Source organism: Pinus tabuliformis, chromosome 7 (assembly GCF_031772625.1).
Source record: "Pinus tabuliformis cultivar Carrire ecotype Pingquan chromosome 7, CPIR1, whole genome shotgun sequence".
NCBI lineage: Eukaryota > Viridiplantae > Streptophyta > Pinopsida > Pinales > Pinaceae > Pinus > Pinus tabuliformis.
This window is the reverse complement of record NC_142293.1, coordinates 1,682,301,306-1,682,353,811: the sequence shown is the minus strand read 5'-3', so window position 1 is coordinate 1,682,353,811 and position 52,506 is coordinate 1,682,301,306. Positions and strand designations below refer to the sequence as shown.

Here is a 52,506-nt window from a genome sequence, read left to right as displayed (position 1 = left end):
TGAATAACATAAAGTTTAATAACATATTATAGAAATAATTTCACTCAAAAAGAAGTTAGTAAAGCTTAACATTTGAATTTGAGTTGTAATTGTTTAATAATTAAAAGAAGAGAATATAACAAGTTATTATAGGTTTACAGAGATGTATTTTTTTAGACATGCCATAATCTGATATGATACAAGGATTCTAAACGAGTAATTGCACCACATGTTGCAAACGAAACTCAGTAAAGGAAAGAGTAGTAGAGAAAAAATAAGTAAAATTTTTATGATTGCCATTTACCATGAACAAAATTAAGAACATGCCAATGGGTCAATTGTGAATACATAAATCCATTCTTCCACGGTACCAGTTTTCTCACCACATACAATTCTTTATTAAAGAATGGTGTCGAGAGCTCAATTGCTCCATGAGTTTATGAGGCATATACCAAAAAAACTATATTGTGTTAGGGTTCAAGAGAAATAAATATAACAATTAAGAAATACACATTCAAACCATGTACACCATGATTATGTGGAAAACCCCAATTGGGGGAAAAACCAACCAACAATAGATCTATTATTGTCCTTAGCTAAAACACAGCCAAGCCAGCCAACAACCTGAGCTTTCATCGCTCAACCATGGCTGCCTACAATGGAGAATACACAAGTCTTTTAAGGGCTTGAACTACATGTAATACCATGAGCTCAATACCATGAGTCACAAATACTAGGTGCCCAAAACCAATACTGTTAACCCTAATGGTTGACATAACCTCAACTCCACCATAAGGTCAAGTTTATCTAACAATCCCCCTTTAAACTTGACTTTGGGTTTTCCTTGGCCAAATCTAGCCAAATCTGCGAAGTGAGCCAGCCACCACTCACCTCCAGGTCCTACCCAGTCAATGTTAGGGTATTTGATAATCTCACAAGATTTCCTAGTTCAACATGCTTCATCATACGACCACATGCATCTCCATATCACCCAAGTGGACATTTAGACTTTACCAGTGATTTACTCGGTTATGCATTCCTTACCAGGTCTTACAGTCGTATACCCATTTACATGAAAATTTCCATTTTATTTTTATTTTGTTGCTATCTTGACCCACACACAACTTGAATTGCTGCAAGTTTAACCATGCATTTCACCCTGTAAGACTCCTATCCCACTATTTAATCCTTCCCTTGTAACTGAATTTTTATTTAAAATTTCTGTTACTATTTTAGAATAGAATTTTTTCTTTAACCATAAAAGCCTTTCAACAAATTTATCTGGAAAAAAAAAGAGTTACCTGACATTCTTGATTTTATGAAAACAATGCTCTGTTCTTTTGTTTTGATCTCTCGGCTTCAGTAGATCAGGCAGGTTTTCGACTCAGACAGGCTTTCTGGAAATCCTCTACGTCCTCCTTTCTCTTCGATAGTAGCATCGTGGTCAACGATGGAGGGGTTTCACCCTCAGGGGCAACACTTCACACGCAGGGCAGCATTCTCCAATGCGCCTTTGGTGGGTACGCAGTAGTGGTGCCCTCCTTGACGCAGATGTCAAGGCTCCTCGATGCATGCAAAGATTCCTCTCTCCACGCCGGTGCCTCCTCGCTCCACTCCAATTCTGGATGCAGAGTATGTAGGTTCCTGCGTCCTCCTTTCTCTTTACATAGGCCGGTGCCTCCTCTTCACGCCGTGCATAAGGTTTTTCTCCAGCCTCCACTCTTCATGATTTACAAACCAAACCGGACCTCAGAGTATACACGCAGGTGGCACGCGGCTCTGGTCTTCACGGGACTGCAGAGAATACACGCAGCAGATAGCACGCGGATTTGGTCTTCATGCACTGAGACTAACTCAACTTAATCTAATTTACAATTTCAAAATTTAATTGAAATTTCCAAAAAATATTCCCAGGGCTTGGCAAAGGCTCGAGACTTCATTTTCTTCATGCTCCTCATCAAACCATCACTCAACGGACATTGTTGTTTTGTGCAATGAGCTATTGCTTCAACCAGCACCACCACTTTGTCGATGGGAACATTTCGAATAGCTATCCAAGGCCCTTGCCAACATACCATTTGTTAGGGTTCAAGAGAAATAAATATAACAATCAAGAAATACACATTCAAACCATGTACACCATGATTATCTGGAAAACCCCAATTGGGGGAAAAACCAACCAACAATAGATCTATTATTGTCCTAGCTAAAACATAGCCAGGTCGGCCAACAACCTGAGCTTTCACCACTCAACCATGGCTGCCTACAATGGAGAATACACAAGCCTTTTAAGGGATTCAACTACATGTAATACCATGAGTCACCAATACTAGGTGCCCAAAACCACAACTGTTAACCATAAATGTTGACATAACCTCAACTCCACCATAGGGTGAAGTTTATCTAACATATTGAAATATTGAAATGTGAGACAGCTCAGAGATCCAAGCTTTACCCAACCATAAACTCATCTTCCATAAACATGTGCATTAGGAATTGGTGCCACTTATTCATATATATGAGCCGCAATTGACCCATCACTTGACCCACCACTGATCATTCTTTTGCCTTGGACCTTTCCATCTCCCTAACAATCAATATAGTTGATCAATTCATCTGATAGTAAACTACGGAAATGATTACTAGAGGACCAACACGGATGTACACAAAATCCAAACTTCGGCCAGGAGAGAGAGACTTCATCCATTTAGGAAATAAATACAAGTTGTTGGCATTTGGTTTGGAGAGACCCCATACAAGAGCATACAAATTCTAGAAAGAGAGTTGGAGAGATGTAATTGTCTTGTGGGGATATTTATTAGTGATGTACATAGCATATCTATAATGTTTTTCTTTCTATTATTCCAAGAACTTGTCTGCCTCTTCCAAATGGCCAAAATATTATTCTCTACAAAATTTGAGAAATAAATCATAATCAATATTGTATTTTGTTGTTTGGCCAAACTTGAGTTTGTTCATTCTATGTCACACTGAAAAATTGAAGTTTTAACAACATTTTGGTAGCCAAAATTTAATCTTGGGAAATCTTACCCTGTGGGGAAGTTGCTACTCGAGAGCTCTTTTTGGGTGTAGGAGAGGGCTTTGGCTTAGGCTTTCTCTTCTGAGTTAGATCATGAGTTGGATCAGGGGATCATGAACCTGATCCAGGCTTAGGAATAACAACTAGAATAAGAAGCCATTAGAACACCACCCCTACCTTGCATTCTATGTCACACACAACAAAATTACAGTTTTAATAGCATTGTTGGACTATTTTTATGATTTTTTTTTTCTATTTCAGTTAACTCCTAATGATAAACCCTACTTATCAGTTTTGAAAAGTAAACCATTTATGGAAAAATGTATTGTCCATGGATTACATTATTCATACAGTAATTACACAAAATACAAATTCATGCTGAAGACAACTATCAATCAAATGAGGTGAAAACAATGAAGCCATATGGCTACATGTTTTTTGGCTAGTGAATCTCAAGAGATCCAATCATTCCAGAGAATACATAGTAGAAATTGTTTGATCACGCAGTTTAATCAAAACTAATCATGTTACAACACTAGTAAGAAAAATTTCACTTGAAGTGGCCATATGAAAATATCTATAATATGGTTTCAAAAGTTGAAATTGACTAGCCAAATGGACATCTCTAGAAAAAATTGAATATTTAAAAAAACTCTAAAAATGGGCTTCAAATATGAAGGTTATGTCATTAAAAAAAGGAAATAATGATAACAAATAACGAAATGGTAACTAGAAGTTCACGTGTATGGTTGTAGATGATGTGAAAATTTAATAATAAAAAAACCCTCAAAAAATTGAATATTTAAAAAAGCTCTAAAAATGGGCTTCAAATATGAAGGTTATGTCATTAAAAAAAAGGCAATAATGATAACAAATAACCAAACGGTAAGTAGAAGTTCACGTGTATGGTTGTAGATGATGTGAAAATTTAATAATAAAAAAACCCTCACTAACTTTACCTATAAGCTCACTTATACAAAAAAATTACTTTATGAAGTCACCTAGTTTTATAAAACAAGTGATAAACACTTTTATAATGAAGTTACTTTATAAACTAGAGTTGCATGTAACTTAAAAAGAGATTTGAACTCAAGACTTCTTACTATATAAAGTAATTTTTAACCAAGTGAGATAGTGCAAACCACATACTAATGGTAGTGGAGGATAGGATTGTTGGTGTTGGTGTTCTTGGATCTTTGCCTCAGAGTGCATGCTTACAAAAAAAAATACTTATCCAAAATCAAACAATTTTTTGTTAAAAACAAATAAAAAAATCTAATTCTCAACAACAATGGGGTTAAATATCAATTAACTTGCCTAAAAAATACAAGTTTTCCCTTTTTTATTTTTATTTTTTGAGATCACATAGAGCACTACAAAGAGAATATGTAGTTAAGAAAAATATTTTCAACACTGCTTCTAATTTGCCAAGATTTTATAGAGTGGGGGGAAACGGGAAAATGTAAATTATAAAGAGTATCAAACTAAAAATATGTAAATTATAAAGAGTATCAAACTAAGAATATAAACATAAAAATGGAAAACGAACTCTATAATTATTATTTTAAAGTGTAATTAAATTGTATATCTCATGACATAATGAAAAAAATTGTATCTTGGGAAACTAGACACCTTTCTTTATGAAAGGAAAGGTGTTATTAAATAAAACCAATTCTCTAGACATAATGGAATAAATTGTTTAGGAAAAGAAATGTATGGAAATAATTAATATTAGAAATGGCAACACAAGCTCAAGATATCGATCAAGAAAAAGAGTAGCTATTTGAACATGCTATGATACATGTTCAGGATGATAATTCATTCCATATAAGACAAACGCCTTCAATAACTACTCACACAACTAGATCAAATATCATAGCTCTTGTATTTTTATGTGGTTGAAACCCTCAAAGAGGGAAATACTCCACATCCCCAGTCAATGTGGCCACTAGAGGAAATTTAAGTGATGATAAAGGAAAGAACTTTACATAAGATATTTCTCATGAAATCATTATTAACAGTGACCCCCCATGCTCTTTAAATCGACATTATGGACCGATTGGGTGTTAAGTCATGGATCAATAGTCATTAATATAGAGGAGAATGTAAACCATTAGATTACTTTATGTCTAGAATACATCATGACCATCAAATTATGATGCAATTAATTCATACTAAAGAAACATGATTCTACCTAATAGACACATTAGACCAAGTTGAGCACAAATAACTCCTAAGTGTCTAAATATCCTAACATAAATTTCTAATTAGAACCTTTAACTTAATAACAAGGTGAACTTGTGAAGTTCACCTGAAACATTTTCATGTTCCAATAAGTGTCAAAATCCTATAAAAGTAGTGTGTTATGTATTTTGGTTACACGTTGTCGATTTGGTTACTATGATATTGCAGATAATTTAGGCCCGAAATGCCCCTCTATTATCTGACTTGCTAATTCACATTCATGATACCATTTAGAGGAAATTTATGGTATGATCAATAGGAAGAAACCAATAAATATTGGATATTTGACTAAAATTTACCACTAAATAACAACTTCCAAATAGATTTAAATAGCTACGAACCTTATTTAAGGCATCCTAAGTAACGATGGACCCATATTAAGGGTTTGTGCCCTCAAATGGTTTAGTGAACTTAGGAAATGCACCAAAAAAATGACCGAATGGAAAAAAATGAGGCAAACTAGCAACCAAGGGTATGATACCAATGGGGTAACAAGGAATCAAAGAACTCACCATAATGTTAAACATCCCAATGGTGTCCCATGTCTATACCAGGGCGAAAATAGCTCTTGGAAGGTGATGTATAATCTGAGAGCTACCATATAATCATAAGGTGGGTCAAGCATGGGTGAACAGTTCCAGGAACCTTCAAGGGTATAATCATATGTGAGTACCAAAGTTCAAATTCCATACTATACACGATTATTTTTGGTGAGTGAATTTAATGGAAGTCACTAAACACCCAAGTTAATTTTCTTCCCTTTGATAGAGTATAAATGATGTACAGATGATATTACATGAAGCATCTCTTTCTTAACCTAAGAAATGGAGAACAAAAATTTGGACTATGGGTATTTGTTATACCAACATTATTTTAGGTTTACCCAATCTCATATCATATCTTACTGCTTTCTTTAGTTTAAATTATATGCTGGGTGGGTATTATTAGGCCCACTTTGTTTTCCATTGGCACTCAAACATATCTCATTTTAATATACAATATCAATTTTTGTTTCTATGTTTCATTAAAACAAAGCATATCATAAGAAACACATCATAAAAATGAGCTAACTAAATTTAGTAATGAATAACACAGAAATACAATATTAATTAGATTTTTGCATTAATATAGTACAACAACTAAATTATTTGCGAGCTTGGATATGTAAGAAACACAAATAAATGGGTAAAACATGTTTATATCCAATTGTGATTGAAACTGATAAAAATAATATTGAATTATATAATTTAATATATTACAAATACATAGTTTTAAATATGAATATGCAATCTTGGGGTTAATTAGTCACCCACAAAGGGTCCAAAGGGAATCTATCCCAAGTGCATGTTATGGATCAACACTATCTATTTTGAATCTTTGATGATGAAGGCATAATGAATTGAATGGAATTGTTTAGCTCTAATATTGTATGCCGAGTTGAATTAAAATTGAATTAAAGAAGTTGGCATGAGAAGGTAGAAGCTATAAATTAACTAAAGTCTACGAGATGAAACTATTTATATAGAAACATTGGCACACATAATTGAAATTAATAGCATACTCATGATACAAAAACTAATTTGAAAAGAATAAATGCATGTGTAATTTCCCTCAAAATGTTTTTCTAAGAAGATATATTTGCTACAAAAAAACTCCAGTTGAATCTAAAATGAATTAATTGGCATGGCAAAGCCAGAAAGAGTCTTCTACATTCAACAGGACTTATAAAAATGACCATCATGAGGTTTTTTATATTCATATTCTAAACTTATTTCTAAGTACACATAATGGATTTTGATGTCTTAAGGGATGATATTCTACTTTGAATAAATGCAAGTGGAATTTGTGATCTAAGATGGTGGTACAACTACATGGACTCAATAGGAGTTTCTAATGCTTCCTTCTAAATTTATACCTCTAAAACATTTTGTTTTTATAGATAAAGTTTAGATGTAAAGGTTGTGTGAAGTAATAAATTCGATATAGCATTTGTTATTTGTTGGGAATGATTGAGTGTAGTTTCCTATGATTCATAGAAGAGATCAAAATTTGTTCCCACAGATCAATTATATTTACTAGAATTGAAAACAACTAATGTTCATGTCCAAGCCCCAAGTGTTAGCTCAAATATTTGAGTCCTTGCTTTTAAGTACCTCCCCGATCGGGAGGTCACATGAGCAATTCTCCTCGACACCCTTGGGGTTAGACCCTGCTAGTCTCGTCGACGGGCTTTAAAAGACTCCCTTCGGGGTTGATCTGCCCAAATTTTTCCGAGGGAAAAAAACTAATGTTCATGTCCAAGGCATTGATAATATGGCTATTCATTCCATCACAACCAGGATAATATATTATTATTATTTAAAAACACTATTAGTAAAGAATTATGCACTCCATATTTCATTTTCCCAGCAAGAGTAAACAGGTGTACTTTAAACGTGGTATAGGAGCGATGTATAATGTATTGTAATCCTTATAAATTCAATTGAAAAACAAAGTTCATAAAATTTGATTTTTTCATCATCCATAATAGTCATAAGGAAATAAACTCACATAAATCCATCTAAATCTCAATCTTTTAATCACAAATAAATTGGTGTCGCAATTGACCTTTATTCCACAGTGATTAATAGATGCAACATAGATCTACATTAGTATTAATAACATACAATCATACACAATCACTTAATTTGTTTGAATATTTCTATAATATTTGTATTTTTTGTTATATATATATATATATATATCTTAAAAATTCTACTCTCTATAAAAAGTAGCTTGAATAACATGCAATAACTTTGAAATGTATACGCAAATTCATATTAACTTTATTCAATAACTTTGAAATGTATATGTGAATTCATCTTAGCTTTAGATTTATAGTTGATTATTTTATGATAACATCATATTAAACAATATACTTATGGTTCAAATTAGCATGTTAATTGTTAGAAAAAAAATTCCCCCAACAACAAGCTAGAATCATTTAATGGCAAGTCCCCATTGGACTTGCTCTCATTTGGTATAGTTTCCACCTAAAATGTTGGAATAAATTTAATATCAATTAAATTAGAAAAATAACATTATAATTTATAAAATTTAACTATTTGTATATGTTAGAAATATTATGTCTAATTACCTATCCTAACTGGAAACATGTGCATTGAGATAAAACACAAGAAAAAAAATTAATTACAAAACTAAATTAAATAATTAATAAAATCAATAAAATATTGAGCACAAAAAATATATTAATATTTAAAAAACATATTTTTATTTAAAAAATCACACACATATTCTTGTATCCAATATGAAATATTAATTGAAAAATAAATTTATTGTGAAATATAAGAATATGGAAATCTTAAACCTTGATAGAAATACAAAATATATAACAACACATTGCCATAGAAGTCTTCTCCAAAGATATATGACGTTTCAATTTATCATTAAGAAATTTATCAGTAAGAGTTGATAAAATTATACAAGCCTCTCGAATCTAAATTTTCGATCTCCTTGTTTCTCAAAAGAACATCCTCTTAAATGGGATACTTAATAAAGTACATTTATTAAGAATTGATAAAATTATACAAACTTTGGAATCTAAATTTTCGTTCTCTTTGTTTCTGAAAAGAACTTCCTCTTAAATGACATAATTAATAAAGTACATTCAATTTTATCCTCTTTTTGTTACAACAAATTCCACTTTCGAAGTCTAATTTTAATATTTCTTATGAAAAATGTTTGATAAAAGCATACGATTGTTCCTTTCAAACAATGATGTCGATATAATTTTCCATTTTAAAAATTCTTATGGTTAGTAACACATTGTAATTTGTTATAAGGATATTTGTATTTGATTCAAGATTTTGAATATGTCATAGTGTTTATTTGTATGCAAGTAGGTTTTTTTCTCCTTATTTTTCTATTATTTATTTTATTCTCTTATTCTTTCTATTTTCTTTATCATTCAGATTATTTCGGTCTTGAAAAGATTTGCGAAATGTACAAAAGTAATAGCTAGTATGTTAATAGTTAAATAATTATATATTTACGCAAGTAATCATAAACAAATAATAGATTCTAATATTAATCCCATATTCATTGGGTGAAATGGTTACAAAGAGTTTATAAGTTATCCTTCACCTAACATAATTCATTTGCACAATATTATGCAATATGGGCTACAGTGTATTCTTTTAATCTCAATCATATACTAGACTAGTATAAAAAAATTCGGGATCTGAAAATATGTAATGGATAGCAATACTATGGTAGATGACACGTCAGCAAAAGCATGCCAGTGTCTAGTAGATTCCATACATGATTATCTCTAATAATCCATTGGTTGGCCCACGAATAGCTGAGTAGTTTAATCTAACATGGAGAAGAACTTCACAAGTAACATGGACTAAACAAAACAATCTGAATGTGAGAAACAAAGTGGATACCTCGGTATCCATAAGACTTTTATAAGGCCTATAAAATTTAATCCATATATGTATTTTCAATATCCAAATACTTATATAAAATTCTTGATCCAGGTACTTGAAGTGGAAATGAATATTATGGAATTAGGAAGAATGAAGTGAGAAAATAAATGATCAGGATCCTTATACAAATAATACATATGAAAAAATTCAAAACAAATTCATAGTTCCATATAGTTAGATAGAAAATAAAATTTAGAATGCATAACACCACAATAAATTCCATTAAATCATTACTTATCCAGATACAATGAATTCATGAAATGTGAATACTTTTAACACCTATGTCAAAACTACCATGTCAATGTATATGTCATCATACCAAGTCATTAGTATGCTTAATAAATTAAATCAGTCATTGGCCTTATGGGATGACATGTAATATGACATGTCAACATGGCATGTCATATTACATGTCATCATAAATGCACTAAAAATTTGGTAAGATTCATTTCATTGTCCACCATGTTATTTCAAATCTATGGAATATTAGGTGAAAGAAAGATTTGGATTTGGATATCTAATATCAAGGATTTGGAAATTTCAAATAATGATATATTAAGTTTGATCCAAATCCTAATATATATGATCTAAGTTATGAAAGTTTTTTTTAAGACATAATTTATCTTATCCAGATCCAAATACAAATAATATATCAACAATTCCTCTATATCTAGATTTAAGGAATTGAGAGCTCATAAAATTATATTAGCAATGTGTATACATGATCCAGATTCAAATTTCTTGCATCTGAATTTAATCAAAATCTTTAAAAACACCCATATGATCAACGCTTTGAACTCTTTGATTTGGATCTCGTTACCAAGAATTTTTCAATAATTTTTTTGGCACTTTTATGAAATAATAGGAAACAAATTAGATCAAATGATATGAAAAATAAATAAATTTCGAATGGAAATGCTGATGCTGTGGATCTTAGCCAGGACTCCCACAAGAGGATCATTGATATAAATTGTGGGCTCAAGCTTGCACGAATCGGCCCTGTTATGTCGATTATTCCATGATGTTGTTGTGGAGCTTAGCCAAGACTCCCACGAGAGGAGCATTGATATACGTCGTGGGCTCAAGCTTGGTGGAATCAGCCCTTCTATCCTCAAACCCGTCATAGCGATCAGGCCCTCCCACAACTGCACCTGTTAATTCATTTGGGTTTGGTGCTTCTCTGTTGAACCACAAAGTGAAACCTTCGGTACATGATATCTTTCTGGAATCCTCGTATATCGAAACTATTGAGGACCCTCTGTGGTGAGCTTGCTGTGGATATTTGTCACCAAAACCCACCATGAAAGACATACCAGCAGGATTCTTTCCCAAAATGTAATCCACCTGCAATTTACATATACAAAGTGGATTTGTTAGCTACTACTTTGCTTGCTTTTTCAAATTATGATATGAAAAAACAAAAAATCAAATTTATTTAACTCTGAATCTCTTATACTCTGAGAAAGCTGGAATGGATATACAAGTGTGCTCAATTCTTCTCCTCATTAATTAAATATTTTGCAACACTTAAAAAATTATAATATGTATGTGTACTTGTTGTTTGGAAAATGCAATAAGAATGCTTGGTTCATATGTTTGATCGCCACATTGCAGGTATTGCTTATATCGTGACAGTAAGTCACTGTAAACTGATGCAAGGAATGATGTGCCAGTAGCATATTGTGTATTTGCACCATCTCTGACAAACAACAAACCTCCTGTACAAGTGAAACAGATACAAACACTGTTAATGAGCTTAATTTTGAAACTCAACAGATACAAACACTGTTGATGAGCTTAATTTTGAAACTCGGAGCATGACAGGGAGAAACTTCCATTTACCTGGTGTGATGGAATTTTTGAATTGAGGACTTTGTGGAAGAACTGAGCAGAGGAACACTTCTGCTTGGCCTCTGAAAACTTCCAGGTTGGTTTCTCCGGAGAGATATAGCTGCCAGGTTTATTAATTTTTATGAAGATGTGGTCAGTTGAGGGTCAAGTGGTCAGTCTTAAACTTTTTCTAAATTGAACATTTGGTGATTCATATGTTTATGTGAATATGGACTTACACTAGACAGGTGGATTTGAACTCCTGCACATTTGAGATCCCAATTGAACTCATACTCATTGGAAGTACAAAAATTTTGGTGGAGTATGTATTTGGTATAATATGGCAATCCAGTTGCTCTATATAGCCACACCGCTGCCCATGCAAGCTCGTCCTGTAAGTTAGTTAGTAGAGGAATAATAAGAAGACTTCAAGAAGTTACTCACTCTGTAGTTTAAATAAATAATAGTGTGAAGTAAAAAAGGAAGTAAAATTAATAATGTTAAGGAAAGATACATCATAGCCCGAGACAGAGCAATAGAAAGGGCATTCTCCATGATATGTTCCCCGGTACTGGTCAGCGAAACGAAAGAGCTGTACTAAATGACATATTCAATTACATGAGTATCATAAAAAGTTGGAGAATAAAATTCATTAAATTAATTCTCAATTTTGAATCTAACACATGAACGAAAGAGCTGCACTAAATTAATATTCAATTATATGAGTATTTTAAAATGTTGGAGAAGACAATTCATTAAATTAATTTTCAATTTTGAATCTAAGACATGAATTTCATAGACATGTTAAAAATGGGCATTTTTGAAAGATTTTTGGAATATTTTGGAATCATAAAAAACGTAGGCAACCTCAAATAAGTAATCTCACCGGTATTTGTCTGATCCCAAAATATTCCAAAAATGGAGACATTAAATTAAATTTAAAATAAAAGTTATAAAAAAACATTCATCCACAAACAAATATGACCTATCATAAGTTGCTAAAGTTATCTAAATTGTAAATTCTAAGAATAGAATAAAACAGTGAAAAGAAATTGTTTCCTATCATATGTTTGTTTTAATTACTAAAGTTATCTGGACTGTAAATTCTAAAAATAGTATATAATAGTGAAAAGAAATTAAACCATTGACCTTTTTCCTAACAGTACAGTAGGATTCTAAAATATCTCAATATCTCTCAAATCTGCAATCGCTGTTCTAAACCAATAATACAGTATAAGTGATTTTAGAATACGCATAATCTTATACCAAAGTAGCTCTTTGGAGTAGGAGAATGGAATAAGGTTTGTCAATGGCTGCAAAGACGACGGAGGAAGCGGCCAATGCTGCAGCAGTCTCTGCTGCAATTTCTGTCCCGTGAGTGGATGTATCTATTCTGTACAAAGTCCTTGGGGTGTCCATCCTCTCTGGGTTCTCCCAACAGTTATGGTCTGCAGTTGGATCTCCCACCTAAAAACAAAACCATAACTAAATTCATAATTGCCATTTGTTGTGATCCTTCGTAAATTTTGTTGTGATCCATGAGTAAATTTAGTTGGGATGGCAATTAATTCACCTGAACCCACAGCTGGTTTTCGGTGGCGCTTGCTTTGATGAAATAATCAGTTCCCCACTTAATGGCATCCCTAACGTTCTCCAACTCTCCCGCTGCTGCAAGTTCATCTCTGTACTGAAGGGCTCCCCATGCCAGCATGGTAACGGTGAAAGCCATCGGAAACCCATACTTCACATTATCCCCAGCGTCGTAGTAACCGCCCACCAAATCCACCTACATAAATACACAGTAAAAGCCATGTTGAACATCATTGTATCTTTCCAGACTTCTTGAAGATCTGGACCAAATAATCAATTCCTAATTTATATGGACAGAGAATGTTGATAGAAATCAAGCTGTTGCAAACTCATAACTCATAATACTGGAGTAAGAATTCACATTGTAGGTGGGTTGCGGGGGATCTTTATGTTAATAACTTAATTGTATATTCTCATAATATCCTGAAATCTGATAGTGCTGAGAAATCAATTCCGAGAGATCAATTGTTTGATCTAAATAAGTTGTGGGTGGAGTATCAATCGTTTTCGCCAAAATAGATACCCTCGTTATTTTCGCATTGATAAGATCAGCGTCGTTATTTTGCCGTTTTGGGTATGATTAACAACACTTCTAAAACATTCAGGAAACAACGTTTCTAAAACAATCCGGAACAGATGGCAATACCAAAATGAGAAAATATTGTTATTACATTTTGGATTTGTCCGTCTGTTAGACCAGAATCTCCTCTCCAGCTTATCCTGTTGCTACTGCTGGACAGTTTTCCTGAACGTTGAGCCTCCAGAAACAGAATAGATTTATGCAGAGCATCTTTGTAGTCAAACTCACCCAACACAAACTGATGATGAGCAGACAGCACAGTAGCAAGAATTATACACACAAACCTTTCCACGGTAACCCTGTAACCCATTTCTGCTGCAATTGATCAGTAAATGGGTACAAAAATAAATATCTGCAAAAGTTGATGCGTATATATATTTGTAGTCTCACGCAACCAACGTGTAATGAAGAATAGAAACATAAAGGGGATTCGGTCTCTTTGTTTGCATGCATGTTTGATGTGGGTATTGTAGAGGTTTTGCAGGACAAAGAAGTCTTGCATGCAGGTTTGATGCGGTGCTTATTTTGAAGGGTAGAGAAGTCTTGTGGGTGTCAGTTGGACATGAAACGACGGAAATTCCAGGAAAATATTAACTGAATGGTAAGTCAGTGTATAAGGTTGCCTCATCACCATTTCCTCACAGTACTATTAACGAGTAAATGTTAAAGTTTCAAGAAACACAAGGAAGATAACCAAGTTAGTTTTTCTACACAGACTAGAATATTTATTGAATATTTAATTTTTCCACACAAACGGAATATAAACTAACTACCGTTGCCTATTAGATCGGCACTGTGAGCGTTTCTATTAATATACGAAATATTAACTATTTCAAAACCCGTAAAATTAAAGAACAAATTTAAATGTATGTAATTAAAGTTATAATTTCGTAAATTAAAAAGATAACAAATTTAATTTTAAAATTTTAATGGATTATTTTTAAAATTTAGAGTTCTAATATACATTCTATCAGTCTTATAAAGTTATAGAGAAGAGGTCTAAAGTTTAATTTCAAAACCGGAAGCTTTTATTTACATTCTACTAGTTTTTGCAAATGTGACAGAAAATGCAGATACCATGTAATATCTCATTCCATATTTTGTATAATGTTTTTTTTACAAATTTTTATTTAGTAAATTTTATAATTAAATCATTTTTAGGTTTGTATTTTAAGTAAAGTAATAAGTTGGAAGATATTTAACAAACACGGGTGGGATTGCTGCAAATGGATTCCAAACACCAAAACTCTTAAAACTCTTGGCATATTCATATAATTGTAAAAACAAGATGAATAACATAAAGTTTAATAACATATTATAGAAATAATTTCACTCAAAAAGAAGTTAGTAAAGCTTAACATTTGAATTTGAGTTGTAATTGTTTAATAATTAAAAGAAGAGAATATAACAAGTTATTATAGGTTTACAGAGATGTATTTTTTTAGACATGCCATAATCTGATATGATACAAGGATTATAAACAAGTAATTGCACCACATGTTGCAAACGAAACTCAGTAAAGGAAAGAGTAGTAGAGAAAAAATAAGTAAAATTTTTATGATTGCCATTTACCATGAACAAAATTAAGAACATGCCAATGGGTCAATTGTGAATACATAAATCCATTCTTCCACGGTACCAGTTTTCTCACCACATAGAATTCTTTATTAAAGAATGGTGTCGAGAGCTCAATTGCTCCATGAGTTTATGAGGCATATACCAAAACAAACTATATTGTGTTAGGGTTCAAGAGAAATAAATATAACAATTAAGAAATACACATTCAAACCATGTACACCATGATTATGTGGAAAACCCCAATTGGGGGAAAAACCAACCAACAATAGATCTATTATTGTCCTTAGCTAAAACACAGCCAAGCCGGCCAACAACCTGAGCTTTCATCGCTCAACCATGGCTGCCTACAATGGAGAATACACAAGTCTTTTAAGGGCTTGAACTACATGTAACACCATGAGCTCAATACCATGAGTCACCAATACTAGGTGCCCAAAACCAATACTGTTAACCCTAATGGTTGACATAACCTCAACTCCACCATAGGGTCAAGTTTATCTAACAATCCCCCTTTAAACTTGACTTTGGGTTTTCCTTGGCCAAATCTAGCCAAATCTACCAAGTGAGCCAGCCACCACTCACCTCCAGGCCCTACCCAGTCAATGTTAGGGTATTTGATAATCTCACAAGCTTTCCTAGTTCAACATGCTTCATCATACCACCACATGCATCTCCATATCACCCAAGTGGACATTCAGACTTTACCAGTGATTTACTCGGTTATGCATTCCTTACCAGGTCTTACAGTCGTATACCCATTTACATGAAAATTTCCATTTTATTTTTATTTTGTTGCTATCTTGACCCACACACAACTTGAATTGCTGCAAGTTTAACCATGCATTTCACCCTGTAAGACTCGTATCCCACTATTTAACCCTTCTCTTGTAACTGAATTTTTATTTAAAATTTCTGTTACTATTTTAGAATAGAATGTTTTCTTTAACCATAAAAGCCTTTCAACAAATTTCTCTGGAAAAAAAAAGAATTACCTGACTTTCTTGATTTTATGAAAACAATGCTATGTTCTTTTGTTTTGATCTCTCGGCTTCAGTAGATCAGGCAGGTTTTCGACTCAGACAGGCTTTCTGGTAATCCTCTACGTCCTCCTTTCTCTTCGATAGTAGCATCGTGGTCAACGATGGAGGGGTTTCACCCTCAGGGGCAACACTTCACACGCAGGGCAACATTCTCCAATGCGCCTTTGGTGGGTACGCAGTAGTGGTGCCCTCCTTGACGCAGATGTCAAGGCTCCTCGATGCATGCAAAGATTCCTCTCTCCACGCCGGTGCCTCCTCGCTCCACTCCAATTCTGGATGCAGAGTATGTAGGTTCCTGAGTCCTCCTTTCTCTTTACATAGGTCGGTGCCTCCTCTTCACGCCGTGCAGAAGGTTTTTCTCCAGCCTCCACTCTTCACGATTTACAAACCAAACCGGACCTCAGAGTATACACGCAGGTGGCACGCGGCTCTGGTCTTCACGGGACTGCAGAGAATACACGCAGCAGATAGCACGCGGATTTGGTCTTCATGCACTCAGACTAACTCAACTTAATCTAATTTACAATTTCAAAATTTAATTTAAATTTCCAAAAAATATTCCCAGGGCTTGGCAAAGGCTCGAGACTTCATTTTCTTCATGCTCCTCATCAAACCATCACTCAACGGACATTGTTGTTTTGTGCAATGAGCTATTGCTTCAACCAGCACCACCACTTTGTCGATGGGAACATTTCGAACAACTATCCAAGGCCCTTGCCAACATACCATTTGTTAGGGTTCAAGAGAAATAAATATAACAATCAAGAAATACACATTCAAACCATGTACACCATGATTATCTGGAAAACCCCAATTGGGGGAAAAACCAACCAACAATAGATCTATTATTGTCCTTGCTAAAACATAGCCAAGTCGGCCAACAACCTGAGCTTTCACCACTCAACCATGGCTGCCTACAATGGAGAATACACAAGCCTTTTAAGGGATTCAACTACATGTAATACCATGAGTCACCAATACTAGGTGCCCAAAACCACAACTGTTAACCATAAATGTTGACATAACCTCAACTCCACCATAGGGTCAAGTTTATCTAACATATTGAAATGTGAGACAGCTCAGAGATCCAAGCTTTACCCAACCATAAACTCATCTTCCATCAACATGTGCATTAGGAATTGGTGCCACTTATTCATATAGATGAGCCGCAATTGACCCATCACTTGACCCACCACTGATCATTCTTTTGCCTTGGACCTTTCCATCTCCCTAACAATCAATATAGTTGATCAATTCATCTGATAGTAAACTACGGAAATGATTACTAGAGGACCAACACGGATGTACACAAAATCCAAACTTCGGCCAGGAGAGAGAGACTTCATCCATTTAGGAAATAAATACAAGTTGTTGGCATTTGGTTTGGAGAGACCCCATACAAGACCATACAAATTCTAGAAAGAGAGTTGGAGAGATGTAATTGTCTTGTGGGGATATTTATTAGTGATGTACATAGCATATCTATAATGTTTTTCTTTCTATTATTCCAAGAACTTGTCTGCCTCTTCCAAATGGCCAAAATATTATTCTCTACAAAATTTGAGAAATAAATCATAATCAATATTGTCTTTTGTTGTTTGGCCAAACTTGAGTTTGTTCATTCTATGTCACACTGAAAAATTGAAGTTTTAACAACATTTTGGTAGCCAAAATTTAATCTTGGGAAATCTTACCCTGTGGGGAAGTTGCTACTCGAGAGCTCTTTTTGGGTGTAGGAGAGGGCTTTGGCTTAGGCTTTCTCTTCTGAGTTAGATCATGAGTTGGATCAGGGGATCATGAACCTGATCCAGGCTTAGGAATAACAACTAGAATAAGAAGCCATTAGAACACCACCCCTACCTTGCATTCTATGTCACACACAACAAAATTACAGTTTTAATAGCATTGTTGGACTATTTTTATGATTTCTTTTTTGTTATTTCAGTTAACTCCTAATGATAAACCCTACTTATCAGTTTTGAAAAGTAAACCATTTATGGAAAAATGTATTGTCCATGGATTACATTATTCATACAGTAATTACACAAAATACAAATTCATGCTGAAGACAACTATCAATCAAATGAGGTGAAAACAATGAAGCCATATGGCTACATGTTTTTTGGCTAGTGAATCTCAAGAGATCCAATCATTCCAGAGAATACACAGTAGAAATTGTTTGATCACGCAGTTTAATCAAAACTAATCATGTTACAACACTAGTAAGAAAAATTTCACTTGGAGTGGCCATATGAAAATATCTATAATATGGTTTCAAAAGTTGAAATTGACTAGCCAAATGGACATCTCTAGAAAAAATTGAATATTTAAAAAAACTCTAAAAATGGGCTTCAAATATGAAGGTTATGTCATTAAAAAAAGGAAATAATGATAACAAATAACCAAATGGTAAGTAGAAGTTCACGTGTATGGTTGTAGATGATGTGAAAATTTAATAATAAAAAAACCCTCAAAAAATTGAATATTTAAAAAAGCTCTAAAAATGGGCTTCAAATATGAAGGTTATGTCATTAAAAAGAAAGGCAATAATGATAACAAATAACCAAACGGTAAGTAGAAGTTCGCGTGTATGGTTGTAGATGATGTGAAAATTTAATAATAAAAAAACCCTCACTAACTTTACCTATAAGCTCACTTATACAAAAAAATTACTTTATGAAGTCACCTAGTTTTATAAAACAAGTGATAAACACTTTTATAATGAAGTTACTTTATAAACTAGAGTTGCATGTAACTTAAAAAGAGATTTGAACTCAAGACTTCTTACTATATAAAGTAATTTTTAACCAAGTGAGATAGTGCAAACCACATACTAATGGTAGTGGAGGATAGGATTGTTGGTGTTGGTGTTCTTGGATCTTTGCCTCAGAGTGCATGCTTACAAAAAAAAATACTTATCCAAAATCAAACAATTTTTTGTTAAAAACAAATAAAAAAATCTAATTCTCAACAACAATGGGGTTAAATATCAATTAACTTGCCTAAAAAATACAAGTTTTCCCTTTTTTATTTTTATTTTTTGAGATCACATAGAGCACTACAAAGAGAATATGTAGTTAAGAAAAATATTTTCAACACTGCTTCTAATTTGCCAAGATTTTATAGAGTGGGGGGAAACGGGAAAATGTAAATTATAAAGAGTATCAAACTAAAAATATGTAAATTATAAAGAGTATCAAACTAAGAATATAAACATAAAAATGGAAAACGAACTCTATAATTATTATTTTAAAGTGTAATTAAATTGTATATCTCAGGACATAATGAAAAAAATTGTATCTTGGGAAACTAGACACCTTTCTTTATGAAAGGAAAGGTGTTATTAAATAAAACCAATTCTCTAGACATAATGGAATAAATTGTTTAGGAAAAGAAATGTATGGAAATAATTAATATTAGAAATGGCAACACAAACTCAAGATATCGATCAACAAAAAGAGTAGCTATTTGAACATGCTATGATACATGTTCAGGATGATAATTCATTCCATATAAGACAAACGCCTTCAATAACTACTCACACAACTAGATCAAATATCATAGCTCTTGTATTTTTATGTGGTTGAAACCCTCAAAGAGGGAAATACTCCACATCCCCAGTCAATGTGGCCACTAGAGGAAATTTAAGTGATGATAAAGGAAAGAACTTTACATAAGATATTTCTCATGAAATCATTATTAACAGTGACCCCCCATGCTCTTTAAATCGACATTATGGACCGATTGGGTGTTAAGTCATGGATCAATAGTCATTAATATAGAGGAGAATGTAAACCATTAGATTACTTTATGTCTAGAATACATCATGACCATCAAATTATGATGCAATTAATTCATACTAAAGAAACATGATTCTACCTAATAGACACATTAGACCAAGTTGAGCACAAATAACTCCTAAGTGTCTAAATATCCTAACATAAATTTCTAATTAGAACCTTTAACTTAATAACAAGGTGAACTTGTGAAGTTCACCTGAAACATTTTCATGTTCCAATAAGTGTCAAAATCCTATAAAAGTAGTGTGTTATGTATTTTGGTTACACGTTGTCGATTTGGTTACTATGATATTGCAGATAATTTAGGCCCGAAATGCCCCTCTATTATCTGACTTGCTAATTCACATTCATGATACCATTTAGAGGAAATTTATGGTATGATCAATAGGAAGAAACCAATAAATATTGGATATTTGACTAAAATTTACCACTAAATAACAACTTCCAAATAGATTTAAATAGCTACGAACCTTATTTAAGGCATCCTAAGTAACGATGGACCCATATTAAGGGTTTGTGCCCTCAAATGGTTTAGTGAACTTAGGAAATGCACCAAAAAAATGACCGAATGGAAAAAAATGAGGCAAACTAGCAACCAAGGGTATGATACCAATGGGGTAACAAGGAATCAAAGAACTCACCATAATGTTAAACATCCCAATGGTGTCCCATGTCTATACCAGGGCGAAAATAGCTCTTGGAAGGTGATGTATAATCTGAGAGCTACCATATAATCATAAGGTGGGTCAAGCATGGGTGAACAGTTCCAGGAACCTTCAAGGGTATAATCATATGTGAGTACCAAAGTTCAAATTCCATACTATACACGATTATTTTTGGTGACTGGATTTAATGGAAGTCACTAAACACCCAAGTTAATTTTCTTCCCTTTGATAGAGTATAAATGATGTACAGATGATATTACATGAAGCATCTCTTTCTTAACCTAAGAAATGGAGAACAAAAACTTGGACTATGGGTATTTGTTATACCAACATTATTTTAGGTTTACCCAATCTCATATCATATCTTACTGCTTTCTTTAGTTTAAATTATATGCTGGGTGGGTATTATTAGGCCCACTTTGTTTTCCATTGGCACTCAAACATATCTCATTTTAATATACAATATCAATTTTTGTTTCTATGTTTCATTAAAACAAAGCATATCATAAGAAACACATCATAAAAATGAGCTAACTAAATTTAGTAATGAATAACACAGAAATACAATATTAATTAGATTTTTGCATTAATATAGTACAACAACTAAATTATTTGCGAGCTTGGATATGTAAGAAACACAAATAAATGGGTAAAACATGTTTATATCCAATTGTGATTGAAACTGATAAAAATAATATTGAATTATATAATTTAATATATTATAAATACATAGTTTTAAATATGAATATGCAATCTTGGGGTTAATTAGTCACCCACAAAGGGTCCAAAGGGAATCTATCCCAAGTGCATGTTATGGATCAACACTATCTATTTTGAATCTTTGATGATGAAGGCATAATGAATTGAATGGAATTGTTTAGCTCTAATATTGTATGCCGAGTTGAATTAAAATTGAATTAAAGAAGTTGGCATGAGAAGATAGAAGCTATAAATTAACTAAAGTCTACGAGATGAAACTATTTATATAGAAACATTGGCACACATAATTGAAATTAATAGCATACTCATGATACAAAAACTAATTTGAAAAGAATAAATGCATGTGTAATTTCCCTCAAAATGTTTTTCTATAAAGATATATTTGCTACACAAAAACTCCAGTTGAATCTAAAATGAATTAATTGGCATGGCAAAGCCAGAAAGAGTCTTCTACATTCAACAGGACTTATAAAAATGACCATCATGAGGTTTTTTATATTCATATTCTAAACTTATTTCTAAGTACATATAATGGATTTTGATGTCTTAAGGGATGATACTCTACATTGAATAAATGCAAGTGGAATTTGTGATCTAAGATGGTGGTACAACTACATGAACTCAATAGGAGTTTCTAATGCTTCCTTCTAAATTTATACCTCTAAAACATTTTGTTTTTATAGATAAAGTTTAGATGTAAAGGTTGTGTGAAGTAATAAATTCGATATAGCATTTGTTATTTGTTGGGAATGATTGAGTGTAGTTTCCTATGATTCATAGAAGAGATCAAAATTTGTTCCCACAGATCAATTGTATTTACTAGAATTGAAAACAACTAATGTTCATGTCCAAGCCCCAAGTGTTAGCTCAAATATTTGAGTCCTTGCTTTTAAGTACCTCCCCGATCGGGAGGTCACATGAGCAATTCTCCTCGACACCCTTGGGGTTAGACCCTGCTAGTCTCGTCGACGGGCTTTAAAAGACTCCCTTCGGGGTTGATCTGCCCAAATTTTTCCGAGGGAAAAAAACTAATGTTCATGTCCAAGGCATTGATAATATGGCTATTCATTCCATCACAACCATGATAATATATTACTATTATTCAAAAACACAATTAGTAAAGGGTTATGCACTCCATATTTTTCCAAGGGAAAAAAACTAATGTTCATGTCCAAGGCATTGATAATATGGCTATTCATTCCATCACAACCATGATAATATATTATTATTATTTAAAAACACTATTAGTAAAGAATTATGCACTCCATATTTCATTTTCCCAGCAAGAGTAAACAGGTGCACTTTAAACGTGGTATAGGAGAGATGTATAATGTATTGTAATCCTTATAAATTCAATTGAAAAACAAAGTTCATAAAATTTGATTTTTTCATCATCCATAATAGTCATAAGGAAATAAACTCACATAAATCCATCTAAATCTCAATCTTTTAATCACAAATAAATTGGTGTCGCAATTGACCTTTATTCCACTTAGTGATTAATAGATGCAACATAGATCTACATTAGTATTAATAACATACAATCATACACAATCACTTAATTTGTTTGAATATTTCTATAACATTTGTATTTTTTGTTATATATATATATATATATATCTTAAAAATTCTACTCTCTATAAAAAGTAGCTTGAATAACATGCAATAACTTTGAAATGTATACGCAAATTCATTTAACTTTATTCAATAACTTTGAAATGTATATGTGAATTCATCTTAGCTTTAGATTTATAGTTGATTATTTTATGATAACATCATCTTAAACAATATACTTATGGTTCAAATTAGCATGTTAATTGTTAGAAAAAAAATTCCCCCAACAACAAGCTAGAATCATTTAATGGCAAGTCCCCATTGGACTTGCTCTCATTTGGTATAGTTTCCACCTAAAATGTTGGAATAAATTTAATATCAATTAAATTAGAAAAATAACATTATAATTTATAAAATTTAACTACTTGTATATGTTAGAAATATTATGTCTAATTACCTATCCTAACTGGAAACATGTGCATTGAGATAAAACACAAGAAAAAAAATTAATTACAAAATTAAATTAAATAATTAATAAAATCAATAAAATATTGAGCACAAAAAATATATTAATATTTAAAAAACATATTTTTATTTAAAAAATCACATACATATTCTTGTATCCAATATGAAATATTAATTGAAAAATAAATTTATTGTGAAATATAAGAATATGGAAATCTTAAACCTTGATAGAAATACAAAATATATAACAACACATTGCCATAGAAGTCTTCTCCAAAGATATATGACGTTTCAATTTATCATTAAGAAATTTATCAGTAAGAGTTGATAAAATTATACAAGCCTCTCGAATCTAAATTTTCGATCTCCTTGTTTCTCAAAAGAACATCCTCTTAAATGGGATACTTAATAAAGTACATTTATTAAGAATTGATAACATTATACAAACTTTGGAATCTAAATTTTCGTTCTCTTTGTTTCTGAAAAGAACTTCCTCTTAAATGACATAATTAATAAAGTACATTCAATTTTATCTTCTTTTTGTTACAACAAATTCCACTTTCGAAGTCTAATTTTAATATTTCTTATGAAAAATGTTTGATAAAAGCATACGATTCTTCCTTTCAAACAATGATGTCGATATAATTTTCCATTTTAAAAAATCTTATGGTTAGTAACACATTGTAATTTGTTATAAGGATATTTGTATTTGATTCAAGATTTTGAATATGTCATAGTGTTTATTTGTATGCAAGTAGGTTTTTTTCTCCTTATTTTTCTATTATTTATTTTATTCTCTTATTCTTTCTATTTTCTTTATCATTCAGATTATTTCGGTCTTGAAAAGATTTGCCAAATGTACAAAAGTAATAGCTAGTATGTTAATAGTTAAATAATTATATATTTACGCAAGTAATCATAAACAAATAATAGATTCCAATATTAATCCCATATTCATTGGGTGAAATGGTTACAAAGAGTTTATAAGTTATCCTTCACCTAACATAATTCATTTGCACAATATTATGCAATATGGGCTACAGTGTATTCTTTTAATCTCAATCATATACTAGACTAGTATACAAAAATTTGGGATCTGAAAATATGTAATGGATAGCAATACTATGGTAGATGACACGTCAGCAAAAGCATGCCAGTGTCTAGTAGATTCCATACATGATTATCTCTAATAATCCATTGTTTAGCCCACGAATAGCTGAGTAGTTTAATCTAACATGGAGAAGAACTTCACAAGTAACATGGACTAAACGAAACAATCTGAATGTGAGAAACAAAGTGGATACCTCAGTATCCATAAGACTTTTATAAGGCCTATAAAATTTAATCCATATATGTATTGTCAATATCCAAATACTTATATAAAATTCTTGATCCAGGTACTTGAAGTGGAAATGAATATTATGGAATTAGGAAGAATGAAGTGAGAAAATAAATGACCGGGATCCTTATACAAATAATACATATGAAAAAATTCAAAACAAATTCATAGTTCCATATAGTTAGATAGAAAATAAAATTTAGAATGCATAACACCACAATAAATTCCATTAAATCATTACTTATCCAGATACAATGAATTCATGAAATGTGAATACTTTTAACACCTATGTCAAAACTACCATGTCAATGTATATGTGATCATACCAAGTCATTAGTATGCTTAATAAATTAAATCAGTCATTGGCCATATGGGATGACATGTAATATGACATGTCAACATGGCATGTCATATTACATGTCATCATAAATGCACTAAAAATTTGGTAAGATTCATTTCATTGTCCACCATGTTATTTCAAATCTATGGAATATTAGGTGAAAGAAAGATTTGGATTTGGATATCTAGTATCAAGGATTTGGAAATTTCAAATAATGATATATTAAGTTTGATCCAAATCCTAATATATATGATCTAAGTTATGAAAGTTTTTTTTAAGACATAATTTATCTTATCCAGATCCAAATACAAATAATATATCAACAATTCCTCTATATCTAGATTTAAGGAATTGAGAGCTCATAAAATTATATTAGCAATGTGTATACATGATCCAGATTCAAATTTCTTGCATCTGAATTTAATCAAAATCTTTAAAAACACCCATATGATCAACGCTTTTAACTCTTTGATTTGGATCTCATTACCAAGAATTTTTCAATAATTTTTTTGGCACTTTTATGAAATAATAGGAAACAAATTAGATCAAGTGATATGAAAAATAAATAAATTTCGAATGGAAATGCTGATGCTGTGGATCTTAGCCAGGACTCCCACAAGAGGATCATTGATATAAATTGTGGGCTCAAGCTTGCACGAATCGGCCCTGTTATGTTGATTATTCCATGATGTTGTTGTGGAGCTTAGCCAGGACTCCCACGAGAGGAGCATTGATATACGTCGTGGGCTCAAGCTTGGTGGAATCAGCCCTGCTATCCTCAAACCCGTCATAGCGATCAGGCCCTCCCACAACTGCACCTGTTAATTCATTTGGGTTTGGTGCTTCTCTGTTGAACCACAAAGTGAAACCTTCGGTACATGATATCTTTCTGGAATCCTCGTATATCGAAACTATTGAGGACCCTCTGTGGTGAGCTTGCTGTGGATATTTGTCACCAAAACCCACCATGAAAGACATATCAGCAGGATTCTTTCCCAAAATGTAATCCACCTGCAATTTACATATACAAAGTGGATTTGTTAGCTACTACTTTGCTTGCTTTTTCAAATTATGATATGAAAAAACAAAAAATCAAATTTATTTAACTCTGAATCTCTTATACTCTGAGAAAGCTGGAATGGATATACAAGTGTGCTCAATTCTTCTCCTCATTAATTAAATATTTTGCAACACTTAAAAAATTATAATATGTATGTGTACTTGTTGTTTGGTAAATGCAATAAGAATGCTTGGTTCATATGTTTGATCGCCACATTGCAGGTATTTCTTATATCATGACAGTAAGTCACTGTAAACTTATGCAAGGAATGATGTGCCAGTAGCATATTGTTTATTTGCACCATCTCTGACAAACAACAAACCTCCTGTACAAGTGAAACAGATAAAAACACTGTTAATGAGCTTAATTTTGAAACTCAACAGATACAAACACTGTTGATGAGCCTAATTTTGAAACTCGGAGCATGACAGGGAGAAACTTCCATTTACCTGGTGTGATGGAATTTTTGAATTGAGGACTTTGTGGAAGAACTGAGCAGAGGAACACTTCTGCTTGGCCTCTGAAAACTTCCAGGTTGGTTTCTCCGGAGAGATATAGCTGCCAGGTTTATTAATTTTTATGAAGATGTGGTCAGTTGAGGGTCAAGTGGTCAGTCTTAAACTTTTTCTAAATTGAACATTTGGTGATTCATATGTTTATGTGAATATGGACTTACACTAGACAGGTGGATTTGAACTCCTGCACATTTGAGATCCCAATTGAACTCATACTCATTGGAAGTACAAAAATTTTGGTGGAGTATGTATTTGGTATAATATGGCAATCCAGTTGCTCTATATAGCCACACCGCTGCCCATGCAAGCTCGTCCTGTAAGTTAGTTAGTAGAGGAATAATAAGAAGACTTCAAGAAGTTACTCACTCTGTAGTTTAAATAAATAATAGTATGAAGTAAAAAAGGAAGTAAAATTAATAATGTTAAGGAAAGATACATCATAGCCCGAGACAGAGCAATAGAAAGGGCATTCTCCATGATATGTTCCCCGGTACTGGTCAGCGAAACGAAAGAGCTGTACTAAATGACATATTCAATTACATGAGTATCATAAAAAGTTGGAGAATAAAATTCATTAAATTAATTCTCAATTTTGAATCTAACACATGAACGAAAGAGCTGCACTAAATTAATATTCAATTATATGAGTATTTTAAAATGTTGGAGAAGACAATTCATTAATTTAATTTTCAATTTTGAATCTAAGACATGAATTTCATAGACATGTTAAAAATGGGCATTTTTGAAAGATTTTTGGAATATTTTGGAATCATAAAAAACGTAGGCAACCTCAAATAAGTAATCTCACCGCTATTTCCCTGATCCCAAAATATTCCAAAAATGGAGACATTAAATTAAATTTAAAATAAAAGTTATAAAAAAACATTCATCTACAAACAAATATGACATATCATAAGTTGCTAAAGTTATCTAAATTGTAAATTCTAAGAATAGAATAAAACAGTGAAAAGAAATTGTTTCCTATCATATGTTTGTTTTAATTACTAAAGTTATCTGGACTGTAAATTCTAAAAATAGTATATAATAGTGAAAAGAAATTAAACCATTGACCTTTTTCCTAACAGTACAGTAGGATTCTAAAATATCTCAATATCTCTCAAATCTGCAATCGCTGTTCTAAACCAATAACACAGTATAAGTGATTTTAGAATACGTATAATCTTATACCAAAGTAGCTCTTTGGAGTAGGAGAATGGAATAAGGTTTGTCAATGGCTGCAAAGACGACGGAGGAAGCAGCCAATGCTGCAGCAGTCTCTGCTGCAATTTCTGTCCCGTGAGTGGATGTATCTATTCTTTACAAAGTCCTTGGAGTGTCCATCCTCTCTGGGTTCTCCCAACAGTTATGGTCTGCAGTTGGATCTCCCACCTAAAAACAAAACCATAACTAAATTCATAATTGCCATTTGTTGTGATCCATAGTAAATTTTGTTGTGATCCATGAGTAAATTTAGTTGGGATGGCAATTAATTCACCTGAACCCACAGCTGGTTTTCGGTGGCGCTTGCTTTGATGAAATAATCTGTTCCCCACTTAATGGCATCCCTAACGTTCTCCAACTCTCCAGCTGCTGCAAGTTCATCTCTGTACTGAAGGGCTCCCCATGCCAGCATGGTAACGGTGAAAGCCATCGCAAACCCATACTTCACATTATCCCCAGCGTCGTAGTAACCGCCCACCAAATCCACCTACATAAATACACAGTAAAAGCCATGTTGAACATCATTGTATCTTTCCAGACTTCTTGAAGATCTGGACCAAATAATCAATTCCTAATTTATATGGACAGAGAATGTTGATAGAAATCAAGTTGTTGCAAACTCATAACTCATAATACTGGAGTAAGAATTCACATTGTAGGTGGGTTGCGGGGGATCTTTATGTTAATAACTTAATTGTATATTCTCATAATATCCAGAAATCTGATAGTGCTGAGAAATCAATTCATGTTGGGTATTTTTACATGGAGAAAATACCAAAAACCAAGATTCAAACACACAGATGCAATGCTCTGTTTTACCTCCACAGGATCCTCTTGTGCACAGAGAAGCTTAAAAAAAAATTTCACTGAGGAACAGAGTATTTCACCACCATAAAAGATTTCTATTCATTAAAACAAAAAAAACATTCACTCTGTCTCCATATGAGAATTTACACTGCTAAAAAATATTCCCATTAACATTTACTACTGTAAAACCTCCGTTCACATTTACTGGTGTAAAACAATTTTACATACTGCTGTAAAAACAAAACTTACACAGACTTACAAAAACTCGCTCCACCATTTTCTTTATGCACTGCTGTGCAAAACCACACATGGTTTTCTCTTACACCTATGTTTTACAAAATTCCACCCAAAAACATTACAACCTGTTCATTGTAATTTCTTCACACTGCTGTGCATACATCTCTCTCATTCTTTTTCGCTGCTGCGAACACACACCTTTTTCATTGCCTCCCGTGTGCCATACATACATTCATTAAAAAAAGTCAACACACTCAAAAAACAAATATACGACCTCCCTCTTTTAAATATTACTTTACATAAAAACGACCATACCTATCTTTAAATGTGCCATTCCTTTTACATACAAAACTTACGTGCTCTATAAAAAATATTGAAACGTGCCCATAACATTATTAAAAGCATCTACCTAAAAACTACGAACAACACATAAATTCATTCATTCGGCGGTCAAACCATAAGTCTTTTACTCCACACAATGCATTGATTTGACGTTTGTTGGTATGCAGCTTCAATCGATCAACGACGGAGAACACGGGAGTAGATCCGACGGTGGAGAAAGATATCGGAAGGCCTCATGCTACAGAACTTTATCTTCCGATAAATTACATTGGATGATGTCACGTGAATGACACGCGTCTGCACCAAATCGCATCGGAGCCAAGAATACGGAAACAACTTTTCCGGAAAAGCGGTGCGATATGCTTCTGGGCGGTTTTGTGGTTTCGTTCGGTGGTTTTTGGGCTGCGTTGAAATTATAACTTCAACACTCCCCTTTAATTTCAACTGCTGGCCATTCGGTCATACCGAGACACTTTCTTAAAAATTCAAAGCTTCTCTGATCCAGCGGCTTTGTCAAGATGTCCGCAACCTGTTCTTGAGTCCTGCAATGTTCCAAGACAATTTCTCCATTGTTCACCAATTCTCTGATGTAGTGAAACCTTGTATCAATGTGTTTCGTTCTCTTATGAAACACTGAATTCTTTGACAATGCAATAGCTGAGCTATTGTCACAAAAGATCACTGTCGCATTTGCCTGCTCTTGGCCTAAGCTTCTCAACATTCTTCTCATCCACACTACATGCTGCTGCTGTAGCTGCCACATATTCAGCCTCTGCTGTAGACAATGCTACAATGGACTGCTTCTTAGAAGCCCATGAAATGGCTCCTGAACCCATATGAAATACATAACCGGAAGTGCTCTTCCGATCATCTACACTTCCAGCCCAATCGCTATCAGTGTATCCAACCAAATCTGAATGTTCTGAGGCATGATATAGAATTCCAAACCTTTTGGTACCTTTGACATACCTTAAAATTCTTTTTGCTGCCTGCCAATGTGCCTCCTTTGGCCTCTCCATAAATCTGGAAATCAAACTAACAGCATACATTAAATCAGGCCTAGTTGCTGTTAAATACATAAGGCTGCCTACAATGCTTTTATACAAGCTAGGATCAAAATCCTTGCTGCTGTCCTCTCTGCTGAGCTTTAATCCCATTACTGTGGGAGTGATCGCTCCCTTGCATTCTTCCATATTAAATCTGCCCAAAACTTGATTTACATATCTTGCTTGAGATATAAAAATTCCTTTTTCATTTTGATCTACTTCTATGCCTAAGAAGTATCTCAACAAACCCATGTCAGTCATTTCAAATTCATCCTTCATGACTGATTTAAAATTCTCAATAAGATAAATATCATTTCCAGTGAAAATAACATCATCTACATACAAGACAACAATTAAAATTTTACCATCCTTTTCCTTGATGTAGACTGTGGGTTCTCCTTCACATTTGTCAAATTCATTATCCAATAGATATGAATCTATCCGGCTGTACCATGCTCTTGGCGCTTGCTTCAGCCCATAAAGAGCTTTCTTCAATTTGCACACTTTGTGCTCTTCACCTTTCTTCTCATATCCTAGAGGTTGTTCCACATAAACCTCTTCCATTAACACTCCATTTAGGAATGCTGATTTCACATCCATTTGGTAGACTTTCCATTTGTTTTGTGCTGCTATGGACAGCACTGCTCTCACGGTTTCCATTCTTGCAACCGGTGCGAAAGTCTCCTCATAATCTCTTCCATACTGCTGCTTGTACCCCTTGACAACCAGCCTTGCCTTGTGCCTTTCTATTTTGCCTTCAACATTGCTCTTGGTCTTGTAGACCCATTTCACACCAATGACTTCTTTGCCTTTTGGTAACTCGACCAAATCCCATGTTTTGTTTCTCTCTATGGCATTCATCTCCTCATCCATAGCTTCTATCCATTTCCTATCTTTAATTGCTTCCTCGAAATGAATAGGATCATCAACATGACAATACAAGGCAAATAAGGAATTCATTCCTTCATCATAAATATCACTTAGATTTCTAAACTTCTTACCTCTTTCACATTGTGTGCAAGTGCTTGAAGATGCACTTGAATTTCCTCCTTGTGGTGTGCTTGGAGAAGCACTCTCATTGATCCTCAATGGTGTCCCTTGCTGTCCTTGTGTTGGCGCTGCTGTTTGGGGATGCATTTCAGCCACCTCCTCTTCATCCTCATCATGAGACAAACAGTTCTTGACATTCACTGTTTTCTCTATGCTTGCATCCCAAGCTTCCTCTTCAATAAATTGAACATCTCTGCTGACAAAGAACTTCTTGGTAGATGGGATGTACATCTTGTAGGCTTTGGATTCATCACTGTATCCAATGAAGATGCATTTCTCCCCTTTGCTGTCCAACTTCCTCCTTAGCTGATCTGGTATGTGTGCATACGCCACACACCCAAAAACTCTCATGTGGGTGACTCCTTGCTTTCTCCCACTCCATGCTTCTTCTGGCACTTTGTTCATGACTGCTTTTGTAGGACACCTGTTCAGAATATACACTGCACAATGTACAGCTTCAGCCCAATACTCATTTGGCAAATTCTTTGCCTTCATCATGCTCCTCGCCATATCCATGATGGTCCTATTCTTCCTTTCAACAACTCCATTTTGCTGCGGAGTGTACCTTGCTGTAAATTGCTTATGAATTCCATTTTCTCTACAAAACTTTAGGAATTCATTTGAGATATACTCACCTCCTCTATCAGTTCTCAATACTTTTATGTGCAGCCCGCTTTCGTTCTCCACAAGTGCTTTGAAATTTTGGAATTTCTCAAAGACTTCACTTTTGTTCTTGAGAAAATATATCCAAGTCTTTCTTGTAAAATCATCAATGAATGTCAAGAAATATAGGCTGCCAGCTAATGATGGAGCTTGCATTGGTCCACACAAATCTGAGTGGATAATCTCTAAGGTTGACTTTGCCCTTATGCTCTTCCCTGATGGAAAACTTTCTCTATGTTGTTTTCCCAAAATGCAGCCTTCACATAGGCTGTCCGGTTTCTCTATCAATGGTAATCCCTTTACCATTCCTTTTCTGCTCAATAAGTTTAGACCTCCAAAATTTAGATGCCCGAATCTCAAGTGCCATAACCAGTTCTCATCCTTTGGCACGCTTTGGAAGGCCTCTTGGGTGACTGCTGCCATTTCCCTTTTGTTCTTCAAGTCTGCCCTGATCCGGAGAGGGAACATCCTGTTCCTTGTCATCTTCACTTCAGCAATGCATCTTTTGCTGGGTGGTATGTCCTTGATGGTGCACACATCATTTTCAAAGTAAACATTGTAACCCTTTTGGATAAGCTGTCCAACACTCAATAGGTTACATCTCATTCCGGGGACATAGTAGACATCTGCTATGGTTTTCCTTTCTCCTTGTTTTGTAAATATTTTTACCTCCCCTTTTCCCATAACAGACACTTTACAATCAGTTCCTAGTGTGACCTCTGATTTCAAATTCTGATTTAAGGCTGAAAAGAGGGCTATATTCCCTGTCATATGGTTGCTGCAACCTGAGTCTAAAAACCATATGTCCTCACTATGTGTTTCAGCCATGTTACAAGCTAACAAGACATTGTCTTGACTGCTATTTTCTCTTGTAACATTTGCATTTTGTCTGTTGTTCTTATCATGTTGTTTCTTTCTACAATCACTAGCATAATGTCCATACTTTTTGCAATAATAGCATTGAACATTAGATTTATCATACCTTTGTCCTTGAGCCTGATACTGATCTCTTTGTTGGCTGCTGCCTTGACCTTGGTTCTGATTTGGATTGCTGCCTCTTCCTTGTGCATTTGATGGGCTGTTCCTTCCACCTCTGTTCTGGCTTCTGCCTCTTCCTCTTCGGTTTCCTCTGCCTTGACCTCTTCCTCTTCCAAAGGACATCTGGGTCTTGAAGGCTTGCTCAAGAGATGAGTTTTCATTCCTACTCAACCTCTGCTCATGTGTTATCAGTGATGCATGTAGCTCATCAACTGAATAGTTTGAGAGATCCTTTGTCTCTTCAATGGTGGTGACTATGGCATCAAACCTTGAGGGTAAGACCCTCAATATTTTCTCCACTATTCTTCTATCTTCAATGGTTTCTCCATGAGTTCTCATTTGTGTGATTACACCAATCACATGAGTGAAGAATGAGTCAATGTTATCTGACTCCTTCATGTTCAATTTCTCAAAATCCTTTCTCAGCAATTGTAGTTTTGCTATCTTCACTCTCTCCATGCCTTGATAGGCTGTCTTGAGGGTTTGCCATGCTTCATTTGATGTTTTAGCTGCTGCTATCCTTGGAAATATACTCTGGTCTACTGCTAGATGCAACAATAAAATGGCCTTTGCATCCTTCTTCCTATTGCTCTTCAGGAGATCTCTCTCTCCCTGAGTTAATGCATTGAACTCAGTTTCATCTGCTGGTTCTTCAAAACCATCTTCAACTATTTCCCATAAATCTTGAGAGGCAAACAGGGCTCTCATAGTTATTGACCAGTAGTCATAGTTCTTCCCATTAAACTGTGGGAGCTGGGTGTTAAACATACTCATGCCAGTGCTTGTGCTGGCCATTCCTTGACTGTGTATTTAAAACAAATCACTGCTTCTTCAGCAACACAAAAAAAACTTTTGAAATACCTGAATCCTTTGATGTCTGAGTCTTCTGTCTGCCTGAGAAGTTTTGCTGCAGCAACAACCTTCTCCCTTCAGCTTCTTTAACTTCTTTAAAGAGCCTGGTCCTGCTCTGATACCACTGTTGGGTATTTTTACATGGAGAAAATACCAAAAACCAAGATTCAAACACACAGATGCAATGCTCTGTTTTACCTCCACAGGATCCTCTTGTGCACAGAGAAGCTTAAAAAAAAATTTCACTGAGGAACAGAGTATTTCACCACCATAAAAGATTTCTATTCATTAAAACAAAAAAAACATTCACTCTGTCTCCATATGAGAATTTACACTGCTAAAAAAAATTCCCATTAACATTTACTGCTGTAAAACCTCCGTTCACATTTACTGGTGTAAAACAATTTTACATACTGCTGTAAAAACAAAACTTACACAGACTTACAAAAACTCGCTCCACCATTTTCTTTATGCACTGCTGTGCAAAACCACACATGGTTTTCTCTTACACTTATGTTTTACAAAATGCCACCCAAAAACATTACAACCTGTTCATTGTAATTTCTTCGCACTGCTGTGCATACATCTCTCTCATTCTTTTTCGCTGCTGCGAACACACACCTTTTTCATTGCCTCCCATGTGCCATACATACATTCATTAAAAACAGTCAACACACTCAAAAAACAAATATACGACCTCCCTCTTTTAAATATTACTTTACATAAAAACGACCATACCTATCTTTAAATGTGCCATTCCTTTTACATACAAAACTTACGTGCTCTATAAAAAATATTGAAACGTGCCCATAACATTATTAAAAGCATCTACCTAAAAACTACGAACAACACATAAATTCATTCATTCGGCGGTCAAACCATAAGTCTTTTACTCCACGCAATGCATTGATTTGACGTTTGTTGGTATGCAGCTTCAATTGATCAACGACGGAGAACACGGGAGTAGATCCGACGGTGGAGAAAGATATCGGAAGGCCTCATGCTACAGAACTTTATCTTCCGATAAATTACGTTGGCTGATGTCAGGTGAATGACACGCGTCTGCACCAAATCGCATCGGAGCCAAGAATACGGAAACAACTTTTCCGGAAAAGCGGTGCGATATGCTTCTGGGCGGTTTTGTGGTTTCGTTCGGTGGTTTTTGGGCTGCGTTGAAATTATAACTTCAACAATTCCGAGAGATCAATTGTTTGATCTAAATAAGTTGTGGGTGGAGTATCAATCGTTTTCGCCAAAATAGATACCCTCGTTATTTTCGCATTGATAAGATCAACGTCGTTATTTTGCCGTTTTGGGTATGATTAACAACACTTCTAAAACATTTAGGAGACAACGTTTCTAAAACAATCCGGAACAGATGGCAATACCAAAATGAGAAAATATTGCTATTACATTTTGGATTTGTCCGTCTGTTAGACCAGAATCTCCTCTCCAGCTTATCCTGTTGCTACTGCTGGACAGTTTTCCTGAACGTTGAGCCTCCAGAAACAAAATAGATTTATGCAGAGCATCTTTGTAGTCAAACTCACCCAACACAAACTGATGATGAGCAGACAGCACAGTAGCAAGAATTATACACACAAACCTTTCCACGGTAACCCTGTAACCCATTTCTGCTGCAATTGATCAGTAAATGGGTACAAAAATAAATATCTGCAAAAGTTGATGCGTATATATATTTGTAGTCTCACGCAACCAACGTGTAATGAAGAATAGAAACATAAAGGGGATTCGGTCTCTTTGTTTGCATGCATGTTTGATGTGGGTATTGTAGAGGTTTTGCAGGACAAAGAAGTCTTGCATGCAGGTTTGATGCGGTGCTTATTTTGAAGGGTAGAGAAGTCTTGTGGGTGTCAGTTGGACATGAAACGACGGAAATTCCAGGAAAATATTAACTGAATGGTAAGTCAGTGTATAAGGTTGCCTCATCACCATTTCCTCACAGTACTATTAACGAGTAAATGTTAAAGTTTCAAGAAACACAAGGAAGATAACCAAGTTAATTTTTCTACACAGACTAGAATATTTATTGAATATTTAATTTTTCCACACAAACGGAATATAAACTAACTACCGTTGCCTATTAGATCGGCACTGTGAGCGTTTCTATTAATATACGAAATATTAACTATTTCAAAACCCGTAAAATTAATGTTAAAGTTTCAAGAAACACAAGGAAGATAACCAAGTTAGTTTTTCTACACAGACTAGAATATTTATTGAATATTTAATTTTTCCACACAAACGGAATATAAACTAACTACCGTTGCCTATAAGATCGGCACTGTGAGCGTTTCTATTAATATACGAAATATTAACTATTTCAAAACCCGTAAAATTAAAGAACAAATTTAAATGTATGTAATTAAAGTTATAATTTCGTAAATTAAAAAGATAACAAATTTAATTTTAAAATTTTAATGGATCCATTTTTAAAATTTAGAGTTCTAATATACATTCTATCAGCCTTATGAAGTTATAGAGAAGAGGTCTAAAGTTTAATTTCAAAACCGGAAGCTTTTATTTACATTCTAATAGTTTTTGTAAATGTGACAGAAAATGCAGATACCATGTAATATCTCATTCCATATTTTGTATAATGGTTTTTTTACAAATTTTTATTTAGTAAATTTTATAATTAAATTATTTTTAGGTTTGTATTTTAAGTAAAGTAATAAGTTGGAAGATATTTAACAAATACGGGTGGGACTGCTGCAAATGGATTCCAAACACCAAAACTCTTAAAACTCTTGGAATATTCATATAATTGTAAAAACAAGATGAATAACATAAAGTTTAATAACATATTATAGAAATAATTTCACTCAAAAAGAAGTTAGTGAAGCTTAACATTTGAATTTGAGTTGTAATTGTTTAATAATTAAAAGAAGAGAATATAACAAGTTATTATAGGTTTACAGAGATGTATTTTTTTAGACATGCCATAATCTGATATGATACAAGGATTCTAAACGAGTAATTGCACCACATGTTGCAAACGAAACTCAGTAAAGGAAAGAGTAGTAGAGAAAAAATAAGTAAAATTTTTATGATTGCCATTTACCATGAACAAAATTAAGAACATGCCAATGGGTCAATTGTGAATACATAAATCCATTCTTCCACGGTACCAGTTTTCTCACCACATACAATTCTTTATTAAAGAATGGTGTCGAGAGCTCAATTGCTCCATGAGTTTATGAGGCATATACCAAAACAAACTATATTGTGTTAGGGTTCAAGAGAAATAAATATAACAATTAAGAAATACACATTCAAACCATGTACACCATGATTATGTGGAAAACCCCAATTGGGGGAAAAACCAACCAACAATAGATCTATTATTGTCCTTAGCTAAAACACAGCCAAGCCGGCCAACAACCTGAGCTTTCATCGCTCAACCATGGCTGCCTACAATGGAGAATACACAAGTCTTTTAAGGGCTTGAACTACATGTAATACCATGAGCTCAATACCATGAGTCACCAATACTAGGTGCCCAAAACCAATACAATTAACCCTAACGGTTGACATAACCTCAACTCCACCATAGGGTCAAGTTTATCTAACAATCCCCCTTTAAACTTGACTTTGGGTTTTCCTTGGCCAAATCTAGCCAAATCTGCTGAGTGAGCCAGCCACCACTCACCTCCAGGCCCTACCCAGTCAATGTTAGGGTATTTGATAATCTCACAAGATTTCCTAGTTCAACATGCTTCATCATACCACCACATGCATCTCCATATCACCCAAGTGGACATTTAGACTTACTAGTGATTTACTCGGTTATGCATTCCTTACCAGGTCTTATAGTCGTATACCCATTTACATGAAAATTTCCATTTTATTTTTATTTTGTTGCTATCTTGACCCACACACAACTTGAATTGCTGCAAGTTTAACCATGCATTTCACCCTGTAAGACTCCTATCCCACTATTTAACCCTTCCCTTGTAACTGAATTTTTATTTAAAATTTCTGTTACTATTTTAGAATAGAATTTTTTCTTTAACCATAAAAGCCTTTCAACAAATTTCTCTGGAAAAAAAAAGAATTACCTGACATTCTTGATTTTATGAAAACAATGCTCTGTTCTTTTGTTTTGATCTCTCGGCTTCAGTAGATCAGGCAGGTTTTCGACTCAGACAGGATTTCTGGAAATCCTCTACGTCCTCCTTTCTCTTCGATAGTAGCATCGTGGTCAACGATGGAGGGGTTTCACCCTCAGGGGCAACACTTCACACGCAGGGCAGCATTCTCCAATGCGCCTTTGGTGGGTACGCAGTAGTGGTGCCCTCCTTGATGCAGATGTCAAGGCTCCTCGATTCATGCAAAGATTCCTCTCTCCACGCCGGTGCCTCCTCGCTCCACTCCAATTCTGGATGCAGAGTATGTAGGTTCCTGCGTCCTCCTTTCTCTTTACATAGGCCGGTGCCTCCTTTTCACGCCGTGCAGAAGGTTTTTCTCCAGCCTCCACTCTTCACGATATACAAACCAAACCAGACCTCAGAGTATACACACAGGTGGCACGTGGCTCTGGTCTTCACGGGACTGCAGAGAATACACGCAGCAGATAGCACGCGGCTTTGGTCTTCATGCACTCAGACTAACTCAACTTAATCTAATTTACAATTTCAAAATTTAATTGAAATTTCCAAAAAATATTCCCAGGGCTTGGCAAAGGCTCGAGACTTCATTTTCTTCATGCTCCTCATCAAACCATCACTCAACGGACATTGTTGTTTTGTGCAATGAGCTATTGCTTCAACCAGCACCACCACTTTGTCGATGGGAACATTTCGAACAGCTATCCAAGGCCCTTGCCAACATACCATTTGTTAGGGTTCAAGAGAAATAAATATAACAATCAAGAAATACACATTCAAACCATGTACACCATGATTATCTGGAAAACCCCAATTGGGGGAAAAACCAACCAACAATAGATCTATTATTGTCCTTGCTAAAACATAGCCAGGTCGGCCAACAACCTGAGCTTTCACCACTCAACCATGGCTGCCTACAATGGAGAATACACAAGCCTTTTAAGGGATTCAACTACATGTAATACCATGAGTCACCAATACTAGGTGACCAAAACCACAACTGTTAACCATAAATGTTGACATAACCTCAACTCCACCATAGGGTCAAGTTTATCTAACATATTGAAATATTGAAATGTGATACAGCTGAGAGATCCAAGCTTTACCCAACCATAAACTCATCTTCCATAAACATGTGCATTAGGAATTGGTGCCACTTATTCATATAGATGAGCCGCAATTGACCCATCACTTGAGCCACCACTGATCATTCTTTTGCCTTGGACCTTTCCATCTCCCTAACAATCAATATAGTTGATCAATTCATCTGATAGTAAACTACGGAAATGATTACTAGAGGACCAACATGGATGTACACAAAATCCAAATTTCGACCAGGAGAGAGAGACTTCATCCATTTAGGAAATAAATACAAGTTGTTGGCATTTGGTTTGGAGAGATCCCATACAAGACCATACAAATTATAGAAAGAGAGTTGGAGAGATGTAATTGTCTTGTGGGGATATTTATTAGTGATGTACATAGCATATCTATAATGTTTTTCTTTCTATTATTCCAAGAACTTGTCTGCCTCTTCCAAATGGCCAAAATATTATTCTCTACAAAATGTGAGAAATAAATCATAATCAATATTGTCTTTTGTTGTTTGGCCAAACTTGAGTTTGTTTATTCTATGTCACACTGAAAAATTGAAGTTTTAACAACATTTTGGTAGCCAAAATTTAATCTTGGGAAATCTTACCCTGTGGGGAAGTTGCTACTCGAGAGCTCTTTTTGGGTGTAGGAGAGGGCTTTGGCTTAGGCTTTCTCTTCTGAGTTAGATCATGAGTTGGATCAGGGGATCATGAACCTGATCCAGGCTTAGGAATAACAACTAGAATAAGAAGCCATTAAAACACCACCCCTCCCTTGCATTCTATGTCACACACAACAAAATTACAGTTTTAATAGCATTGTTAGACTATTTTTATGATTTTTTTTTTCTATTTCAGTTAACTCCTAATGATAAACCCTACTTATCAGTTTTGAAAAGTAAACCATTTATGGAAAAATGTATTGTCCATGGATTACATTATTCATACAGTAATTACACAAAATACAAATTCATGCTGAAGACAACTATCAATCAAATGAGGTGAAAACAATGAAGCCATATGGCTACATGTTTTTTGGCTAGTGAATCTCAAGAGATCCAATCATTCCAGAGAATACACAGTAGAAATTGTTTGATCACGCAGTTTAATCAAAACTAATCATGTTACAACACTAGTAAAAAAAATTTCACTTGGAGTGGCCATATGAAAATATCTATAATATCGTTTCAAAAGTTGAAATTGACTAGCCAAATGGACATCTCTAGAAAAAAATGAATATTTAAAAAAACTCTAAAAATGGGCTTCAAATATGAACGTTATGTCATTAAAAAAAAGGAAATAATGATAACAAATAACCAAATGGTAAGTAGAAGTTCACGTGTATGGTTGTAGATGATGTGAAAATTTAATAATAAAAAAACCCTCAAAAAATTGAATATTTAAAAAAGCTCTAAAAATGGGCTTCAAATATGAAGGTTATGTCATTAAAAAGAAAGGCAATAATGATAACAAATAACCAAACGGTAAGTAGAAGTTCACATGTATGGTTGTAGATGATGTGAAAATTTAATAATAAAAAAACCCTCACTAACTTTACCTATAAGCTCACTTATACAAAAAAATTACTTTATGAAGTCACCTAGTTTTATAGAACAAGTGATAAACACTTTTATAATGAAGTTACTTTATAAACTAGAGTTGCATGTAACTTAAAAAGAGTTTTGAACTCAAGACTTCTTACTATATAAAGTAATTTTTAACCAAGTGAGATAGTGCAAACCACATACTAATGGTAGTGGAGGATAGGATTGTTGGCGTTGGTGTTCTTGGATCTTTGCCTCAGAGTGCATGCTTACAAAAAAAAATACTTATCCAAAATCAAACAATTTTTTGTTAAAAACAAATAAAAAAATCTAATTCTCAACAACAATGGGGTTAAATATCAATTTACTTGCCTAAAAAATACAAGTTTTCCCTTTTTTATTTTTATTTTTTGAGATCACATAGAGCACTACAAAGAGAATATGTAGTTAAGAAAAATATTTTCAACACTGCTTCTAATTTGCCAAGATTTTATAGAGTGGGGGGAAACGGAAAAATGTAAATTATAAAGAGTATCAAACTAAAAATATGTAAATTATAAAGAGTATCAAACTAAGAATATAAACATAAAAATGGAAAACGAACTCTATAATTATTATTTTAAAGTGTAATTAAATTGTATATCTCATGACATAATGAAAAAAATTGTATCTTGGGAAACTAGACACCTTTCTTTATGAAAGGAAAGGTGTTATTAAATAAAACCAATTCTCTAGAAATAATGGAATAAATTGTTTAGGAAAAGAAATGTATGGAAATAATTAATATTAGAAATGGCAACACAAGCTCAAGATATCGATCAACAAAAAGAGTAGCTATTTGAACATGCTATGATACATGTTAATTCATTCCATATAAGACAAACGCCTTCAATAACTACTCACACAACTAGATCAAATATCATAGCTCTTGTATTTTTATGTGGTTGAAACCCTCAAAGAGGGAAATACTCCACATCCCCAGTCAATGTGGCCACTAGAGGAAATTTAAGTGATGATACAGGAAAGAACTTTACATAAGATATTTCTCATGAAATCATTATTAACAGTGACCCCCCATGCTCTTTAAATCGACATTATGGACCGATTGGGTGTTAAGTCATGGATCAATAGTCATTAATATAGAGGAGAATGTAAACCATTAGATTACTTTATGTCTAGAATACATCATGACCATCAAATTATGATGCAATTAATTCATACTAAAGAAACATGATTCTACCTAATAGACACATTAGACCAAGTTGATCACAAATAACTCCTAAGTGTCTAAATATCCTAACATAAATTTCTAATTAGAACCTTTAACTTAATAACAAGGTGAACTTGTGAAGTTCACCTGAAACATTTTCATGTTCCAATAAGTGTCAAAATCCTATAAAAGTAGTGTGTTATGTATTTTGGTTACACGTTGTCGATTTGGTTACTATGATATTGCAGATAATTTAGGCCCAAAATTCCCCTCTATTATCTGACTTGCTAATTCACATTCATGATACCATTTAGAGGAAATTTATGGTATGATCAATAGGAAGAAATCAATAAATATTGGATATTTGACTAAAATTTACCACTAAATAACAACTTCCAAATAGATTTAAATAGCTACGAACCTTATTTAAGGCATCCTAAGTAACGATGGACCCATATTAAGGGTTTGTGCCCTCAAATGGTTTAGTGAACTTAGGAAATGCACCAAAAAAATGACCGAATGGAAAAAAATGAGGCAAACTAGCAACCAAGGGTATGATACCAATGGGGTAACAAGGAATCAAAGAACTCACCATAATGTTAAACATCCCAATGGTGTCCCATGTCTATACTAGGGCGAAAATAACCCTTGGAACGTGATGTATAATCTGAGAGCTACCATATAATCATAAGGTGGGTCAAGCATGGGTGAACAGTTCTAGGAACCTTCAAGGGTATAATCATAGGTGAGTACCAAAGTTCAAATTCCATACTATACACGATTATTTTTGGTTAGTGAATTTAATGGAAGTCACTAAACACCCAAGTTAATTTTCTTCCCTTTGATAGAGTATAAATGATGTACAGATGATATTACATGAAGCGTCTCTTTCTTAACCTAAGAAATGGAGAACAAAAACTTGGACTATGGGTATTTGTTATACCAACATTATTTTAGGTTTACCCAATCTCATATCATATCTTACTGCTTTCTTTAGTTTAAATTATATGCTGGGTGGGTATTATTAGGCCCACTTTGTTTTCCATTGGCACTCAAACATATCTCATTTTAATATACAATATCAATTTTTGTTTCTATGTTTCATTAAAATAAAGCATATCATAAGAAACACATCATAAAAATGAGCTAACTAAATTTAGTAATGAATAACACAGAAATACAATATTAATTAGATTTTTGCATTAATATAGTACAACAACTAAATTATTTGCGAGCTTGGATATGTAAGAAACACAAATAAATGGGTAAAACATGTTTATATCCAATTGTGATTGAAACTGATAAAAATAATATTGAATTATATAATTTAATATATTATAAATACATAGTTTTAAATATGAATATGCAATCTTGGGGTTAATTAGTCACCCACAAAGGGTCCACAGGGAATCTATCCCAAGTGCATGTTATGGATCAACACTATCTATTTTGAATCTTTGATGATGAAGGCATAATGAATTGAATGGAATTGTTTAGCTCTAATATTGTATGCCGAGTTGAATTAAAATTGAATTAAAGAAGTTGGCATGAGAAGATAGAAGCTATAAATTAACTAAAGTCTACGAGATGAAACTATTTATATAGAAACATTGGCACACATAATTGAAATTAATAACATACCCATGATACAAAAACTAATTTGAAAAGAATAAATGAATGTGTAATTTCCCTCAAAATGTTTTTCTATAAAGATATATTTGCTACACAAAAACTCTAGTTGAATCTAAAATGAATTAATTGGCATGGCAAAGCCAGAAAGAGTCTTCTACATTCAACAAGACTTATAAAAATGACCATCATGAGGTTTTTTATATTCATATTCTAAACTTATTTCTAAGTACATATAATGGATTTTGATGTCTTAAGGGATGATACTCTACTTTGAATAAATGCAAGTGGAATTTGTGATCTAAGATGGTGGTACAACTACATGGACTCAATAGGAGTTTCTAATGCTTCCTTCTAAATTTATACCTCTAAAACATTTTGTTTTTATAGATAAAGTTTAGATGTAAAGGTTGTGTGAAGTAATAAATTCGATATAGCATTTGTTCTTTGTTGGGAATGATTGAGTGTAGTTTCCTATGATTCATAGAAGAGATCAAAATTTGTTCCCACAGATCAATTATATTTACTAGAATTGAAAACAACTAATGTTAATGTCCAAGCCCCAAGTGTTAGCTCAAATATTTGAGTCCCTGTTTTTAAGTACCTCCCCAATCGAGAGGTCACATGAGCAATTCTCCTCGACACCCTTGGGGTTAGACCCTGCTAGTCTCGTCGACGGGCTTTAAAAGACTCCCTTCGGGGTTGATCTGCCCAAAATTTTCCGAGGGAAAAAAACTAATGTTCATGTCCAAGGCATTGATAATATGGCTATTCATTCCATCAAAACCATGATAATATATTACTATTATTCAAAAACACAATTAGTAAAGGGTTATGCACTCCATATTTTTCCAAGGGAAAAAAACTAATGTTCATGTCCAAGGGATTGATAATATGGCTATTCATTCCATCACAACCATGATAATTTTTCTATTATTTATTATCAGTGGCGCTTGCTTTGATGAAATAATCAGTTCCCCACTTAATGGCATCCCTAACGTTCTCCAACTCTCCCGCTGCTGCAAGTTCATCTCTGTACTGAAGGGCTCCCCATGCCAGCATGGTAACGGTGAAAGCCATCGGAAACCCATACTTCACATTATCCCCAGCGTCGTAGTAACCGCCCACCAAATCCACCTACATAAATACACAGTAAAAGCCATGTTGAACATCATTGTATCTTTCCAGACTTCTTGAAGATCTGGACCAAATAATCAATTCCTAATTTATATGGACAGAGAATGTTGATAGAAATCAAGCTGTTGCAAACTCATAACTCATAATACTGGAGTAAGAATTCACATTGTAGGTGGGTTGCGGGGGATCTTTATGTTAATAACTTAATTGTATATTCTCATAATATCCAGAAATCTGATAGTGCTGAGAAATCAATTCCGAGAGATCAATTGTTTGATCTAAATAAGTTGTGGGTGGAGTATCAATCGTTTTCGCCAAAATAGATACCCTCGTTATTTTCGCATTGATAAGATAAGCGTCGTTATTTTGCCGTTTTGGGTATGATTAACAACACTTCTAAAACATTCAGGAGACAACGTTTCTAAAACAATCCGGAACAGATGGCAATACCAAAATCTCCTCTCCAGCTTATCCTGTTGCTACTGCTGGACAGTTTTCCTTAACGTTGAGCCTCCAGAAACAGAATAGATTTATGAAGAGCATCTTTGTAGTCAAACTCACCCAACACAAACTTATGATGAGCAGACAGCACAGTAGCAAGAATTATACACACAAACCTTTCCACGGTAACCCAGTAACCCATTTCTGCTGCAATTGATCAGTAAATGGGTACAAAAATAAATATCTGCAAAAGTTGATGCGTATATATATTTGTAGTCTCACGCAACCAACGTGTAATGAAGAATAGAAACATAAAGGGGATTCGGTCTCTTTGTTTGCATGCATGTTTGATGTGGGTATTGTAGAGGTTTTGCAGGACAAAGAAGTCTTGCATGAAGGTTTGATGCGGTGCTTATTTTGAAGGGTAGAGAAGTCTTGTGGGTGTCAGTTGGACATGAAACGACGGAAATTCCAGGAAAATATTAACTGAATGGTAAGTCAGTGTATAAGGTTGCCTCATCACCATTTCCTCACAGTACTATTAACGAGTAAATGTTAAAGTTTCAAGAAACACAAGGAACATAACCAAGTTAGTTTTTCTACACAGACTAGAATATTTATTGAATATTTAATTTTTCCACACAAACGGAATATAAACTAACTACCGTTGCCTATTAGATCGGCACTGTGAGCGTTTCTATTAATATACGAAATATTAACTATTTCAAAACCCGTAAAATTAAAGAAAATTTAATTTTAATTTTAAAATTTTAATGGATTATTTTTAAAATTTAGAGTTCTAATATACATTCTATCAGTCTTATAAAGTTATAGAGAAGAGGTCTAAAGTTTAATTTCAAAACCGGAAGCTTTTATTTACATTCTACTAGTTTTTGCAAATGTGATAGAAAATGCAGATACCATGTAATATCTCATTCCATATTTTGTATAATGTTTTTTTTACAAATTTTTAGTAAATTTTATAATTAAATCATTTTTAGGTTTGTATTTTAAGTAAAGTAATAAGTTGGAAGATATTTAACAAATACGAGTGGGACTGCTGCAAATGGATTCCAAACACCAAAACTCTTAAAACTCTTGGCATATTCATATAATTGTAAAAACAAGATGAATAACATAAAGTTTAATAACATATTATAGAAATAATTTCAATCAAAAAGAAGTTAGTAAAGCTTAACATTTGAATTTGAGTTGTAATTGTTTAATAATTAAAAGAAGAGAATATAACAAGTTATTATAGGTTTACAGAGATGTATTTTTTTAGACATGCCATAATCTGATATGATACAAGTATTATAAACGAGTAATTGCACCACATGTTGCAAACGAAACTCAGTAAAGGAAAGAGTAGTAGAGAAAAAATAAGTAAAATTTTTATGATTACCATTTACCATGAACAAAATTAAGAACATGCCAATGGGTCAATTGTGAATACATAAATCCATTCTTCCACGGTACCAGTTTTCTCACCACATACAATTCTTTATTAAAGAATGGTGTCGAGAGCTCAATTGCTCCATGAGTTTATGAGGCATATACCAAAACAAACTATATTGTGTTAGGGTTCAAGAGAAATAAATATAACAATTAAGAAATACACATTCAAACCATGTACACCATGATTATGTGGAAAACCCCAATTGGGGGAAAAACCAACCAACAATAGATCTATTATTGTCCTTAGCTAAAACACAGCCAAGCCAGCCAACAACCTGAGCTTTCATCGCTCAACCATGGCTGCCTACAATGGAGAATACACAAGTCTTTTAAGGGCTTGAACTACATGTAATACCATGAGCTCAATACCGTGAGTCACCAATACTAGGTGCCCAAAACCAATACTGTTAACCCTAACGGTTGACATAACCTCAACTCCACCATAGGGTCAAGTTTATCTAACAATCCCCCTTTAAACTTGACTTTGGGTTTTCCTTGGCCAAATCTAGCCAAATCTGCCAAGTGAGCCAGCCACCACTCACCTCCAGGCCCTACCCAGTCAATGTTAGGGTATTTGATAATCTCACAAGTTTTCTTAGTTCAACATGCTTCATCATACCACCACATGCATCTCCATATCACCCAAGTGGACATTTAGACTTTACCAGTGATTTACTCGGTTATGCATTCCTTACCAGGTCTTACAGTCGTATAACCATTTACATGAAAATTTCCATTTTATTTTTATTTTGTTGCTATCTTGACCCACACACAACTTGAATTGCTGCAAGTTTAACCATGCATTTCACCCTGTAAGACTCCTATCCCACTATTTAACCCTTCCCTTGTAACTGAATTTTTATTTAAAATTTTTGTTACTATTTTAGAATAGAATTTTTTCTTTAACCATAAAAGCCTTTCAAAAAATTTCTCTGGAAAAAAAAAGAATTACCTGACATTCTTGATTTTATGAAAACAATGCTCTGTTCTTTTGTTTTGATCTCTCGGCTTCAGTAGATCAGGCAGGTTTTCGACTGAGACAGGCTTTCTGGTAATCCTCTACGTCCTCCTTTCTCTTCGATAGTAGCATCGTGGTCAACGATGGAGGGGTTTCACCCTCAGGGGCAACACTTCACACGCAGGGCAGCATTCGCCAATGCGCCTTTGGCGGGTACGCAGTAGTGGTGCCCTCCTTGACGCAGATGTCAAGGCTCCTCGATGCATGCAAAGATTCCTCTCTCCACGCCGGTGCCTCATCGCTCCACTCCAATTCTGGATGCAGAGTATGTAGGTTCCTGCGTCCTCCTTTCTCTTTACATAGGACGGTGCCTCCTCTTCACGCCGTGCAGAAGGTTTTTCTCCAACCTCCACTCTTCACGATTTACAAACCAAACCGGACCTCAGAGTATACACGCATGTGGCACGCTCTGGTCTTCACGGGACTGCAGAGAATACACGTACAGATAGCACGCGGATTTGGTCTTCATGCACTCAGACTAACTCAACTTAATCTAATTTACAATTTCAAAATTTAATTTAAATTTCCAAAAAATATTCCCAGGGCTTGGGAAAGGCTCGAGACTTCATTTTCTTCATGCTCCTCATCAAACCATCACTCAACGGACATTGTTGTTTTGTGCAATGAGCTATTGCTTCAACCAGCACCACCACTTTGTCGATGGGAACATTTCAAACAACTATCCAAGGCCCTTGCCAACATACCATTTGTTAGGGTTCAAGAGAAATAAATATAACAATCAAGAAATACACATTCAAACCATGTACACCATGATTATCTGGAAAACCCCAATTAGGGGAAAAACCAACCAACAATAGATCTATTATTGTCCTTGCTAAAACATAGCCAAGTCGGCCAACAACCTGAGCTTTCACCACTCAACCATGGTTGCCTACAATGGAGAATACACAAGCCTTTTAAGGGATTCAACTACATGTAATACCATGAGTCACCAATACTAGGTGCCCAAAACCACAACTGTTAACCATCAATGTTGACATAACCTCAACTCCACCATAGGGTCAAGTTTATCTAACATATTGAAATATTGAAATGTGAGATAGCTCAGAGATCCAAGCTTTACCCAACCATAAACTCATCTTCCATCAGCATGTGCATTAGGAATTGGTGCCACTTATTCATATAGATGAGCCGCAATTGACCCATCACTTGACCCACCACTGATCATTCTTTTGCCTTGGACCTTTCCATCTCCTTAACAATCAATATAGTTGATCAATTCATCTGATAGTAAACTACGGAAATGATTACTAGAGGACCAACACAGATGTACACAAAATCCAAACTTCGGCCAGGAGAGAGAGACTTCATCCATTTAGGAAATAAATACAAGTTGTTGGCATTTGGTTTGGAGAGACCCCATACAAGACCATACAAATTCTAGAAAGAGAGTTGGAGAGATGTAATTGTCTTGTGGGATATTTATTAGTGATGTACATAGCATATCTATAATGTTTTTCTTTCTATTATTCCAAGAACTTGTCTGCCTCTTCCAAATGGCCAAAATATTATTCTCTACAAAATTTGAGAAATAAATCATAATCAATATTGTCTTTTGTTGTTTGGCCAAACTTGAGTTTGTTCATTCTATGTCACACTGAAAAATTGAAGTTTTAACAACATTTTGGTAGCCAAAATTTAATCTTGAGAAATCTTACCCTGTGGGGAAGTTGCTACTCGAGAGCTCTTTTTGGGTGTAGGAGAGGGCTTTGGCTTAGGCTTTCTCTTCTGAGTTAGATCATGAGTTGGATCAGGGATCATGAACCTGATCCAGGCTTAGGAATAACAACTAGAATAAGAAGCCATTAGAACACCACCCCTACCTTGCATTCTATGTCACACACAACAAAATTATAGTTTTAATAGCATTGTTGGACTATTTTTATGATTTTTTTTTTCTATTTCAGTTAACTCCTAATGATAAACCCTACTTATCAGTTTTGAAAAGTAAACCATTTATGGAAAAATGTATTGTCCATGGATTACATTATTCATACAGTAATTACACAAAATACAAATTCATGCTGAAGACAACTATCAATCAAATGAGGTGAAAACAATGAAGCCATATGGCTACATGTTTTTTGGCTAGTGAATCTCAATAGATCCAATCATTCCAGAGAATACACAGTAGAAATTGTTTGATCACGCAGTTTAATCAAAACTAATCATGTTACAACACTAGTAAGAAAAATTTCACTTGGAGTGGCCATATGAAAATATCTATAATATGGTTTCAAAAGTTGAAATTGACTAGCCAAATGGACATCTCTAGAAAAAATTGAATATTTAAAAAAACTCTAAAAATGGGCTTCAAATATGAAGGTTATGTCATTAAAAAAAAGGAAATAATGATAACAAATAACCAAACGGTAAGTAGAAGTTCACGTGTATGGTTGTAGATGATGTGAAAATTTAATAATAAAAAAACCCTCACTAACTTTACCTATAAGCTCAATTATACAAATACATTACTTTATGAAGTCACCTAGTTTTATAAAACAAGTGATAAACACTTTTATAATGAAGTTACTTTATAAACTAGAGTTGCATGTAACTTAAAAAGAGATTTGAACTCAAGACTTCTTACTATATAAAGTAATTTTTAACCAAGTGAGATAGTGCAAACCACATACTAATGGTAGTGGAGGATAGGATTGTTGGTGTTGGTGTTCTTGGATCTTTGCCTCAGAGTGCATGCTTACAAAAAAAAATACTTATCCAAAATCAAACAATTTTTTGTTAAAAACAAATAAAAAAATCTAATTCTCAACAACAATGGGGTTAAATATCAATTAACTTGCTAAAAAATACAAGTTTTCCCCTTTTTTATTTTTATTTTTTGAGATCACATAGAGCACTACAAAGAGAATATGTAGTTAAGAAAAATATTTTCAACACTGCTTCTAATTTGCCAAGATTTTATAGAGTGGGGGGAAACGGGAAAATGTAAATTATAAAGAGTATCAAACTAAAAATATGTAAATTATAAAGAGTATCAAACTAAGAATATAAACATAAAAATGGAAAACGAACTCTATAATTATTATTTTAAAGTGCAATTAAATTGTATATCTCGTGACATAATGAAAAAAATTGTATCTTGGGAAACTAGACACCTTTCTTTATGAAAGGAAAGGTTTTATTAAATAAAACCAATTCTCTAGACATAATGGAATAAATTGTTTAGGAAAAGAAATGTATGGAAATAATTAATATTATAAATGGCAACACAAGCTCAAGATATCGATCAACAAAAAGAGTAGCTATTTGAACATGCTATGATACATGTTAATTCATTCCATATAAGACAAACGCCTTCAATAACTACTCACACAACTAGATCAAATATCATAGCTCTTGTATTTTTATGTGGTTGAAACCCTCAAAGAGGGAAATACTCCACATCCCCAGTCAATGTGGCCACTAGAGGAAATTTAAGTGATGATAAAGGAAAGAACTTTACATAAGATATTTCTCATGAAATCATTATTAACAGTAACCCCCCATGCTCTTTAAATCGACATTATGGACCGATTGGGTGTTAAGTCATGGATCAATAGTCATTAATATACAGGAGAATGTAAACCATTAGATTACTTTATGTCTAGAATACATCATGACCATCAAATTATGATGCAATTAATTCATACTAAAGAAACATGATTCTACCTAATAGACACATTACACCAAGTTGAGCACAAATAACTCCTAAGTGTCTAAATATCCTAACATAAATTTCTAATTAGAACCTTTAACTTAATAACAAGGTGAACTTGTGAATTTCACCTAAAACATTTTCATGTTCCAATAAGTGTCAAAATCCTATAAAATGAATTAATTGGCATGGCAAAGCCAGAAAGAGTCTTCTACATTCAACAAGACTTATAAAAATGACCATCATGAGGTTTTTTATATTCATATTCTAAACTTATTTCTAAGTACATATAATGGATTTTGATGTCTTAAGGGATGATACCCTACTTTGAATAAATGCAAGTGGAATTTGTGATCTAAGATGGTGGTACAACTACATGGACTCAATAGGAGTTTCTAATGCTTCCTTCTAAATTTATACCTCTAAAACATTTTGTTTTTATAGATAAAGTTTAGATGTAAAGGTTGTGTGAAGTAATAAATTCGATATAGCATTTGTTCTTTGTTGGGAATGATTGAGTGTAGTTTCCTATGATTCATAGAAGAGATCAAAATTTGTTCCCACAGATCAATTATATTTACTAGAATTGAAAACAACTAATGTTCATGTCCAAGCCCCAAGAGTTAGCTCAAATATTTGAGTCCTTGCTTTTAAGTACCTCCCCGATCGGGAGGTCACATGAGCAATTCTCCTCGACACCCTTGGGTTAGACCCTGCTAATCTCGTCGATGGGCTTTAAAAGACTCCCTTCGGGGTTGATCTGCCCAAATTTTTCCGAGGGAAAAAAACTAATGTTCATGTCCAAGGCATTGATAATATGGCTATTCATTCCATCACAACCATGATAATATATTACTATTATTCAAAAACACAATTAGTAAAGGGTTATGCACTCCATATTTTTCCAAGGGAAAAAAACTAATGTTCATGTCCAAGGCATTGATAATATGGCTATTCATTCCATCACAACCATGATAATATATTATTATTATTCAAAAACACTATTAGTAAAGGATTATGCACTCCATATTTCATTTTCCCAGCAAGAGTAAACAGGTGCACTTTAAACGTGGTATAGGAG

General features: G+C 33.9%; 1 protein-coding gene and 1 pseudogene across 1 annotated transcript; both read right to left on the bottom strand.

Annotated features, from left to right (window-relative positions):
• Positions 1 to 10,764: 10,764 nt before the first annotated feature.
• On the bottom strand, positions 10,765 to 14,063 carry LOC149254950 (endoglucanase 8-like). The gene is made up of 8 exons (XM_089454886.1): positions 13,845 to 14,063; positions 13,157 to 13,369; positions 12,850 to 13,050; positions 12,098 to 12,175; positions 11,823 to 11,975; positions 11,596 to 11,704; positions 11,308 to 11,471; positions 10,765 to 11,097 (listed from the first exon to the last, which is right to left on the bottom strand). The coding sequence occupies exons 1-8, from the start codon at positions 14,061 to 14,063 to the stop codon at positions 10,765 to 10,767; spliced, it is 1,470 nt and encodes a 489-aa protein (XP_089311012.1).
• Positions 14,064 to 25,932: 11,869 nt separating this feature from the next.
• LOC149254949 (endoglucanase 8-like) lies at positions 25,933 to 35,717 on the bottom strand (annotated as a pseudogene).
• Between the last annotated feature and the right edge of the window lie 16,789 nt (positions 35,718 to 52,506).

Excerpts from the sequence above, each read along its gene's own strand:
- LOC149254950 (XM_089454886.1), bottom strand. The coding sequence starts at position 14,063 with ATGGGTTACAGGGTTACCGTGGAAAGGTTTGTGTGTATAATTCTTGCT. Across the intron at positions 13,051-13,156 it reads AAAACCAGCTGTGGGTTCAG|GTGGGAGATCCAACTGCAGA; the intron begins GTGAATTAATTG and ends TTTTGTTTTTAG. Across the intron at positions 11,098-11,307 it reads TTGCATTTTCCAAACAACAA|GTGGATTACATTTTGGGAAA; the intron begins GTACACATACAT and ends TGTAAATTGCAG.